This window comes from Cupressus sempervirens, chromosome 4 (assembly GCF_028749045.1).
Source record: "Cupressus sempervirens isolate cs-2001-9-10 chromosome 4, ASM2874904v1, whole genome shotgun sequence".
Lineage (NCBI taxonomy): Eukaryota > Viridiplantae > Streptophyta > Pinopsida > Cupressales > Cupressaceae > Cupressus > Cupressus sempervirens.
In genome coordinates, this window is record NC_143121.1 from 885,315,597 (window position 1) to 885,387,685 (window position 72,089).

Genomic DNA, 72,089 nt, shown 5'->3' on the forward strand with positions numbered 1-72,089 from the left:
AGAAACTAAAATCAGAGAATCATTCCACAAGGAGAGATTGATGTTAGAGGAATTTCACACTAATAGAGAGAGTTCTCATGGATGCGAATCAAAATCAAACTAAGGATATTATCCTTACTTTTATTTTTCTCTTAAGTTTCATTGTATTATGGCATGTTGTGCTACCATCAATGTCATCTCTTTACTGATCAGCGTTTATCGAGTTCACTCAGGAGATGAAGACAATTTCATGTGTTTGTTGAGCATTCCTAGGTTTACCAAGGTTAGAAGTCAATGTTTGTCAAGAATTCTAGAGTTTACTAAGTTTAGAAGACGGTGTCTATTGAATTCACTCGGGCACCAAAGAGAAGTTCGCAGAAGTTTAGTGTTAACCGAGCTCACTCGGTTAACAAAGAAAAATTGGCAGGAAAATAGTGTTAACCGAGGTCACTCAATTACCAAAAGAAGTTTATGAAGTTGCAATGTTAACCAAGATCACTTGGTTAACACAAGAAAATCATTTTAGAGTTAGTGTCTACCAAGCTAGGTTGGCTAACAAAAGATTTTCTTCTTTTCACATATTAAGTTTAATGAGTTTTTTTTGTTGGTTCTAGCCGAGTAAAAATATTATTTTAAGTTGTATTCAAGTTGACTTGATAATGTATAAGATATAAGTATGAGGTCAAGTTCAGGATTGAAGATGAGAGAACATGTGGAAGATAAAAGGATGCCCAAAGAAAGTAAACTAGAAGGATAAGCAGAATATCCTTGTTGAGCTGCAAAGATTAATCTGATCAAGAAGGATCGAGTATTCAATCTAGAATTGAGATTTGAATCAATAAAGACAATTGCATCAGCAATCAGGTCAAGTCAAGTGAATCAAATCTCTTAACAAAGTTAGCCTAATTTTTTTTTGTAAATCCTCGAACAAGGTGGCATTTCTAGATTGAAGTGTCTGAAGACCTCTAACAAGGCCACTGCTAACAGGGTGATTAAATCCTTTAATGGGGTCAGACCTAACAGTGTGTTTTCTCACCTTTAATAGGGTTGGTTCCTAACAAAACTCACTTTAGAAAAGTGAAAAATAGTAACTAGTTGCATTTGATGGTTTTCTCAAATTGGGTTTCCACTTCAAATCCTGATGTCTCTTGTGTTCATGTCATTTCTTTTTATGTGCTTGCAATTAAGTTAATTAAGGTTAATCACACTTAATATCTTAAGGTCTACATTTTCATTATTTACTAAGTAACAGTTGATTTTTGAATACTTGTCAAGTGACAGTAAGTTGTTAAAGTTAATCGAGTGCTTCTGTGTAATTGAGTAACATCAGTAATTCAGTTTCACCAGAGTTTTGGTTTTGATTCGTATTGGCATCTAAAGGGCTTGGGACATATTTTGTGGTAACTGATTCACCCCTCCCCTCTCAATTACTCCTCTCATATTCCAACATAAATGACTTCAATGTTCTTTCTATTGTGGATGCTCACTCAGTGAAATAATGTGATTTGTTGGTTATCAGAAAGGGACTCGTGCTATTCATTCAATGGATATCAACTCTTGCACTTCAAAAAATTTGGCTTAACAATGTGAGATGAAAATATAGTTCAACTTCCCAATTCTCCACTTCAACTCAAACTTCTAACCTCTATTTCTACTTCTACTTTTACTATGAATGCAAGTAATCGTAGATGAACTTTGATTCTACTAGATGTAATCTTGCCAGCGACTCCACCCATCTAGTACAAGCTTCTAAGGAATACACAAACAATTTTTACGTCACTATCATTTCTCCAATCTCATCATTTAGATGCAAACCAAAGATTGAACATCAATTGAAGTTAAATGTTTTCATCGGCTCACTACGCACGTAACCCTTACCATCAGCAAGAGGGTAGTGGCTCAAATATTTTGAGTCATTCAAGTGAACATCCACAATGACTTCCATCCAACTAATCTAGTTCTAACATGATGTAGGAGCTGTTGACATTAAGGTCAAAGTATTTATCAATTAGTGACTAAACACTTAGTTGTTTACATTGCTACCGAGCTCTGTATGCAGAAAGAAGAGTTTCTCGATATTTATAGTTTCTACCAAACATTTGAGATAGAATGTAGTGTAAGTCGTGCTTCACAGTTACTACCGAGCATCACAAGAAATGTACAGTGTGTAAATTGAGCTTAGCAAAGTCTGTCAAGCTTCATAGAGTCTACCGAGCTCATCAATGTAAGAAATGAAGATTTTAGTGTTAACTAAGCTCTATAATGTTAACCAAGCTTATTAGTGTCTACCGAGTTGGTAGTGTTAGCAAAGTTGAAAGAAGATAATGTTGACTGAGTTGTAGCGTCAACCAAGCTCTTCAGCGTCTACCAAGTTCTCTAATGTTCACCAAGTCACCAAGTGCTAACTGAGTTTGTAAGCTACTCCTGAGTGATCAATGTGGACCGAGCACTAATGCCAACCAAGTGCTAGAGCTTGCCAAGTTGACAGTGTCAAAATATCACCCGAGTGGTCTTCAGAGCCTGAGTTACAACAGCAGTCAACTTAGTGAAGATTGTTTGGATTTGGTGTTATAGCCAACTCCATAAGGTAATCGATTGGATTGGTATACATGTAATGCATTGTATCATATCAAAATATGTAAGTGAGTAACAAGGAATAAGCAAATGAGTGCAAATTAAGAAGTCAAGGCTACAAGTAGTATAAGGAAAAGGAGAGTCTTATCTATCACATCAAGGTGATTAGTTTACATCAAAGAAATATCATACAACAAACCAAGTTGCAGAGCAGAGATTAACTATTGATTTATCCTAAGAGGTGCATCAGTCAAATCCTTTAACAAGGTGGACTTAATAGTCTTTTATTGAATCTCTTAATAGAGTAGATACTTCATTGTATTGTACAAATCCTTTCATAAGGTGGACTCATAATAGTCTTTATTGCTCCTAACAGGACATATCACTAGAAGTGATAAATTGTAAGCCTTAACAGGCCAATTTTATACTGTAGTCATAAAGCTTGTAGGTTTCATCCCCACCCCATTTTACTTTCTATTTGGAAGGTTTCTAGGTCACCAAATATTCTATCAAGTGTTATGAACGTTTTACTACTTTCAATTTTTCATGCATGCAATTAGATCAGAATAATATATGAAGGATTAATTGGTGAATTAAGTTAGAAGTTTTATTGATGCTTGATTCACCCCTCCCATCTCAATGGCCTGGCCTACCTTATATTTCCAATAGGAGCATCTTGCATCATGAATAAAAAGGGGGTGTGATATTTTTTATTTACTTAAAAAAAAAATGGAGGAGAGAGAAAGTGATGAATATTAGAAAAAATAATAATAATTTATTTTTAAAAAGGGGGGAAAATAAGGTAAAAAGACTCTTTCATTTACCAAGGTGCATGGTTGGCATAAATAGAAAAATAGTTGTCATTCCATTTATCGAGGTGTGTAGGTGGAATTTTAGAAGTTTGTGGAAAGTTCCTTAAATCATGCATTTAATATTTGTTGGGCCTCATGGTAGTTCTTAGTTATTTTTGGGTGGGAATTAAATATTTGTTGTAAAGTAATTGTATTTACCTCTTTATCCCATATTGCTTGTGTTTGTAATATCTTGGATGGTAAGTTCCTATTTAAGCAAGGCATATGAGCATTCATAATCAAGCTCTCAAGGTGTAATCTCTTCTTGTATAGAAGCTTGGAGAGAAGTATGAAGTAGATGAGTGACATTGGAGAAGAGCTAGTAGTTGTAGTTTGGAAAATAAAGAGATTGCTTGGTGGCTTGCGAGCACAAGTTTAGATTTTTGTTGGAGGTTTCTACCCGAGTGTGGATCTGGACTAGCTAGGGTTTGGATTAGATCTTGAGGGATCTTACAGAAATATTACTTGCTTTGTATTTGACCATAACTGTGAAGGCCTTACAGCCTAACACATTGTATGTAATCAGTTATTTTATGAATAAAGAGTTGTGTTTGGTATCATATCTTATATCTTGTGTTGTATTTCCATTGTGTAGTCATTTATTGGAGGCTAGGACATCTCCTTTGGGAATTCTCCTACCGTGCACTGCATTGGATGGTATCAGAGAATAGTTGCTCCTGAGCATGTAGACAGATCACCGAAGTTGAGGTAGAGTGGTGGATTTTTCTTTCTAGAGTTCTAGATATCTTTGTTGTGAGGTGGCAGATCGTGGTTCTGACTTGCAATTACAAAGGACTTGTAGATGGATCGATGGATGCAAAGAGGAAAGGTTGATCTTGTTCAGGAAGATTTATCTATTGATGATTTATTGGAGAGGGTTTGCAAAGATCTTGGAAGATGGTTTTGAGAGGATTAGACCCTAAGGTGATTGTGAATCTTCATGATATAGTGGAGAAAAAGATTTGAGAAATGTCTGCTCAGTTTGAAACTGGATTATTCATAGAGATTTGTGGAGTTGGAGTCTATTTATCTAGAAGAGAATTGTCTAGTCAGTTAGAAGACTTGTTCAAGAGAGAAAAGGGCATGACAAGGTCGAGGTGGAGGTTGGCTTTGTTGATTAGTTTGTGGAGTGTAATGTAGAACCTATAGAACAACTTGAGGTTGTTGTTGAGGATATTTCTAAGCTTGTTGATGTTGGGATGGAGATTGGCTTTCATGATCAATTGGTTGGATCTGACATGGAAATTATACAGTGCTTGGTTATGGATAATCAAGTTGTTGGTATGAGTTGTCTATTGATCCGAAAGAGAGTTATCTAAGACTTGTTTAAGAGAGAAGAGGGCATGGCAAGGTCGAGGTTGAGTTTGGTTTTGTTAATTAGTTTGTAGAGTCTAATGTAGAACCTACATAACAACTTGAGGTTATTGCTGAGGATATTTCTAACCATATTGATGTTGGGATGGAGATTGGTTTTCATGATCAGTTGGTTGGATCTAACATGGAAATTATAGAGCACTTGGTCGTGGATAATCAAGTTGTTGTTGGTGATGAATTGTGTGTTGCAGAGCATTTTATTATGGATGAGGATGTGCATATGGTTGTTGACATGGATTTGCATTCATATGTTGTTGCTGAGATGATTGAGGATGTACCAATTATTGCTGATATGGTTGATATGGATGTTGCTATTGATGTGGAGTTGGATGTTGCTAGTGTCGATTCACTAGTTGTTGATATGGTTGAGGATCTACATGATATTGCAGATTTGTGTGCTCCTAATTTTCCAGAGTTACAGGGATAGTTGGTGAAACATTATGTTTAGTTTGTTCCTAGCAGTGAGCATGTTGATTTGGTTGCTGAGATTCATTCGATTCAAATGTTTGTATGGATGAAGTCGAGATGGATGGTGTACAGGTTTGTTCTTTTGTTTGGGATGGATTGGAAACCTCTGGTGAAGATAAAGTTGGTTGGAGAAATTTATTTTGGCACCAAAGTATGGGACATACTTTTCTATCTACTTGGGGAGTCTAATGTAGGAGCATCTTGCATCATGAATAAAAAGAGGGTGTGATTAAAAAAAAAAAAAACTGGAGGAGAGAAAGTGACAAAAATTAGAGGAAAAAAAAATTAGAAAGGGAAGAAGAGGGTAAAAAGGATTTTTCATTTACAAAGGTGCATGAGTGGCATAAATAGAAAAATAGTTGTCATTCCATTTATCGAGGTGTGTAGGTGGAATTTTAGAAGATTGTGGAAAGTTCCTTCAATCATGCATTTAGTATTTGTTGGGCCACATAGTGGTGCTTAATTGTATTTGGGTGGGAATTAAATATTTGTTGTAAGGTATTTGCATTTACCTTTTATCCCACATTGGTTGTGTTTATAAAATATTGGGCAATAAGTGCCTATTTAAGCAAGGCATATGAGCATTTGTAATTTCAAACTCTCAAGTTGTGATCTCTTCTTAGCAAAAGCATGGAGAAGATGGAGTAGTTGAGTGAGTGAAGTTTTCCTAAGTGTGTGGACAGAGCGTTAAATGTGAGAGAGTTTGCACTTGGATCTTGGGTAAAATTTGAGAAGGGCTAGTAGTTGAGGCTTGCGAAACAAGGAGATTGCTTGGTGGCTTGTGAGCACAAGTTTAGATTCTTCTTGGAGTTTCTACCAGTGTGTGGATCTGGATTAGCTAAGGTTTGGATTGGATATTGAGGGATCTTGTAGAACTATTACTTGCTTTGTATTTAGCCATAACTGGGAACGCCTTACAACCCGACACGTTGCATGTAATCAGTTATTTTATGAATAAAGAGTTGTGTTTGATATTAGATCTTATATCTTGTGTTGTGTTTTCATTGTGTGGTTATTTGTTGGGGGCTAGGACATCTCCTTTGGAGATTCTCCTGCCTTGCACTACATCATAGCATTATGAAACAAAATCCTAAACTAAGGAAATATGGATCACCATGCACTAATACCAATTTGAGCACAACAATTCACCATGCAAGGTACAATGATGAAAAGTAGAGAAAATTTGGTATTATATTAGCAACAACTCTCCAAAAAAATTCCCCTCTACAAAATGAGAAGAGTGGTCCTTATATAGGGTGCTCAAGTACAATGAACGATCGCGGTTGATTTGAAATCAAGGCCCAAGATTAATCTGCATAATCCCTAATTAAAGTTTCATAGCCACCTGCTACAAGCATTAAATGCTCACCCAATTAGAACTAAGCACCACCATGTGGGCTAATTAGAAAATTACATTGTCTTCTTGGACCAATAGGAAAATTCAAATCTACTACAACAGGATATGGATATATGACACTTGGACCAATCAGAAGAGAGCATATGTATGTATTTAGCCACCACCTCACAGACCAATAGGAAAATTCAAAGGAAACCATGGACCAATCAAAAAATTCTCATTTTGCCACCTCATCATCTTGACCTGTAAGGCAAACCACCGCTTGTAAATGATTATAAAATTTTGAATAATAATTGCCATAAAACTTAGAAAATCGTCACAAACTTGCCATTTTAATTTTCAATAAAAATATTTTAATGGGGTATGAAAATTGGATTGGAAAATACTTATTTTATCAACGTTTATAATTTATTTTCCATTATTTTAATTTCTCATTTGTTAAATTTGATGTCATTTGGATAATTTCAATGCAACAATGGATGAATTAATTAAAATCATTTTACAATCAATCCATTTTTGCAAACTCAAGGTAAATTTAATCTCCTCCCAATTTAAAACCCACCATTTGCAAAGTAGAGACAAATTTTAGTCTCGTCTCAATTTAGAATGATTTTATTTTTATTTTTAACTATTTTTCTTTTAATTTTTGTCACTTTGTCTCCCCTCAATTTTTTTAAATTTTTAATATAATTTTTGTTAATCATATCTTTGAAATTTGATCATGTTTCACATTCTTCTAATAAATTTAAAAAATCAATCAAAACATTTCATTAAACTCAAGGAGTAGTAGGGTGGTTCTGAAATTGAGATATCTTTTTAAACTTCGAGTAGAAACCACTACACACCTAGGCAAAACCATCAAACTAAAAGTGGAAACCACTAAAGACTTAGGCAAAACCATGGTGGAAATCAAGGGTCACTTAGGAAAGTGCACGTAATGTCCAATCACCATGTACTTTGGCAAACACATTTAAAATTTACACCACTATGTACTTGGCCAAGTACACGTATAGTGAAAATCACCATGTTCTTAGACAAGTACATGCATTTTGGCTCAATTCATAAATAAATAAATAAATAAAACTCAATATTTTCTTAAATCACAATTTTTAATAAAATGCTCAATTTTATTTTTAATTCATTTTTTTTTGCACTTTGCCAAATTTTACTTCTTCCCAATTTATTTATTTTTCAATACTTATAACCAAATTTTATCAAATTTTCCAAATGTTTTCATTTGACACTTTAAAAATTTTCAATTTTTCCCTTTTGAACTCGATTCAATGAAGGCTTGTAATTTCTTTTTGAATTGTTGCCGAAATTGCTCTACCCCTTGAACAAAAGAGGGAGTCCCCTTTTCCAATGGGACAACAGTGTGAAAACCACACAACACCTAACACCTACCCAATGAAATGTTCCAAAACATTCAAGGATAACATTTGTGTAGAACCAAGAACTTTCAATTAACTCCACTTTCACCTATCTAATAACTAGGAAATGCACTCAAATTGGAAGAAATCATGAAATTGGACCATGTGTAACATACGGTTTATCCTAACCAAGTTTTAATCTAACATCTTATTCTATTTCACAAGACTATGATTTCCATCAAAGGTATAACTGAATACAAATACTTTTCAATTTATAATATATATTCTGCTGAGAATACAAATGAGATATTAGCATTTAACTTTATAATTAGCTGAAAGTAAATAACAGAAGTTCTTGAAATGTAATTACAATTTGAGATATTACGTATTGTGATCATTTATCTATTTCTAATTATTCAACTGAAAAAAAGTAATAGATGTTCTTGAAAAGAAATTTCTATCAAATTACAAATTGAGATATTTGCAAACATTTAACTCCTTTATCTAATTAAAGTAATAACTATATGAAAAGTAAATAACTTTTATCTTAAAATGACTAATCATTTAGAGGTTTAAAGAACATACAGTGAAATTGTGAAACTTCTTTTACTAGTTGTCCAAGCCCTTGCATTGGTGAGAGGAGAAACATTGACATAGGCTTAACCTCCCAACTACGGACCATTACTTATCCCCACTTATTCTAATTTAATAGAACAACCCTCCCTACTCCGAGGTCGAGCTTGGGATGTTCATAAATCCAACCATCAAAGTATCCAAGTGGGTTGAAGTCCCAACAATTATTCAACAAAATAACTTAAGCATTGGGACAATCAACAAAGATCAATTGTTCGGCAAATCTGCCTAATTCCACCTTGGCCAAGGATTTCAAAATGTGGGTTGACAAACCCGATCTCCACCACTCGGCTTGACAACTTACTTCATGAGTAGAACATGCATGAGCTAATGCATTATTTATTATTTAATTCTGATGTCATTCTTGTTTTGCAAGTTTCTCTACACCTCCTCACCATTCTCAGGCCATCAAGCTGGTGATTCCTTGGTGCTTTCAAATTAAAAATCACAATGAAACTTAACACCTTCTTCACCACATACTAGCATCTTTGCCTGGTGAATTCCTTGGTGTTTTGATTTTAATATCTCACTTTCAATTAAATATATGTATATCAGGATGCAATTGACTTTAACTAGAATTATAACTTTCTTATCTTGAGCCATAAATGAATTTAGAGAAATTCCAATTTATCATCACATATAAAGAGAAACAACAGGCTTATATGCATAAATTAGTGTCAGATTATCACAAAGGAAATCAACAGACTATATTAAGTAGTGTCATATTATTTCAATAGGAAAACAACAGACTTTAAAAAAAAAAAACGACAAGGTTTATGCTTAAGTCAATGTCATAACATCATACGCTATTACTAAGGAAGTCGATGATCAAAAACATCAGCTTAAGGAATAAACTCTATGATCAAACTTAATAGGAAAAGATAGTGAAAAAGGGGTTCACAGGTTGTATCAAATGCCTTACTTGACTTTGCTCGAATATCTGTGAAGAGCCTTGTGTTTTAGGATGAATCCGCCAACCTATTCTAAGACCCGCGGTAAAATGAAATTCAGTTGAATAGCATATATGTTTTGGGTTGACTCTGCAAACAATCAGGATACCTAGAAGGGAGTTTGAATGCTCAAAAGAACATGAAAGCCGAAGGAGGAAAGAATGTCGATAATCGATTAAGGAATCCATAATATAGAATAACCCAGACTCTACGGCTTCCTTTAGTTACAAGATTATATTCGAAAGCCATTCAAATTGGCTTAAAAGAAAAAGAAAGGAGCGAAAAGAAAGAAAGAAGATGAAAGGTTTAAAAAAATATAATTATTTTATTTTTCGATTTATGCTTATGTGTACGTAATGATAGGGTGACATCATTGGATAATTATTATCAATGTAATGGTGTCATTTTATTATTATTTACATATGATCATATTTGAGAAAGTAAAAATAATAATTAAATAATAGTAATATTTGATAATTCTTTAAAGGTAAGAATTTATATTTAGTTTACATTACTTATTATAATGTTCCACTTATAGCTCATGTGGTTCCACCATGAAATATATTGCCCAGTCCTAGTAACCTTGCCAAGATAGTTTTAGGTCAAACATGTCGATTCTGATGACTGAACTATTCGACCATCCCATTCCAATGACCCCATTTCACAATGCTTCCCCTTTCTCTCCAATCTTCATCCTGCAATCATTCAAAACAACATTCTCACCAAGACATCAATTCAAGATTTATAAATTGCTAATTCAAAATCATCAAGTGGTCGTTAGGTATTTCATCAATATCAGAATAACTAACTTTACATGCTCATCATATATGTACAACAGTTACAATTAACTAACTCAAATTCACATGATTATGAATAGATTGATACAACAGTTATAATTAACTAACTCACTTTTATATGATAATTAAATCGATACAACAACTATAATCAACTAACTCACTTTCACATGATCATGAAAGAATAAACAACAGTTATAATTAACTAACTCATTTTCACATGTTATAACAACAGCTATATTTAACTAATTCAATTTCACATGATCATGAAAGAATAAACAACAGTTATAATTAACTAACTCAATTTCACACGATCATGATGAAATAATTTGATTCAATGGCTATAATCAATTTAATATTTTTAGGGCAAAATTTGGGATGTAACACCAAGCACCCTCATCCTTGTTTTTTAAATTTTTTTTACTTCTATTTCTAATTTTTATTTTCATAGCTCTTTAATTTTTAATTTGTGTAGTGTCAAGTGCTTCTACAATTTTCTCTTTTATGGTTTCATGTTTAATAATTTTTTGATAACTTGGCTCATTAGTTGCTTCTCTTTTGGTGTTGTTTTTATTTATTATCTTTTTCATGCATTTTTATCTTCTTGTTTAGTTTTTGGAGGTAGTTTTTATACTTTGACTTATGTTCCTAAACATTTCAAGTATAAGACAGAACCAAGAACTTTCAACTAACTCCACTTTCACCTATCCAATAGGTAGGAAATGCACTCATATTGGAAGAAACCATGAAATTGGACCAAGCACCCTCATCCTTGTTTTTTTAATTTATTTTAGTTTTAATTTAATTTTAATTTTCATAGCTCTTTAATTTTTAATTTGTTTAGTGTCAAGTGTCTCTACAATTTCCTCTTGTATGGTTTCATGTTTAATAATTTTTTGATAACTTGGCTCAATGGTTGTTTCTTTCTCTTTTGGTATTGTTTTTATTTATTATCTTTTTCATGCATTTTTACCTTCTTGTTTAGTTTTTGGAGGTAGTTTTTATGCTTTGACTTTCTTTTGTTAGTCTTGTCAACCTCGAGCAACATGTTACCTCCCTTCTCTCTCTTGCCCCCCTACCCTTCTTAATCCTTGCTACATCTACAATCTCCAATATTCTTCTTCCTTGTTACTCTCTTGCATCCTAATGATAGATCATGTGGTGTGATAGGAATCATTGATGTTTTGAAAATTCTGCACAATCAAATCCAAAAACTAAACAACAAAAGCTATGATGACTAGTAAACCCAATAAGGCTTTTTCTGTTATGTAACAAATCGCTCCGACTTGTTTTTCAAATCACACTCCCTCTGCACTGTTACTAATTCCATGTAAAGGCTGGCCTCTCATATTTACAAAGTATACACTACCATCCTCGTAGAGAAATTGGATGACCACACTATTTGCATCAGCCCTGCGAATTTGAACGGCCATTTAAAATCATGTGTACACTAAATAACTAATGTGTCACGGAGTCTCTAATACTTTTATTTTAAAAAACATGGAGACCCATGTTGATGTTGTTGAACTTTGTTATCTGGAACTTCTGAAATGGAATCTGTACCTACGAGCATATTGAACTTATTGCGCTCGTTGAACTTTTGAACTAGTTAAACTCCTTCAAATGCTGCCCCTTTATAAATGTCAATTTACAAAATGATGGAGCAAAACTAAAATTCCAAATTTGCCTTTGATCATCACAAGTGAGGCAGTGACCTACTATTAAAAATTTAAATTTAGGGATCCATAGGCGGGCCAACAACGTTGAGTGAAAAGATCGTTATCATATTTGCAATAAACACTTCTTTTATTAAACAGTGTAAGTTTATATACCAGAACCAGAGAAATGGTCTAACTCAGAAAAGCTATTCTCTATATTCTCCTCTGGTTTTTCTTTGCTCTTATATGGTCTAATCTAAAAGCGCTGTTGATTGATTAAACGGGCTGTGGAAATTTCACGAAATTGACTATAATTTCCGTCAATATCTTCCCTTTACTTTATGCTAAAACTCTTTTTATTATGGTGAATGTTGGGGGTGCGATGCCCAACAGACTGTTCAATTAGTGGAAATTCCCCCAGGTTCTTTCTGTGATTGGAGAATTATATATACACTACTATATTGTAACACGTCAAAACTTGTTAATAAAAGGAAATTCCCGTTTCAAGAGTAGACGAAGACATATTTATGCTGAACCACTGTAAACCACTGTAAATCTGCGTTTCCTGTTTTTCTGTGTTTGGCTAATCCATTGTATCTGCTGTTCCATTTTTCTTCACCTCTTTTCATTTAAGAGTGAAGACATAAACGAACAATGGGATTCAATCTGTCAACTCATTTTGTATACTTAATATTGAACTTATTTTCCCAGCTGTTTGCCTCAACCCATACTTATGTGTTCCATGACAGAAGATTCGTTCCAAAAGTAAATTCTCTGAAATCAAAATAATGAGAAAATGCGAATCAGTTCCCATAAAAGCCTAGATTATGTTACTATGTAGGTATGAATATTGACAGGGAGCATGCAAATGTTATATGGATTGAAACTTGCAGGGTATCGGAGTTGTTGGGAGTGAAACAATCATAGTTCAAGACCAGCCTAACTTCAATTTACAGATGTAATTTTTATCCTCCTCCAAGTTGCAGAGTCTATAACGCAACTGTAATCAGTGAATGAGCAGACCGTCCCATTCCACTTTTATACATGGGAGATCTTAAGAATACTTAGAGGTGAAAATTTAGTATCACTAGAGGCGAAACTTTAGTATCGAAAAATGGAGCCAAAGCCCTGTGCAACCTCTTACAGAGGACTTCATGGCACATACCCATGATGTGAATGCTATGGAATTGATGATTTGTCTAAGAATGGAGCTAGGGCTTTGTACAATTGTTCCTCCTCAAAGGGCTTGGACACGTATCCATCCATGCCACATCGCAGGCATTCCTCATGGGTTGCCTGGATAACATCTGCTGTCATTGCTAGGATCGGCACATGCCATCTTTTGCTGTTAATGACCTGCATTTCACCACAGCTGCTTTTGCACTCCATGTTGAAAAGTTCTGCTGCTCTAATCTGCCGGGTGGCCTCAAACCTGAAGACAGATGAAATATGGAAGGATGTGAGTAATTTGTCATAATAGGAAACTGAAATACTGAAAATGTCAAAACAACTGGTGAGCTTTTGAAGCAAGCTTATCTCTTTATCTATAAAATGCAGGAACATCAAATTGCTTTGGCTATGATGGGAAAAGGAAACGTGAGAAGATAGAATTTTGTTCATAAAGCATGCCAAATAAGTGCACGAGATTAAGAGAGATTGATTTTGCAATACCTTCTAAAAGTAGTGAGTATTTAACTTGAATAAAGATGCTTGTAAATTTTCAGGATTTGTTAATTAATTTTTATGTTGCCATTCTTTTAACTACGTTATGCTAAAATGGACTTTAAAAGGGCAAAAAGGCAAAGACATAATCCCTTCCAGAAGAAGGTTTGGTTGGCTTAAAGGTCGGGGAGTAAAGAATGTACCCGTCCATTTCTGGCATTTGAACATCCATGAAACATGCATCAAAATCGTGTGGTGGCTTAAGAAGAGAAATTGCAGATTTTCCACTGTCTGTACAAGTAACATTAGCACCGTACTTCTTCAGTGCACCAGCTGCCACTCGACGATTGACAATGTTGTCATCTACAACAAGCAAGTGTTTGCCAGACAAGATACTAGACAGTGGGACAGAGGGCTTTGGAGGCTCTATGAGATGCTCTCTCCTCTTAAAGCCAAGTGCTAGCTGTAAGCAAACTGCCAGCATGCTGGCGCGCAATGGCTTCATGATAACCGTTTCCGCAAACCCTGCAGCTTTTGCTTTTTGAGTTTCTTCAGGCGTCAAAGATGTTGCCAAAAGAATAATCTTAAGTAATCCTTTTGATTTTAGAAAGGGTCCTCTAGGAAAGAGACCAGCTCTTACTTGAGATGGGAATAATAGGCCTGTTCCAGGACCCCAAGCATCCTTCTCTATTAGGACCATATCAATCCCATCTCTGATGCTGTCTTCCCTAGCTCATTAGATGAAACAAATAATTAGTTACTATAGAAACAAACAAATGTTGTACAATGAATGGTAAAATATATGAAAAACACCAACTATTAACTTTATGCAATAAAGACAACAACAGAATTCAAGAAAGCATATACCTGCAACCCTCTGCTAGGAAACCATCCATTCCATTCAGTATCGACAATGCTAATTGAGAACTAGTGACAGTTTTGACCTCTATTCCGAACCTCTGCAAATGATACTCCGTTACCAGAGACCGCACTGGCTTCCCATCCAATACAAGAGCCTTCATTCCTCTAAATTGACCCATTAGATTTGCAGATCCCAGTAATATATCACCATTTTCTGTGTTCTCATGTCCCACTTTTAACAATGCAGTGAATGAAAATGTACTTCCAACACCTGGACGGCTTATGAATCTAATCTCGCCACCCATTAACTCAATCAAGCAGCGACAAATACTAAGCCCAATTCCTGTACCCCCATGCATCCGAGAAGTGGAGCTGTCTGCCTGCATAAAAGGCATGAATACTCGATGTTGTGCATGAATGGGAATCCCAATACCTGTATCTTCTACACTAATTGCAAGCTTTAAATCTTCTGTTGACTTTGGCAACTTTGCTTTTCCTTCAGACTCTAAAAAGATGGCTTCGCTGTTAATTAACAACTTAAACGATTCCCAGTTGTTTCTCTCATCTGCAGCCTCTAAACCGCTCAGGGTATCAGAATAATGCAATATAGGATCTTCAGGGTATTTTTTAGAGCTAGGAAGCCACTGTGTGAGCATGCTGACCTCCTCTGCACGGTGTACACATATAAAGATGTGGCCTCTCGTTGTAAACTGCCAACACAATAGTCAAAAACAATATTGAATGTTACTCAAATTCTTCATATCATTTATTTCAGAAGTGTTTAAACATTTGGGAAAAGAAAAAGTAAAGTTTAAATAAATTATTATTGAGATTAACAAAATCTTTAGTCTAGACAACCAATTTAACTGAAGTGTAGAAAATTTGATGGGTGCTTTGGTGCATTTATATCCACAATTTTTTACTACGTATTTTGGTGTGATAAACAAGTTCAAAAGTTCCTTCTGTGCTTTCCATTGAGCATTCACTGTCCAGTTACCCCTTGTAAAATTATAATCAAGGAAAACATCTTGCCATTTCTGGGAAGCTTTCTAAAGATGAACCACAAGATTATAATATTTTTTTATCAAATGTTTGTTGAATTGAAAATATAGCCTTGATGATTAAATGAATTGCAATTTGAGAGAGACTTATTTTGCAGCCCCCAACTGAAACAAGAGTAGAAAAATTGATGTGTGCGCTGGTGCGTTTATATTCACAAATTTTCACTACATCTCTTTGTGTGATAAACAAGTTCAAAAGATCCTTCTGTGCAGCTTTCAATTGAACAGACATAGTCTGGTTTCCTCTTGTAAACTTAGTATCAAGGAAAACATCTTGCCTTTTCTGGGAAGATTTGTAAAGATGAAACACAAGATTATAATAATCTTTTATCAAATATTTTTAGAACCGAAATATATAGCCTTGAAGATTAAATGAATTGCATTTTGACAGATACTTAATTTGCAGCCCCCGACTGAGAATCTACATTACGCATGTAACAAGCATTCTAACTGGTTGTAACACGGGAAACTTGTTATCAAAATTTCTTTCGACACATTTGCTCAACTGACTTCAATAATTGCCCTTATTTTGTAGCCCTCAACTGCAAGTCTACATTAAATAAGTGTAATGAGCATTTTAACTGAATGTGATATAGGAAACTAGAAACAAACTCCCCTAACACACCTGCTCAAATTTTATAAATTGCAAACATCCCTCATTCCATGTCCCCATCCTCCCCACTCATGTTACCTTGCTATTTTCCCAATCAGGTATCATTTTTAGAAATTTGGGGGTACTACTTTCTGGGCTTCACCCACTTTTGCCTTGCTACATTTCACTGTTCCCCCGAAATGGGGCTTGCTCTAGCTTCAAAGCTTTTCCATTTGACACACGATTTCCAATTTATCTTACAGGGTTGAGAGTACAAAATAGCCAAGAGGATTAATCCCAAAGTGACTCTCAGAATTTCCTAATACTCTCAACTGAACCAATCAACCTCCAGACTGAAACTTCCTAAAAATTGTAACTTTTGTAGAATTTAAAATTAGCAAGTACAAACAAATTGCTGAAAATTATTTCAGAAAGTGTCATTTGACTACAATAGTCCATCTGAACACAAGAGTGACATTGGAATATTCCTCTGATCATGCTGACAACCCCCCAAAAAGAGGGCATCAATTGCAGTACAAGGGAATATGACAATGGAGACATTGCATATCATCTTCAAAGTGACTATAACCTTTGCACGACCCAATAACTGTTCATTTGAGAGTACTCAACTCAGACAGATGATTCATTGGTGCAATGTTGTGGGACAGATTATGGAAACGGAGTTACACCACATAGATTGGGCAACCCTAGAAGCAGTCTACAAAGAGCAGTGTCTTCTGAGTGCCTTGTCTCATCATTTGCCTATAATATCCTTGGCTCAGAAATCGCTCAACTACTCCTGCATGCCTTTATCTGAGAAGACGCATAACAACTCCCCCCGCATGCAATGGCTAGAATAAGTAACTAATCAACAAAATTAACTTATTTGTAGGCTTGAAAACCCCAAAGAAGTCGTACATGTCAAGGTGACATGTCTAAAGGAATCAGCCAGCCTCTTTAGTCAGACCAGCAAAAGAAGGTTAAAAGTTGCCATCTGAATTCCTCATGACCTTGTCAATCTCAAGACATAGATCAAGCACTTAAACGTTTCCACTCCTTGTCATTAAGCTTTGATGTATAGAAGATTTATGTTACCATGAGGGGGTATAGCTGTCAATCAGCAAACTAAGCTAGTGGGAACCCTCAACTCACATGACCTGGGTTATCAATTCATTTAACTTTTGCCCGAAAGGTTGACCAGGTTCACGTTTAAATGCAACACCCAAAGCAAACTTCAGCCAAACCAAATATTTTCTTTGCCTTACAGACCTCTTAGTCAGACCAACCAAACGTTTTCTTTGCCTTACAGACCTCATAGTTTGACCCATGCCTCAAAAGAATAACTAAACCCTGAATTTTACCTCACAACAACAACAAGAATAAAACATTTACCACATTTTAAAAACAGTGCACACTTGATGAAGTGAAGATTGAATGCTGGATTTTTGAATGAGGTTAGGTATCAATTCCTAAGCCCCATTATGCCACTGAGATTGTGAGGAAAGATTCTTTGAATGGAGGTAAACTAATTTGGTTTCATTTTTCTTCTTGTTTTTGTACAAACTCTTATTTTCTTCTTTATTCTTCTATATCTAAAAAATAGATGGGGTATGATTTGTTTGTTTGTTTTTCATTTATTTGACACAAGTTGTTTTCCAAACTTGTTGCTGCATGAATTGAAATATCAACTACCACAGTTCAAAAAACGAAGTGCATTTGTGCTTCCATTCTTTCATATCATTGCATGTATAGTAGTGAAGATTGAACATTGAAGGTCTGAAAGAGGTTAGATATCTATTTCTATGGGCATGCAAGCCCTCTATACCAAGGATAATGAAGAAAGATTCTTTAATTGGAGATTTTTTTTTAATGGTTTTTTTTTTCTTGTTTTTGGGTGTGAACTCTCTTGTTTTGTTGTTCAGTCTTCTACATCTAAAAATAAATGGGCTGGGATTTAACTTTTATAATTTATTTGGAACAAGTTCTTCTTCAAACTTGTTTCCATAGGTATTACCTATCAACTAGTTTTAGCTTAATTGGGTCAGATCCACTTCAAAAAAACAAAGCCTAAATGCAACATTCTTGAAGTGTGTTGATATGATTGTAGACATATACAACGAGTTCAAATGGTTGGATATATGTTTTAATTTGTCATGGGTGTGGTGTCCAAAATAAAAGCTCATACACATGGGTTTGTATGGTATTCCTAGATGGGGGCATCAAGCTTCACTAGTGCTAACATCTAGTGTAGTAATATATTAGAGATGAGGGATAAGCTAAAAAGGAAATTGTCCAAGAAAGAAAAGATCTTAATCAACAAAAATGTCAGGAACTTACTGTGATTCCTATGGGAAATCTACTTTTAGATGGAAACCATTGGAACCACAATGTTCAAGTATACAATAGTAAGCTATGTAACAAAATAACCTGGATAAGAGAACAATATAATAGGAAATATGTTACAAATACTTGATAATAACAACTATTATAAGCCTCTTTTTTGGAGGCAGATCTCTGAATTTTTTCCAAGAAGAACATAATCTGCAGAATAATCATAACAAATGAGCCTTGCTTATATAGGTAAGATAATAGGGTAACTACAACTAACAATGCTACAAATATTAAAAACACAATGCAATCTAATAAATGCCTAAGGCAATTATTAATAATGAGTGGGAATCTATTTTCTAGAATGCCAACTAGGATAATTAATTTGAATCTATGAACAATATTATATGATAAGTTACAAAAGTAATTTATGACAACTTATACCAAGTTTGTTATTGATAAAACTATGAAGAATGAGTCCCATGTATAAATCAACTCCTATACTCACTACAAGAATCCTATTTAAAGCACTTGTCAGTTGTGTGTTGGATCAAAATTGTTGCTACCCAGCAACTATTTCCTAGCAATTACCCACAAGCCTACAAGCAACTAACACAATCACTTATGTGCATGGCAAAAAAGCATAACAATTTCCAATTTAGAGAACTACATGAAATTGGTATTGTACTCCAAGTGCATTTGCACATATGTCACTCCTTGTGGCCCTTCTAATTTACCCTACAACATCTAATGTTGATGATGATAGTGATGATGATGCTCTTGTGAAGAGCCATAGTACAAAAGTGTTGATTTATTTTGTTTTTTAACATTAAACAGTGAATTATCTATAATGGCATTTGAGTTTGACACTAAACATCTAAGAATGTTTTATTATCTGCATTTTATGTAGTATGCTTAAATTAGTTCCTGTTTATAGGCTAAGATATAATAAAATCATACATTTAATATATTGCAGGCATTAATATGACTAAACTGTTGTTCAGATAGAAAAAAGTAAATCACATTAAACTGGAAAAACAAAACAATGAATAAGTCTAACAAGAATGGCAAAATTATAATCCGAACTCCTTGGACTACTATATTAGGAAGAAAGTGAACTATGACAATGAAATTCTGTATATTTTGAGCAGATATCATTAATTGTATGGCATATAGCTGCAGTTAGAATGTTCAAAATTACTGAAAAAACACAGAACAAAAAATGAAATACCATGGTAGAAAACTAAAGAGAAATTAGCTGTGAAAGGAGTAAGGGAGTACTTTGACAGAATTGCAGACAAGGTTTGTGATAATCTGCTGAAATCTCCCAGGATCACCAATGACAACCTCAGGAACTCTTTCAGATACAAATACAGCTAGCTTCTCTTCACCAAGAGATCATCATATGAAACACAGATCAACAATCTAGTCAACTAATAATTACAACAAAACAACACCCTTTCCCCTGTTTATTTGTTTCTTATTAATATTACTTTTACAACAATGGTCCACTTTATACCTAAAAGCATTCAAATAATTCATGTGTATACTTCAGTACCTCAATGCCTTTTGCTTGAACTTTAGCAGAAAAGAGAGACAGAACACTGTCAAGGACTGAGCGTATATTGAAAGCCACTGTCTCAAGTTCAAGGCGTCCAGATTCAATCTTTGCCTGGTCCAAAACTTCATTTATTAATGTTATCAAAGCTTTTCCACTTGACTGTGCTGTTTGAGCATAGTCCTTCTGTGTAGCATCCAAGTTTGTATCCATGAGCATCTGAAGCATACCTAAAGTCCACAATTACACAAGTGTTTAAGGATACTTTAATTAAATGACTACAAGTCAAATCACTCAGAATTTAGAGTAGATGTCCAAACCTAGTCATAAGTTGTTCCAACAGATGATATAGTGATGATATTAAATGTTTTGAAATGAGCATTTTCTTGGAGAATTAAAAAAATTAATATTGCATGGAGCAAACACTGGAACTAACTTGAATCATAAAAACAAGAAACTTGATTGCTAGGGGCTTAAGATAATGAATTCAGATATTCATGGTCTATGCAATGGAACAATGTTTAATGATGGCCCTCGAATTTTGAAAGATTTTAAAGAGTCTGCTAGGCAAATGTCTCATGGATACACCCAAAAAAATGAAATAATGAAAGAATACCAGAATACATATAACAGATAATTCAATACAATCTTTTGACGATCTAATCATTAGCAACATTATTGGTACAAGGCGATTGCTTTCCAGTAAACAGATCCTTTGGCTAAAGTGAAGCTACAAATCAGCTGGTAGGGGAGAGATTGGGACCAAATTTTCGTGGTAAACTATGGATGTGAATGCTACACTAGATAACCTTCTTGAGGAATTATTATTGTAGTCTGCAGAAAAATATATTTCAAAAGACCACTTGTGATATTGATCTTACACATCAATCCAGGGATCAAGAAACTAGGTTGCATAAACATATAGAGTAATGAGCAAAAGCTAAGGAATGAAGTCTGAACACAAATAAACACCTTATACTGTTATATAAATGGAATATCTAATAAAAATGAAAATAATTCATGACAGTATGATAATCTCTAAGAAAAAATGTGAAACTAACATCACTTTGATTTTTACACTTTGGATGTAAATTCTATTACAGCTACTTCTAGGAGGGACAAACCTAAATATATAAAATGAAACAATTTGCCTGAAGCTGCTTTCATCTGACAAGAGAACGCCAAGAAGTGAAGAGATATAATGTTAAGTTGAACTCACTCAAAACACAATATTTTGGTGTAGCAAATGTTTTAAGACTTGAGATGCAATTTTGTATGTTTAATTTACAGTTCCTCTAGAGCATTTTTCAAGACATCTTATGTCCGCAAGTAGAGATGTATCCCCAAAGTAAAGAGGTATCTATCAAAAAATCCTAAGATTTCCATTAGCAGAAGCCTGACCATAGCCATTGTTACCAAAACCTTGACCAACGTATACTGTCTACTTTTACTTTAATTGTGTTTTTAAAGAACTCTCAGAGAATCTGATGCTAAAAAAAATTAGGTGCTTTACAATTTGCTAATCTTTGTGTGGCCAAAATTTGTTTAGTTCAATCCATCTACAACTCTTTTGCATCCTATCTACAGATCTACACATTTCTTCAAGATATTCCTTCATATCTTGGTTTTATCTTTCTTGGTTCAACACAATCCTCTGCAACACTATGGCTTAGGCAGACTGTTAAAGTACTTAGATATTTCCTAATTAACTCCAATCTACTTAAGCTAAATTTTAGGCATATAATAATTAATTATTTTATTAATTATAATGAGGCAACCTAGGTTATCTTTTTAGGGGTTTGATCTCCTTTATAAAAACGATCTCTCTTTGTAATTATTAACCGAGTAACTTTTGATAATAGCAATCTATCTTTTTGCTCATCAAGAATGTCTCATCTATGGATCCGGCAATTTCAGCCTCCATAGCTTTTTACTTCTCTCTTTTGTGACAGGTGTTTGCATGCAAGTGATTCTTGGGAGCTACGGGGTTGATCTTTCATCAACTTTAACATGGTATCAGGGCTTCAGATCTTTGTGCCCTTCTTCTATTTATGAGAGGTTTGGCTTGGCTTTCAGATCTATGTTTTTTCAGAGTCATTTTGTATTGAATATGGGGGGTCATTGATTTTCGGGACACTTTGAGCCTAAACGGCATCAACATTGAGCTCAAAGCACCCAAAAACCCTTATTTTCATATAAAATTTGTCCAATTCGGACACAGTTGGAATCTAAGACAAAATAATATTGCTTTTCATTGGGAACATTTCCCAAGGCAGCTATTTTCCAATTTTTTTGCACACAAACCATTTTTGGCACATTTCCCCAAGTGGTGATTTTCTGATTTTTTCACATAAATCAAATTTTCTAGGTACGCAACTTGAAATATTTTGGCAAAAACATTGAGATTTTGGCTTGCAAACGACATAGTTTTGGTATGAAATTGACACGCTTCTCGAGGTAATTTTTGGTACTGGTTGGCATCCTTTCTGAGGCATTTTGGTACAGATCTGGAGGTGGTTTTTTTTTACTTTTCCCCTTCCAACGCTTTTTTGACCTACATGTGGTTTTTTGGCCATAACTTGCTCATACGAACTCCATTTTTTGCAAATGAGATATTGCCAAAAAGCTTGTTCTGATCCCGTCGTAATGGTGTAGTTTATTTGAACTTTTGATGTTGTTTGGTTGCTGGTTTATGTAGTCAAAGTCAGAAGTTCTATTTTGTACTCCGGGAGACATATTTTGAGACATTCTATTTTCCCGATTCTGCTCCTCGCACATCCCATTTAGTTTTTAGTTTTTTTGCATTCTAGTGGATATCTTGGTTGTTTTAGATCCAAAGATCAATGTTGTTTCTTAAGATGATTTTTCATGGGTTGTATTATCTCTTGTATCAACCTTATGTCTCTTTTGATCTTTGTTGACATCCTTTTGTAGTATTTTTGCAAACACACCGAGATAAGTGCCACTCTAATGCATTTTGGGATCTTGCACATCTTTGTATTTTGTTGTACTCGCACTACATTATAAAGTGCCTTGGGGGTTTCATGTTGGCCATATTCGCCATCTTCCTTTATCAAGTGAGTGTTCCTTCTACGAAATTAGCCTCATGATGTGTCGATGACACACATCATTATATGTGTTTGTACTTCTTTTGCACTCTCGATGTTCTTGGTTCTTTTTTCTACAGGAGTTATTGCATTCAATTTCAGTGTTCATGTCTTACCTCTCAACATTATAGAGGGGTTATGCTTGTTCTATTGCTTTGTTGGTTTGATGGAGTGAGCTATGTATTCAGTATTTGATCCTATGTACTAGGCGATAGCAATGGTTGGATACCTATGCATTTCGGTGAGATGGATCATTTACCATATAGACATTCTTTCATTCCTATTTTTAAAGGTCATGGAGATACCTTCCATCTTCGATTGATCAACGCTTTAGACTTAGTCTTCTCTACCTGGTCATGTTCTATACAATGTAGGTTCTTCAAATCAGCAGTTTGGCAGTGTTTGCAACTTCATGCTTCAGTGGTGTTCTTCATGATCATCTTTTGTTCCTATCTTCTAGAACATTCCCTAGTTTGGAGGCTTCTTTAGTCCTTCACTAGTTTCTTTTAGCATGTTTTCCATCTTTTTTTGGAGTAGGGTTTTTCCCATGTGGTTTTCTCTATTTCTCCTCTTTTTAGACATTTGGTTGTGCTCAAGTACCTCATCAGGCCTTGTTTGTCGAGACCCAAATCTACTTTTTGTAGTAGTTTCTAGGGTTTTAACTACTCCCTAAGTTTATCTTAAGGGGGGGTTTAAGAGTAATTAGATATTTCCTAATTAACTCTAGTCTTACTTAAGCTAAACTTTAGGCATATAATAATTAATTCTTTTATTAATTATTATGATGCAACCTAGGTTAGACCTTTTTAGGGTTTCAATCTCTTTTATAAGCACGATCTCTCTTTGTAATTATTAACCGACTCACTTTTGATAATAGCAATCTATATTTTTGCTCATCAAGAATGTGTCATCTATGGCTTTGGTAATCTCAAACTCCATAGCTTTTTGCTCCTGTCTTCTGTGGCAAGTGTTTACATGTAGGTGATTCTTGGGTGCTGTGAGGTTGATCTTTCCTCAACTTCAACACAGAACACCACAAACATCTAATGGCATCACATCTAATTGATCATAGGAGATGACACTACTTGAGAGCATATGTATTCTTACCCTAAATCACCCAACTAACCATACACATTCTTTTGCTGATTCACCCAGCTAACTATGCATGTTTAAGGATGAGCTATTCAAGCAAATTCAGTCGACCACATTCTTCTGCTTAGTACTTTCCACAATGCAATGCAGATTTGTTACTCTCACTCACATTCTATGAGTGGCAATGGTGCTCCCAATCCTTTAGCTTTGATAATACAGTAGGGATCACCCACGATGATTTCTTCCAATCATTTATCATTCAAATGTCACTTTCTCTTATGAATTTTGCATCATCTGCAATTATCTTTTATGAACTTGTTAAAGGAAACCATCTCCAAATTTGGCTTTCACAAGAAGCCCTTGTTACCATCAAGAATCCTTTTCTTCCATTTATGATTAAAACTCTTTATCTTGACCATACACCAATGGCATTCTCACACTTTCCAAAAAATTGAGAATTACATTGGAGAACTGTAGCCCAATTTACCTGTCTCATATACAAATGTTTTGCCACCAAGCTATTGAATGTACAAGTATAATTTTTTGTTGTTCGTTCTCTTTCCAAGCAAGATTGTTACAACTTGTGTATCAATGCTTATATTTCTTACATGATTGTCCACATCTCAAATAGACATACTTGCCTTCAAGTAATATGATTTCCAACATTTTGACACGGGAAGGCAACTTTTAAGTGCAAATACTACATTTAACTACCAGATAGTAGTTGCTATAAAGAAATATGATTCTAAATATACAAGTCATCTTATCTATATAATTTATGAATAAAAATAAACGCATAACAAAATTGCTTATACCTTAAATGGTTTTATTATCTCACTTAAAATTGTCCAATATGTCGTCAAGCAACATCTCAAAAGGACCTATGTTTTGACATCATTGAACCAATGAGGTCAAGAATGTAAGGGTTGTCCCTCAAGACGATGATTCATATAATCTAACTGCATTCAAAAGCGCAAGTAAACAAAACAACTGCTAATGATACTACTGATTCAAATTGAATTGACATTTTTGGTTGAAAACTACCGCAAGGATAAAAATTTAGATATATCATAAAACAGCAATAACAATGATTAGCCAACTACAAAAGATATGAATTGTTGCAAATCGTATTCCTTACTCTAATTAGAGATATATAAATGAGTGCAAATGCAATAATGATAATATCAATTCAAAACCCAGTGTAAACATTCAAATTAAAATGCTCTCCCTCACCCTTCTCCTTTTCATGCAGTATGGGCTCTTAGCTTTTTGCTTCTATTTGACAAGATGAAAATTCAAAGATTTTGGTTGTTAAATTATGAGGATTTAGTCTCATTATATAGAATCAAAATTTTGAATTTCAACAAGGGCTGAGTTGATTGGACAAGTAATTGATATTGATTGGATACATGATTGGGTTTGATCAAATAGATGAATGAGACTAATTGATAGTTAAGTGGTTGTATGATAGAAAATGATTGAATAGTCAACTTCAAAGTTGCATGGGAACGAGGGTACTTGGGTTACTGGTACATGTACAGCTATTTTTCAAAATAGGTGACTTGGGCACTTAGGGTACTAGTACGGGTAAATGATTGAATAGTTAATTTCAAGGTTGCATGGGGACAGAAGTACTTGGGTACTTAGATTATTGGTATGGGTACAACCATTTTTCAAAATAGGTGACTTGGGTACCTAGGGCACTGATAATAGTACAAGTATGAGTATAATTGTTTTTGTTAACCATTGTCATGACTCATAATTTCGGGTTAGAGACTAAGTTGTGCTTAGATAAAGCTCTTGGCTTCCTTCGTTCGTGTAGCATATATGAAGGTTTCTTTCAAGAAGCCAAAGGTTATTATACGGTAGGGTGCTCAACATCAAACACAATTTTACATTTCATCTAATCAATGTTTATGGACTGAATAAAACTGAGGCAAAATCTCAATTACGGGCAGCTATATCCTCTAAAATTGATGCACTCAACAATGATAAGATTATTGCTGCAGGAGATTTCAATGCTTTATTGGAATTGATTGAGAAATCGAGAAGCTTGAGAATGTTGAATCAAGTCATGAAAGATTTTAGGGATTTTGTGTCTCACAATCACTTGTTTGATGTGATTCCCATGAATGGGCCATTCACATGGACTAATAGAAGGGCCAATTTTGCAAGGATTTCTAAAAGATTGGCTCAACTCTTCCTTCAACCTAGACTCTAGTATTCTCCCTATATCCCTGTCAGATCATTTCCTTGTTCAATTGAGTTTCCAGGTTGACAATCAGTGTTATAAAGGTAGCAAGGATTTCCTTCCTAAGGTGGAAGGTTAGTGAAGAGAGTAATATTCTGAAGGGTACTCCTTTAAGTTTCAAGTTTGTAAAAAGACTCAAATTGGTCAAAGGAAAAAAATTCTTGAAATCAGAGCTATTTTAAAAACATATTTCAAGAAAAGCTTAGGGTGGAAGTTGAATTGGAGGATCTAAGTAAGATTGGCATAAATGCAGGCATGTCTAACGCAGTCTTTGAAAAAGAGAAATCACTTAAAAGCAAATTGGTGGAGCTTTTGCTCAGAGAGGAAATTTATAGGAGAGATAAGTCTAGAGAACCTTGTATTCAGGATAGGGACATGAATACAAAAAAATTTCATGCCTCGGTTCTATCCATAAGAGTTAACATCAAAATCAATCATATACAAGACAATCAAGGTAGGTGGTTTGATAATTCTACAAAAGTAGAGAATATTGTGATAAATCATTTTCAAGCTCTTTTAGGAGCCTCTTCCGATTTAGTGTCTCGGTCATCTTCGGCTCTATTGGATGCAATTAAATGCGCAATATCGGATGTGGATAATACCATGCTCATGCACCTATTCACACTTCAGGGGGTCAAAAAAGCTACATTTGACAATCCCCCCTACAAAGCAGCATGGCCAAATGGTTTTCCCTTGAAATTTTTTCAAAAATGTTGGCATTTTATGGGCTCTGACATACACAATGTGGTTGAAGCTTTCAGGAGGAAGCGGTAGTTTGTCAAGGAACTGAATAACATTGTCATTGCTTTGATTCCCAAGAAACAAGATTGTTCGTCTATGGATGATTTTCGACTGATCTCACTATGCAATGCTTTATACAAAATCTTGTCTAAAGCTAACATATTGAAACCGCTTCTTAACAGGATTGTCTCAGTAGAATAACATGGCTTCGTTCCGAGTCATGAAATTGTGGATAGCATTCTCCTAGCAGGTGAGTTAATTCACAGCTTACATACTACAAAAAAACAAGGTATGATAGTTAAGCTTGACATCAACAAAGCATATGATAGAGTCCACCAACCTTTTCTCGGGCAAATACTTTCTAGATTTGGCTTTGATCGACATTGGATTAAATGTACTTCATTTTGTATGTCTTCTATTCATTTCTCCATATTTGTGAATGGGGCAGTCTGTGGTTTTTTCCAAGCTACTAATGGGTTAAGACAAGGTGATCCCCTATCTCCCTTTTTATTTGTATTGATGGCAAAAGTTCTGGGAAGATTTATCAGATAACAAACTACCCTTGGTAGATGGCGAGCAATTTCTATACACAACTTGGAGCCTTTTTCTCATTCCCAATTCGCTGATAATGCAATTCTATTTAGGGAGGCCACCATTAAAGAGGCCAAGATTATCAAGGAGGTGTTAAACATATATGAAAGGCATTCAGGCCGAAGTATGAACAAACATAAATCAAGGGTGTTCTTTCTCAACACCAATCGTAGAAGATGGTCAATTATCTCTGCCACCCTAGGATTCGAACAAGGTACATTCCCGATTGTCTATTTAGGGGTACCTTTATATGCGAGATAGGTGGACAACAACTTTTGGGAGATAATAATAAACAAATGTTAGGTGAAAGCCTCAACATGGAAGAATATATGGCTCTCCCAGGCAGGGCGGATTCTCATGGTTAAATCTGTGTTATCGGCCATACCAATTTATTATTTGTCAATCCACAAACTTCCTAATAGAGCTTCTAGCGGCCTAGAAGGTATATTTAAAAAGTTATTGTTGATGTGAGTTTTGAACCACTACATAACATATTAGTAATTGAATACTTGATATAGAGTATGAAACACACAATTCCTCTCTTGTAATACCCTTACTATCTTCATAGCAAAGGCGTCACAGAACATCTTGTAATCTTTGTTGTTGTGCAAATGAAGCTGTGGATAGCATTCATGCACCAAATATTGCCCCAGCTCATTGCCAACTTCTTCTAAGGCCTTAAATCCTGGATTCTTATACAATCTAACAATTAGGTAAAACAGATAGGATCCCATGTAGAATTGCTTTTGATTTTGTACACTTCTAAGTTGCAACTCTAGGTTCTCGCTTTAATCTTCTTTTTCCCTTTTCAATTTCATCAATGAAGAAGTACATCCAAATTTCAAATTGCATACCTTGAGCTAGGCCCATGATTCAGCTGAGAAGCACAATGAGATCTACGTATTCTAATTTGAAGTCCACCACTGTAAGCTTTGATGACTTAGTTACACCTTTCTTTCCCTTGTGAAGCCAATCCTGCTTTAGATGTGTGACATAGGCCTCCTAGTTATCCTGAAATGACTTAGCTGCTTGATCCATCATCACTACTGTCATGTTCTTGTACTATCACTTGTCCGCCAATAGTGGCCAACACTCTCTTCCCTTCATCAAAAATGATGGATTTACTGATCAGATCAAGCCTAGATGCGCACTCCATAACCAATTCCAGACAGGGCAATGTAGGAGGGAAAGTTGCATGGAAGTTGTACAAGTCACCGAAAAAACCATGGTGTCGGATCATGGTGGCAAAGTACCTAGACTCGTGGGACCCAGGCAAAATCTTGATGATGGCCAACACCTCTATTGGCCCACATTTTTGGAGATACATATGGGAAAGCTGTAAGATTCTCAAAGAGCACCTCACATGGAGGATTGGAAATGGGCAAAGGGCGAGATTTTGGAGGGACTCCTGGAACAGGGACTTGCCTATTGACTCCTTCTCAAACAAAGATTGGGTTGATCAAATGGAAGCCATGGAGGGTCAGTATGTCGCGGACTACATGTTTGAATCCCCGTCATCTTCTAGGGCCAGTTGGAGGATCATAGGAGCAACCTCTTATGCTAAAAGTATTACATTGCAAACTCTGCTATCATGCAAAATAGTGCTTTGTTCATCATCCGAAGATTATTTAATCAGGTCTGCTTCCAAAATCATGCGAATACAAGGTCAATCTTGGTTATGAACTACTAAGGCAAAGGCAAATCAACACATATTGGCCATCAAAGCTTTGTTGGGGCAAAGGGTCATTACCAAAGGCAGGGGCTTTTCTTTGGGTTGCTTTGCACAATAGGATCCTAACTGGTAGCAGATTGAAATTGATTGGTATTGCAGGTCCCAACTAGTATCTTTGTAAGCAAGCACAGGAGACGATAGATCATTTTCTTTTTTGGTGCCCCTACACGTGTGAATGCTAAGATGGGTTGTTAGATAGGCTGCAATGGTTTTTGGTTAAAAAATCTCACTTTATTAGCATTCCTCTCCTCATGGCCCACAGATAGAGTGAAATCTAAATGGGGAATTCTTTGGATAGTATGCCCATCAATGTTGGTTTGGCATATATAGGAGTGGAATTGGAGGATCTTTAAGGAGGAAAGTTTGGCAGTAAACGAGTTGAAGCTTATGATTAAAGCAATCATTGAGGAAGTAGTCAATTCAAGAATTCTTGGCCTGCATTATCACTTCTAGTCAAGATGGGATCTTGACATGGAAAAAATGTGGCAGTTTAAATAGCGCGGGGATCACATGCTCAAGAAAAAGCAAGGTCAAAGGATCAATACGATTCGGCAAGCTTTGCCGATTTGATGGAAGAAGTTGAACTTCGATGGTGTCAACAGAGGGAATTCGAGAAGAAGTGGTTTAGGAGCTATTATTTGAGATGAGCAAGGTATAATGCTACAGGGAATTGCTAGGAATGTGGGCACCACTACAAACAATGTGGTTGAGATAATTGCTCTAGAGGCAAGACTAAGATGGTGTTCTAATAATGGCATAGATAAATTAATCATAGAGGGGAATTCACAAATCATACTCGATGGAATTGCTAAAGCTAAGTTGAATAATTGGAGATTGGCCAACTGGCTGCCGCGAATTGAAGAGGCATTGCAAACTCTGTCTAAGTTCCGCATTGAGCATGTTTTCCAAGAAGGGAATATATCAGCAAACCACTTGGCTAACCTGAGGATTGACTCTGAATCTAAGTTGTTCGGACAAGTCGATCAAATCCCAATGGGGTTGTAGAAAATCATTTTCGCTGACATAGCCTCACTCCCGAGAACAGGGATCGATAGCAGAGGCAAGTTTTGACAGCTTTGCAAGAGGGAGGTGGCTATTGGGCATAGGGAACACTGCCTTAGTACTAGTCGCAAGGCCCTCAACCTTTCATTTTTAGTTCTTAATATCCGCTTTATAGATTGTGCATAAGGAATAAATAGGAATAAATAATCTAGTTATTTTCACAAGATTTAGTTTGCATTGTGAAGTAGATAATTAAATAAATTTATTTAATTTTAGATGACACAATTTAATTAAAATTCTCACTCAATTATGGTGATCATAACAACAATGAAGAATATTTTTAATCAAATAATAGAATCATTTAATTAAATTTAGAGAAAATTCATTAATTAAATTATAAAAACTATTTAATTAATTTATAGTAAAACAATTAGAGATTCTTAAAGAATATTTAAATAGATATTAGATACTTAAAATTGAAGGCAAATGACAATCTGAAATTTGAAGTAAGAAAAATGACACAATATGAATTTAATCAAATAATAAGATTGCTTAATTAATGACAATGATCATTAGTAAAATTGAACAAGATTGAACAATTCTTAGTGCTACAATACATTAATTGTAGAAGATTAATGTATTTTCGTTTTGAAAGCAATAGAAATTACCACAATCAATTAATACAGTACTACAGTTTAAGTGTACACTTCATTGAAAATGAAAGTAATTTTGTGTGTGTGTGTGTGAGAGAGAGAGAGAGAGAGAGATGGCAATTTGTAGTTAAATTTAGAAGGAAATGAAAAGATGAAGAATAAAACATAATTGCCATATAACAAGGGTCCCCCCAAAAAGTGAAGAGGTTTTGTAATGTCCTCTCTTTCCCAAATTTTGACCATTTTAATATTTTATTTTCTCAAGTCACTCCAAACACTTTTCTGGAAAATGTCACACCTAGAGCTAGAAGAAATGACTCGAGAAAACTGTAGGCTTTCTAATGCATCTTAAGATTTCAGAGCCCTAATGTTGGTAAATAGTATTAGGGAGGAATCTCCTAAGCTTCCACTGGAATCATTCTTATCATTCTTATTAAGTTGGCCAGCTTAAAAGAGGGTTTAATATTATATTTTCTCAAGTCACTCCAAACTGTTTTCTAGAAAATGTCACATCCTAGAGCAAGAAGAAACGACTTCAGAAAATATTAGGCTTTCTAATGCAACTTAAGATTTCAAATCCCAAACGTTGGTGAAGAGTATTAGGGAGGGATCTCCTACACTGCCACTTGAATCATTCTTAACATATGATAAGAACTTTTGATAAGAATTTAACAATTTTAAGTTGGCCAGCTTAAAAGAGGTTAAGCTTTGGGTTCATCTCAATAGAGAACGATGTACCTTGAGTAAGCATATGCTCAAGCTGATATTATATGAAATAAAGAAACAAAAACAGAGAGTAAAATACAGAAGAGCAAGAAATAGAGTAATATCCATATACCAAATAAGGCCTAAAAACTTATTGTTACTAAAAGCTTTTATAAAGTCTAGAGAGTTTAAAATTGAAAAATCGTCATTATCAAGTTCCCACAGCAGGTTACGGGACTAGAGTGGTAAATATGTGATGAGAACAGAGGCCATATAGAGCAACCACCAACCACCAAAGATGATCATTTCCATTAAATAAATGCTAAGCAAGGAATGATTTCCTTGATGCTAAACACTAGGCTCCATGTTGAAGATCAGCATTCAAGATTCCTTAGGAGGGCAACCTCCAGAACAACCTTGGTTCTCAATGGGTAAAGATTCAGTTCTCATTGGCAGAGATTCAGTTCTCATGGCACAATGAAGTGTAAGTTTCAACTTTACTGGATACATTAGCAACATGTAAAAATGCATTACTTTTATAAGTAATAATTCCCTTTATTCACGTTCCAACAAAACCATTATTTTAAACCTGCCAATAAATTAAGTCTGACAAATGGTATGGCCAGCACCTCAAACTAATTAAACCCTGATTTAATTTGCAGTAACCGCTAAAATGAAAACTAATACCAACAAAATTTAAAAAAACATATTGAAATCATAGTATAATACTTGACTTACCAAGAACACCATTCATTGGTGTACGAATCTCATGGGAAACTGTAGCAAGGAACTGCATTGACAACAATGCAAAGTAAGTTTCCATAGTTGATATTAATAGCTCAGATAAGTGTTAATGAAAGGATATATAGCTACAAAAAATTCCTTAAAAATCATGATACAGGATCTTCATTGAATAAAAGTCATGATACAGCTTTCCCAGCAAAATTCAAAGTATTAGGACAAAGGAACTGCATTAACAATCATGATATCTTAGTTTCCATGGTTGATTTTAATAAGTCGGAAAATGTGGATGAAAGATACATAGATGCATCAAGTTTTTTATTTAAAAATCATTACTTCATTTTTACTGCAAAATTCAACATATCATCCTTCAGATCCACAAGGTTCAGTGAACAAATTTGTTGGTGTGAATCGTGTCACCAAATATAAAGTAAATTTTAATATCAAATTGTGACAGGATAAATGCTCTTGAAGCAAAAACTAATACCACAAATATTTTAAGCTTTAACAGAACTCCAACAAGCTGTACATTACCTTCAAGTTGGGTTTAAAAAATCTTAGCATCTTGTGACAGGGCACATAAAAGAAACAACAATTCCAATGTTAATCTACCTGAGTAAGACCAACAGTACTTGCAAAATTTATTCATGTTATTATTTAGACGCGATTTATGATAGAATCTTGAACAGCAACTGGCATTGTAGCCATATCATAGATTAGAGTTTTAGTTTTCCAGGCAGTAACAATTCATTCCAGTGAATAAATGAAAGACTTCAGTATTTTGCGGAATTAGAAAGCTTAGTTTCCTTGCAAGTACTCTTTCTTGAAAATTATGTCAGGTTGAAAGAGAGCTGCTTATTTTGCAGTAATAATGCAGAAATATTGAATAATAAAGGATAATTATGCAGCCATGCAAAGTTGAATCAGCACAGTGTTCTGATCCATTTAAGCCACCTAAAGAATAATCTAGCTATCCTATTATGTATATAACCATAAGCCGTTGAAAAGTTAAAGCTCAGCCTGTACACTCATGTTCTCTGTTTTTGTTCAAATAGCATAGTGCAAAAATTTCAAAATATCCCTAATTTTTCTATCCGCTTAGAACATAACAAACTGCTCTGATTGCACCACTTGTTGATCTAGCCCAAACCTGTAGAAGTTAGACACATTTTTCTATATATTATAGCCACTCCTCATCCCTTCAAACTTAAGATCCTTCTCAACAATAGAAAAGGCTGAGAACACAAGAATCACTACATGCATAACCTTTACAAACTGAAATGTAAATTGGCATACCTGAGACTTTGCCACATCAGCTGCTTCAGCGCGGGCTTTAAGTTCTTGCATTTTCCTAAAATCCTCTTCAACCTTTTTGATACGCTTTATGGCTGCAGACAAAATATGTCCAACTAGCAGTACAATAACAACAATGCCAGAAGATGTTCTGATGGCTGGCCATGCAATTCCTGGTGCATCAGAAAAGCTGCAAAAGAAACACATAACAAGACACTTAAGCAACCTTAATAGTGATTTAGCAAGTATGTCTCACAGCAGTAAGCAGTAAGTGCATAAATAATGTGCTAAAACTCAACTGGATCCATATCCTCTGGACCAATTAAATATTTATCAAATTAAAGATTTCTGAGATAAGAATGTCAGAAAACAAAATCATAATTCACTAATCAGTTGAGCATTATCTGATAAAACTTATAACCAATACCTGCAGCGCATTTCATGTTTCCTATCAGGGTCTGCAAAGTCCATATTAGAAATATGTTGACCATTTGAGATAGTATTATGAATATTTTCTGAGCCATACATCAGTACAGGATTGGATTTATTTGTTGTATCATACACATTAACTATGATGCCCGAATTTCCAGCAAGCTGATGAAGCAAATTTTCTACCAGCGACTCTACATCAAATGCTCCACCTAAATACCTGCCAATATCATAAGAAATCCTTAGACACGCAAATAGACACATCAAATGCATGAAGGTTCTCATATGAGTCATCATAGTTTTTTTTTTTTTTTCTCGCAGACACTTCCATCAGTTGTATGTTAATCATAGAAAATTAAAAGTGCATACTACGAGGTTTTCAATAAAAATCAGCCTGTTAACCTGCACAAATCATTGAAACACAAACTAAAAGCATCATAAACAAAGGAATGCGTCAATCTACTAGGCAAACATAACTGCACCACAGGGAGTAATGTATCCTCCAAGCAAGGGACAACAAAGAACCTTGATCATCCCATCAAGTAAGAACAGGGGGGTTTCTCTAGAAGAAAGATGAGGTGTTCCCTAAGGAATAAGGATCATCAACAGAAAGCAAGATCAGCAAAATCCAGCTAAGAGTAAAAGACAAAGTGGTTGCAATCTTTATGGCACCCTACACAAAGGAACACCACCAAACTGGTCCAGAAGATTTTTCACATAGAAGAGTCCAAAACCTCCACAAAGAGAGGTGGGAGAAAACTGCTCAAGCTGTGTAATCTCCTTCACTACCTTCTAGCAGGTGGTGATGTTCCTAGGGAGTGATATCTAGCAGATTTCTGTTTGGTAATAGAGTCCTCCCCTAGTGGTTGAAGTCATCTCAGAGAACTGAAACGTATACATCTTAATAAGTTGTGTATATCTTAAAATGCAATACAATTAAATAAACAAACTTATAATATTTATTATCATCTATACACAATGTACAACACACATTTCCCAACAACCACCATTTGAAAGAGGTTAAGTTCTTTAGTAACAAGTATTTCCACCAAAGGCAAACTAGAACTTGTAATAATAGTAGAATACCAACCGTTTTGGTCAATTAAGAGAGACCATTGAAAATGTCTCTTAACTATTTGAAGAAGGGCTTAACCACCTCAAATGCTTTCTAGATGCTCTAAATCACGTGGGTGTGCCATTTTAAAAAGTGTGCACTTTCTTTGTAAGACCTTTTAGCCCTCCAATTTGGCAATCTCCTAGAACATGGATGCATTTAAGCTCGATCTACTGCCTTTTCTCGAGTTTCTGCCTGTTTTTACCATTTTTGCCCATCCCCATGATCTTGGAGTGTATATCAATGCAAGAAATCTCTGAGGTTGAGATTGAGATTGAATTTGACCTCAACCCAAGGCATTTTGCCTTAGGATCCTCAGATCATTTCAAGGTTTTTAGTTTGTATCCCATCCAGTTCAGTTCACCCTTTCAATTTTGATCCTGAAATCGCTATACAAGGAGGCTTAATCATCCATTATTCATATGCCCGAAGTCTACTCATGCCATCAACTTGAGAACAAGACTCATACTTTCATTGAAGCCACTATTTGCAAGCAAGAAAATTTCCAAGGTGCATTCAAGGAGTTCAAGCCAAACAAGCAAGGATTCATTGAAAGTCCTTGTTTCATGTCATCACTCATGCACTTCCTTCTCAAGATATAGCTTCTTTCTTCATTGGAGATAGTGAGTTGGCCATCAAAAAGAGGAGATCTTCATTCATCAACTTTTCACAAGCAATCAAGTATTCAATTTTTCAAGCGTTCAATAGGATATTTACATCCATGGGTCTATGATTTGGCACTTGTATATCTATTACATTTGTGGAGACATCTTACATTATCATTCTATATGTTACATACATCTATATACAACATTTGTACATCTTTATGCATAGCATATCCAAATCCATCCATAGAGATTTGGCAAGAAAGGTGAATATTTACATTTGTCTTGCTTGGCCAAGGCAAGATCCTCCCCCAACAAAAGTCCATTTTTCATGCGTAGAAGCAAATGTATAGGTTTTTGAAGCAGCAACTTCAATTTTTGGAATCAAGGTTTTAGGTTTCTATCAAACTTTTCAGACCTCAAATTTATGTGCAGAGTAGGTTGAGGTCAACCTCAATCTCAACCCAGGTTGTCCTTGACCCCAAGTCGACCTTGACTCTCCAAGTTATCCTTTAACTAAGGCGTCTAGATTCTTGAGATCAGAGGATCTCAATTTCAAGGTTGCGGATCCAGCTCTGATCCAATTTTTGACACAATTTGATAGCCATTTTCAGATTTGAATTAGCTCCTCTTATGGGCCTCTAGGTAAGTTTGATTCTTCATTTGTCATTTCATAGTACTTACTTCAATGTATCAGATTTGATCCTTTCATGTGCTTTAGGTATCATATGTGCTTTTACAATACTTGCATTTCAATTACTGAATCTACTTTCATTACATTGTGATTCCTTCTCTTAGGGAAAGGAAGCACAAAACCCAAGAGACTTCCACCTTGAGAAGATTATGCATTGGTGCTTTCCTTTGAACTAATCTGATCTCCCCTGTAGAAGAATATTGGTATTCCTCCTATACTTGTGTGTAGGTGGGCTGCATTCCATTACATTGTGGTGTACCCCACTCTACATATTATGATAGGATTCTTTACTTTCGATTAAAGTACACTAGCAACATAAATAGGCAATAAACAAATATTAGTAACTTAAATCTCTCCTGCAGTAATGTCTTCAAGAAGAGCACTAATCCTTGGCCAATACAATTCGACTGTCAAAATCAATTACACAATCCAAGGCATTAATTACATGTGCTTTACATAAATCAATTTGTTTGTGTTAGCTTATTGCAATCCAGATATGGTTTTACCTATCTCTCAACAATTCCATTGTTGTTTCCTTACAAATGGACACTCTAATCACCTTTCATGAGAAGACATAGCCTTCGAAGTTAGTACCCTCAACCATCTAATCATTACAATATGTGGCATGGTTTTATCAATCTCTTAACAATGATATTGTTGTTGCCTTGAATATTTACACTCCAATCACATTTCATGAGAAGACAACCTTGTACATTAGCAATCAGACACTCAATCTGCAATCTTTTGTTATGTTTACTTATAAGACTTCCTTGTTATCTTTGATCTAAATCTTAGTCTACCAATTGATAAAAGATACACATTATAAATAGCAATCTACTTCCCACATTTTATATGGGAGAGAGATATTGAGAAAAGCATTACATGCTTGATTATGAGAACTTCAAGTCTTGTTTTATCAAATTGGAGAGATCAATCAGTAATAAATTAAACATAAAGAGTGCATGGTATGAGAAAAGGCACAATGTTAAACATTTTATAGTGTTTGGTCATTTAACATATGTTCATTTACCTTATATGAACAAACAAAAGTTAGATGAAAAAAGCAAGTCATGCATCTTTGTTGGTTATAGTGAGGAGAGTAAAGCATATGGATAGTATAATCCCTAATTGTGTCAACAAGAGATGTGACTTTTTATGGACTGTATGGTCATCAAAAATGACATATTGAAAAGAACAAATAAATCCATGATGATATAATTAATGTTATTGATCATGAGCAATTCACTAATGTTTTTGTTTCAAGTGATTCAAATACACCAAGAAGCCCTTCATCTACTTCTTCAAATCCAAGTATAAGTCCAAATTCAACACCAAGACCTCCAAGGAATATACGAAGGATGAATGATATTTATCAAAGGTGTACAAAATCAAACACATGAAGACAACATAAGAGGTGAGACAATTAATTTTCCTTTATTCGCCAAGGCTGACTTTGAACCATCATGTTTTGAAGAGGCATGCACTAATGAGGTTTGGATACAAGCTATGCAAAAGTTGGATTCCATTCATAGGAATGATACTTTGGATCTTATAGAACTTCCACATGATAAGAAGAAGATTGGCACCAAATGGATACATAAGATAAAGTATTGTTTTGAAGAGGCATGCACTAATGAGGTTTGGATACAAGCTATGCAAAAGTTGAATTCCATTCATAGGAATGATACTTCGGATCTTATAGAACTTCCACATGATAAGAAGAAGATTGGCACCAAATGGATACATAAGATAAAGTATAACAATGACAGGAGTGTTGAAAGACATAAAGCAAGACTAGTTCCTTGAATAGAAGTATGGCATTGATCATGAAGAGACATTTGCACTAGTAGCTAGACAAATAGAACATTAGAATGCTAATTTCAATAGACGCTCAAAAGAATTATAGCATACATCATATGGATGTATAAAGTGCATTTTTGAAAGGATATTTAACGTAAGTATATATGTGGGGCAGCCACAAGGTTTTTAAGTGGAAGGAAAAGAAGATCATGATAATAGGTTGAAGAAGGCTTTGTATGTTGTCAAGCAAGCACCAACAGCATGGTATGCAAGAATTGATGGCTACTTTCAAGAGAAGTAAGAGTGGGCCTACCCTTTACTACAAGCAAGAAGTTGATGATATTCTCATCATGAGTTTGTATGGTGATGATCTATTATATATTAGTCGTAGCTCTAAAATGAAAGATGAATTCAAAGTTCTTATGATGAATGGTCCCTATGGAATTATGTTATGTAGAGATGATGGTGCTAAAATTATTGATGAAACAACTTGTAGAAGTATAGTTGAGAGTTTGATGTTTCTAACCCACACAAGGCTTGATATTGCATATTCACATTCAATGGTTTCAAGGTATATGACAAATCTATTATAAATACACATGGAGACAGCCAAGAGAATATTGAGATATGTGAAAGGAACTCTAAATTATGGTATTCACTAGTACTATTCTTACATTTTCAATCTTGTTGGCTTTAGTGATTCAAATTGGGGAGGTAGTTCAGATCATAGTTCAAAATCCCGCTCTCTACCACTTATCAGTGAGGCAAACATAAAGTTTTCTCAGCAAATATCAGAGATAAATCAGTAACTTCATGGGAAAATATCGAGAATTTTTAAAATGACTTAAATTTAATAAATAATGCAATTATTTTGTAAAATTCAATAAGTAGATGCATCTAATGAGTTAGTAAATGAGTAAACAAACCAAACATGCTGATCTAGATATATATAAATGCAATAAGTGACAAAATCACATCCTCATGTGGAATGTCAACGTAGTCAAAGACTCTGAACTCTAAAGCAAACTACAAATAGCAAACCATCTATGTAAAGCCAACTTTCCATTTTTGCAAGTCCAAGGCTAACTTTGATCCCTATCACCAAATTGGTGTAGTAAATGGAAAGAATACAAGTACAAAGTAGTATCTGAAGACTTCCAGGGCAATTCAGCTGAGATGAATATGAGATGAGGAGAATGCAGTAAAGAATATTTGTAAACTTAATCAAGACATTTTAGCTTTTTCCTACATGTGACCAACTATAAGATGATGGATATTGTACCCATCCATAATATGAAGAAGAGAAATATAAAGATCTTCCTCCAATAAAATTGGTCTAGTTCTGAAACTTACAGATTTGACAAGATTAATGAAGCTCATTAACATGAATACGATCAGAAAATTCACAAATTGGTGGAAAAGAATATTGCCTTATTATTTGATGGGTAACATGGAAGCATGTTCTTCCAATGATGATGAAGCAACCGGCAGGTTGAGAGACCTGAAGGCTTAAAGTATAAAAGAAAAAATTACAGAAAACCTCAAGCAAGGTCAAGAAGAAAGAAGGTTGCAAATGAGAAAAAGAAATCAGATTAAGATCATTCTTCATCTTCCATAAAAGAGATCATTTTCATGAATCAAAACAAAATATCAATCGCTGAAAACGAACCACAAGTGGAGATCGAAATTCCTCCTCCAATTCATGAACAAAATGTAGAACATATTGAATAAAAAAACCAGGAAGAAAAATCAGTAAGATCATGGGAGAAGTTTACAACCAAATTCTTGGCAAGAAGTTTCAAACTTCTTGCCCGAGATTTTGGCATGAAAAACATGTAATTTCTCGCCTGGTGAAACTTCTCGCAAGAAGCCGGTATATCGCCGACTTCTGTGCGCTATTTTGATCTATGGTTTGGATGACTGTAAATCTACATCTGAATTGTTTTTCTTTTGGTTCTAAATTGATAACACGGAGATCAAAAAAAACAAAGTATTGCTGCTCTCCCATCCATAGAAGCAGAATATGTAGCAATCACTTCAGCAGGTACACAAGCTCTTTGGCTTCGAAAGGTTCTTAAAACAATTGGGGAAAAACAAATTCAACCCAATGCAAATTTCTATGACAAATTAAGTGCCATTACATTAGTGAAGAATCCGGCTCATCATAATAGGTCTGAAATACCATTTCATCCATGACTTAATGCAAAAGGAGGTTGAATTGAAACACACCACTACTCAAGATCGACTAGATGATATCTTTCATCCATGACTTAATGCAAAAGGAGGTTGAATTGAAACACACCACTACTCAAGATCAACTAGATGATATCTTAACCAAGACAATAGCAAAAAAACAGTTTCAGGTACTTTGGGATATCATGAGTCCTTCCCGCATCAATGGGGAATATGTAAACAGTTGATGCTTTCAAGAAGTTGAAGTTATTTAGTTTTTAATTCAGCTTTGGTTATTTTAGTTTTATTTAGAAAAATATCTTTTATTGAAAAACTAAAGCATGTCTATCATGCAAAATTGGAGGTTCCAGATAAATCTGCTTTATTCAATAAAGCTTTGTTTTTATCTATTTTTTGAGTTTTTAGTAGCTTTTTGAGAGATGTAATTTCAAAAAATATGCAGCCTCTTTTTTTTTTTCAAGCTGCCATGTATTTCATTACGAGATGAAAATAAAATTCTGGAGTTTTCCTCTCTAAAACAGATTTGATGTATTTATAATTCTTGTATATATTTTGTCATTATTTTTGGAATACTACTAGAGATTTACATTCCTGAGAGCATTCCTAAATTAATAAAATCCGTATACTTTTTATTTTCACTCATTAGAGAAAAATGATTTGTCTGTTAGCTCAATGTATATTGAAGATTGTTCCCATTACAAGAAATGGCCATCTAAACATTACTTACTTATTTCACTATCATTATTCTACCTTCAAACATTTGACAATTGAACTTTTTAGATGTTGCAGTTGACTTTTGGATCTCGACGTAGAAGTTCTTTGCAAGTGCTCACGTTTTATCTACCAGATTTCATTTTGTCCAACCCTAAAAAAGAATCTAACGCACTCAAGAGCACTTTCCTTTTATCTTTTTGTAATATAGGAAAAAATTTACACGCAATAATATAGTTAAATCAAGTGTAGAGTCTTCAATGGCTAAAATAAAAAGCTCATGTCCATACAAAGATTGAAAGTGATAAGCCCAAAGAACAGAATATTTATTTTTAGAGACCAAAACAATGGGTCAAAATTGAAAGATGCGAGAAAAAGGCAACCTTGACCAAAACTATAACATTTAAAATTGAAGGCACCAAAAGTTAGAAAATTTTGCCATCTGGTTAGACTGAAACTTTTGATGCATCACTAGCGATGTGCAACAAATTAAATGATGTGTACACAAAAAGAATGGGCCTGCTCCCTACGGGAAATTCTTACTGAAAATTCTATCAGCAATCCACTGGTTTTAACTTTTGGCATATTAGCTGGCTGCATCATCAGTTTTAAATATTAATGTAATATTTAAATGATAATTAATATTATTAAATTGTTACAAGGTGTAAAGAATTATTAGATGGCATAATTAAAACAGTAAATTGGTAGATTAAAATTTGTGAATTTGTGTTCTAACTATTCTCTCAAGAACAAACGAATCATTACATTTATTTATTTTAAGTTATTAGTACTTGCTTAGGCAATCATTTTCTTCTAATTAGTGATTAAACTTTCTAATATCTACCAATCAAAATTAAATATTTCTAAATAATATAATATAATTAATATTTTATATAGTAAGATGCATGTTTCTTACATTTATTAATCAAACAAATTAATCAAGAACTATCTTATTGGCTAAATACTTGGGTAGATTATACATGATTTTCCGGAGCCTTGGGATTTAACTTTTAAGAATATCCTTCCCTAAATGAATTATTTACACCTTATACTTGTTTCAAAGTAATCATCATCAGTAATATACTCATTGTGCAAACTGAAAGACAATATAATTTTGACTATAGTGCATCATCCTCATCATTAAACACCATTAATTGTCATATATTACATGACTTGTGGCCACATCCCTCCATGCATCATATGGATCTATGGTAAACGCACACAAGAATAATTTCATATTCAAAAGTGTAATATATTCAGAGTTAAAATTAAGTGAAATGAATCCATCTATACATTACCATGTTTTAGATTTTCTCTTTATAGTAAACTAATGATGCTTTGGCACTTCAATAAAAAGAAGAATTAAATTAGAAAATTAAATTTATTTGAAATAAAATATTTAAAATAAAACTAAACTATATTAAAAATCTCATTGTTAAATTTTAAGTTTTATGCTGCTATAATTCTAATTATAAGATGAGTCATTTCAAAACCTCTCCTTGCCATAAATTATATTAGAATAAAAGTTCAAGGGAATTTAACTCTTAGAAACAAAATATAGAAGGTTAGAATTGATGAAGATGATATATAAAAATTCTTAGTTTTATAATTAATCGATGAAGTAGAATTTAACTTTTTGTTAAAAGTCATAAATTATAAGCAAAAAAAATATTAAGTACAAAACAAAAAAACTATAAATAAAAGAATAAAAGTTAATATAGTTTTTAGCACTTGCATTTTTTTTACAAAATATTTCAGCAAAATTAATCAAATAATTTTTTAATATTATAAAACTTATTATTTTTTTAAAAGAGGGGCAAAAATTTATTAAGAAAAAAAGAGAAACAAAAAGGAGAGCTCTATCCTGAGCAACAATGACATCTAACTCAAGAGACAAATCCAAGGGTAGTTGCCCCCTATCTACAACATTCCAATCCTGAACATGATCAAAAGCCCATTTGGCCAAACAATCAGCAACTTTGTTCCATTCTCGAGGAATGTAATTAAAACTAACAAGCTTTAAAGAAGTACAAAAGAGAAGAGTTTGATTAGCAACTGAAGCCAATTGCCAACTAACATCCTCTAGCAACTATGAAGTAAGCAGAATTCACCACCGCTTGAGATTCAAATTCACAGATAAGCTTGCACCATCCCCTCAAACAACATTGCTCCACAACATATAAAATGGACAGGGCCTCCATGAGATTGTTAGTATGCCAACCCTTGTGCGTTGAGAAAAGAAATTGAACTTCTCTAGAGTTGCATCGAGCCACACCCCCAATGCTAGCAGGACCTGGATTTCCTCAAAAAGAACCATTAGCGTTGGCTTTAAGAACTCTAGTTGGAGGAGGCAACCAATGTCCCACATAGTTCACCCACCGCTTCCCCTAACGTCTAGGATGGTTTGGAACACTATGATACCATTGACCTGTAGCCCCTAAGAACTCGTCCTAAAAATGAAAGTTAAGGCGATTGCAAATAGCAAGATCACCAAGATCCATACCTCCATCTAACTTACACTTAGCCTGATCAGTTTCCTGAAGAGAGTGGGAAATCTTCCACCAAAGATGCAAGACTCCAATCTGACCAAACCTGAAAGATTCATCAATTTCTACTCCAACCAGATATGCCAAAGAATAAAAGAGGGGTCAGCAATCCATGCAACCTAAAGAGGTGAAGCCTTCGAGGGGGCACTCCCCAAGTGATCCCAAAACTCAGGCAAGGAGGAAGCATGCTAACAAGAGAAACCCCAAGCACTCCACTAGAGATGTCATAAGTCGGTAGAAAAAGAACAATGAAGAAGAGATGAGAGATAGACTCCTCTCCATTACCACATACCACACAAAAGTATGGGCCCTAAAATTCACATTTACAAAGATTATCTCTCGTAAGACACCTGTTGTGAGCCACCAACCACATGAAGAAATTACATTTGGACCAAGAAAACTTATTCCAAATTTGTTTCCAACAATGGACCTTAGCATCCCCTAACAATTGTCTAGTAATCTCTTGGTACCCACCAGAAACAAAATATTTACCAAATAGGGTACCACCCCAAGCCAAAACATCTAGCCCCAATAAAGAGCAACACTTCCTAGAAGCCAAAATCCACAAAAGCTCTTGGTGGTCCGCCTCTAAGCCCCCAAGAGACCAATCTGAAGAGTGTTTCCATCTATATCAGGTAGCAAGACCTAGTTGATAAGGAGTCTTATAATGAGCCACTTTATCTCATCCAGCAACAAGAAATGAATCACACAGAGTTTGAATATGAGGATAAATGGATAAGATGGGAGGGTTGCCATCCCAAGCATTAGACCAAAACAAAGCCTCAGAGCCTCCCTTACATATCCAGAAAAGGCCCCTCTTAACCATTGAGCTCCAATCTTGAGAGTATTCCACACCATAGAACTACGACTTTTAAAAGGAAGCATGGAAATTGACCAAGGATCAACACCTCCAAAATACTTGAGTAATTAGATGAGCCCTGAGTTGATTTTGTCCAAAGCACTATCACCAGTAAAGCTTACCACCCAAAGCTTGGCTACTCAAGAGAGCAAATCGAAGGCCAAGACCGCCATTCTTCTTAGGCTTGCAAACAATCTCCCAACTTGTTCAAAGTTCATTTAGAGTTACGCAAATTACCACACCAAAGGAATTGCCAAGAAAGAGCATCAAATTCCTTGAGAAAGTAAAGAGGAGCAGCTTGAACCATGCTTCTATAAATAGAGAGTGCCTGAATAACAAATTGAAGAAGAGTAACACAAGAAATAGTAGAGAGTCATCTATAGATCCAGTTATTTACCCTCTCTGGAAGCTTGTTAATCGAATTCTGCTAGAAGAGTCGTGGCTGCCTAGAAACAACAATAGGAATGCCAAGATATGTCAAAGGGAGCAAACCAATCTGAAACCTAAGGATACTAGCAATCCTTCGTTGAATAGGTTTAGGAGTGTTAAAGAAATATATAGAAGATTTGAGTTCATTAACTGATGCAGAAGCATCCTGGGTTGCACTACTATCCTGCATGTTTTCAATTTTTATCTTGTTGCTGAAACAATGTTCTATTGAAACTGTGTTTTCTGGTTTCTAGGTACCTGTTGCAAACCATCTAACTAATTTTCCATAATGAATGAAAGGTTACACACTTCAAGGATTGAAGAGGGCCTAGAGTACTATCTATGATCCAAGGCGCATGTTCTAACTCCTTATGAGTTGGGAGATATGGCAATTCTCCTAGAGTATCGATTTCTAGCAATTTTGCATGACAATTTTCTGTGCTTGACTTTCAAGTTGGATGTGCACTTTTCCTCCATGAATCAAACTTTGCGCACTTATGGGGTTGTAGAGAACCTAAATATCTACCCATAGTTCAAAGCGCGAGTTCTAGCTCAATCGGAGCTAGGAGATATCACGATTTTGCTCGAACATCGATTTCTAGACAGTTAATTTTTGATGCAAGCCGACTTTTGTATTTAATGTTAGGCTTATTTTCATTTAATATTTGCTGAGAGCTGACTTGTGGCTTCTTCATGTTGTAGAATGATCTGTAAGCCATTTTGGCTAGTATAAATAGAGTGTTTAGGCTAAGAGCTAGGGCAATTAAGAGTTTTAGGAGATGATTTGAGAGCAAAACTGGGAAGTGCGAATTTGCTGTTGGATCTTGGATTTGAATGTATTTGTATTTGGCTGTAACCCAGAAGACCTTACAACGAGGCATGTATGTTGTATACTTGAAGAATCAATAAAACTATATTACTCTTCTTCCTCCTTTGGTCGTTGTTCTTTGTGTTTGCTTCCATTGTGTTAACTCTTGCAAGGTGGCTCAAAGCTGCAGTCAAGATTTCCTTGACCTAGATGATGGTTATGACTTTTGGATTGTTATCTGTATGGGACTTGAGATTATCTCTTCAGCACAGTGGGAGTGGGCCATTCAAATTCCACAAGGTCGCCCATGGTACTAATTCTTATACCATTGAGATCCGACAATTGGATGTCGTTGCTAGATGTACTTGTGCAGTTGTTTTATTCTTCTAATCTTGTGATTATGTTCTTTGGTCATACTCTGATGTAGTGTACTTGATTACTAGAGATCTTATGAGATGTTGTATTTATTTAGGATGTATATTCTTTTAGTTTTTTATACCTGACTTGTATAGAGGATGATTATGCATTTGGGTTATGCCATGTGGCATCTTATGTAGTTGTATATTATTTCATTTGATTCGTACTTATGGTTATTCTATGATGTGGATTTTGTTATGTATCAAATTTAATCTTAATAACTATGTGATTCAACATCATGTAACCCTTAAGAGATGTAATCTGTTGATGGAATGTTTGTATGTATGTGAGTTATTGCTTCCGCTATGTTATCTCTTGTTGTTCTAATCTTTCAAAAAAAAATGTTTGGCAAACTTAGTGACACATTAGGTTAAATTCTTTTGAGTTCCCTAGCAGGGTGATACAAGATGAACGAGAAGACACTCGACCAAGGGGAGAAATTTTTTAAGGGTTCCAAAAGATAGCCAAACCACCAGCAATTCCCATAGCCCCAACACACTGGCATTGCCTGCGAGGCCAAACACTAGAGGCAAATTGAACTATTGACTCCACTAAAAGCTTACTCTCCTAGACACAAAATATATATGGAGAATGATCAATCACCAAATCGTGAATAGCCTTTTGTCTAAGGATGTTATTCAACCCCCTAACATTTTATGAGAGGATGATCATCACTAAGTAGAATGGGGGAAATGAGCATCCAAAGGTTTCACAACCCCAAACTCTATCAACATATCTCCTGCAAATCTGAGCTTCTCTTGGTCTTTTTTACACTCACTCTTTCTAGAGGAGTAAATGAAGCCCTCTTAAAAGATCTTTACAGCAAACCCAAAGGGAGGGTAGACCCCTCTTACCCTCATCGAATGCAAGCACATCCTTAACTAAGTCTGCCAAATTACCATCATTATCTCGAGGTACCACAGGAATCACCAAAGCTCCAGACCCAAGAGTAATAGGGAGCTCATTTGTCAATCAATCTACAACTTGAGGTGCTACATAGGAATCATGAGGTGGAGCTTCCCAATTGCAAACTGGACAAGCTGAGAAACTAGGAGGAATACCCTCCTCTAAAACCATACTTTCCAACACCTCAAATCAATTAAAACTAGAATCTGACTATTGATCTTTGAGTGGCCTTTTGTGACCACACCCCTTAGCTTGTGGGCAAGCAAGAATAAAGCCATCCTTATCCCGGACAATATCATTCAATTGAGTGTTCCCTTTTCTTGCATTATCTGCTTGTGTATGTCCCTTAGCTATGTTATCCATCTAAGCTTTACCTTTTCCTACAATGCTCATCTGACCACCACCATTAGCAATAGTAGAGCCATCTGTCCCTTGACAAGTTGAGACCCGCGGGCATTGATGCTACAAATGACCATACTCATGACATGTGACATAGGAAAAGAAGGGATTCATAATCCAATTGTTGCACCCAAGAAGAAGACCCAAGTCAAATTTCCATCGAATTTGGTAATGGGTTATTCAAATCAATTTCAACACAGATTCTAGCATAAGAGAGAGCCTTTTTATCAAGGGATCGATGCGCAATCGCAATCAGCTTTCCAAGAAAAGCAATAATTTGACGAAGAATGTCTTCTCATCGTAATTCAAGAGGAAGGTGTGGCATGCAAACCCACACTAATGCATTTGAAGGAGATCTTCACCAGAACTAAATTTTGAATGCCAAGGTTTAACAAATAACCCAAGTGGTTGAAAAAATAAGGGCCCCCTTCAAAAACATGGTCCTAATTAGACATACAAAGAGATAACTATTCCAAGCCAACATGATCTTCATATCTCCTTCCACCTACCATGAATGACAAATCCATGCCTCAAGACTCGATAAGGATATCCTAATACCAAGAAATTTGCATATCAAAGCATGCTTAGACCAATATTCAATGTCCTCCATCACTGCTTCCAAAGGAATAACCAAAACAGGGCAATCTTGGTTTTGTGGAAGACAACCATTAACTTTTTTAATCCTGGAGCTCTCCCCCACATAAAATGAATCAGTTCCCATTGCATGCATGTTCGAAAAAGAACCATTTGTTACCACCAGTAGAAAAGAAATTCCAAACTCATGATTCCAACTAGATTGCTAAACATTGTTGATTGGCAAAGTCACAACTAGCGCCATCAAATTCCATAGATTTCCCCAACACCTGTGGTTGATTCGTAACACTCCCTGCCTAGTTTAATCTGGCTCAAAACTACCTTAATCTCTAACTTGTTTCTTCAAGTTATTTGAACCAATAACCATATTTTCATTCTTAGTTCTCATTCAACTCTTATCAATCGTGCATGCAACAAAAATAATCAATTATTATGCTGCAAAAATAAATTATTACTTTATTTATGACAAGGCAAGTACTAGCCACTACGTGGCACTTGTTTCTATTTAAAATGTTGTGTACAACAAATACACTGTTTTTAGTATCAAATCATTGATATCAAACTTTAAATAGTAAAAATATTCGATGAAATTTTGAAATATAAAATATTGCTCAATTCTATTAAGTTTAAATATCAAATAAACTTCAATAAATATAACAATAATTTAGTTATTACAAGTACTAAAAATTAAGGCCCATCAATGGGCTTGGTAGGGCTAATCCTAATCTAAAAAGGGATAAGGTATGTTGGATAGCACCAGAGGAAGGATGGGTTAAAATAAACTTTGACGAGGCTGCCAAGGGGAATTCGAGGGTCTCGAGGCGTGGTTGTGTAGCGAGAGATCATAAGGGCAACACTCTTGCCTTCATGGCCAAATGACTAAGCGATGGCACAAATAATGTGGCAGAATGTTGCGTGGCAAAAGAGGCTCTTGTATTAGGGGCTAAATTGGGTATTTGAAGAGTCCATCTTGAAGGGGACTCGGAGATAATCATTAATGGAATAAAGAAGGAGAAACTAGAAGAGTGGCAACTCGACAAATACATTCAGTAAATTAGAGGATTGTTAATGGAATTTGAAGATTTCAAGGTTTCCCATATTTACCAAGAAGAAAATAGGGTGGCGGATAAGTTGGCCAATATGGGCATGAATGCAACTTTGAGGATTCAAAATGAAACATATGAAGACCTTAGACTTCTCATTTTAGATTAAAGAGAGGAAATTATTATGAAGAGGCCAAAATTAAAAAAGTGTTCTTGCTAATCACTTTTAGCATGATTCCATCCCCTAATGGCATTCATGAAATTATGCTCTTCAGAGATCACAATCTCCAGCGCATGTCAAACATTGATATAATATTTTGACACCCTGGCATATGCTTGCTTCCAAAGTGTTCGAAGAAAGTGAATATAAGGAGGAAAGACAAGGCAATACACAAAGTTTTAAACAAGGGAGACGAAAATGGAGGCAAATTTTGGGTTGGAATCAAAGAACCAAATGCAAACTTACAAAGGAAACATCACAGTCTGGCACTTGAAGAACATCTTCATGTTTGATGATCCGAAATTTTTGGAGGGCACACAACATATCTATGGTGTGGAGTACCTAGATGCTTATTGGAAACAACGCTCAAATCTAGACGTGGCTTCACTAATGGTGGGTGAATCAAAGGAGTATGCTGGGTCATTGCAGATTGTGTCGACCCACAAGGGCTACTGGGGTTGGAAGAGATTGTGGAATGCGCTATGTAGGTGTGGGCATACAGATGGGACAAGAGCCATGGAGATTGATTGGAGGTGGGGAGTCTTTAGTACAACCCCTAGTTGTCTGGTCTATGACAAGCACAAAAGGAGTGCACATCCCCAAGGCAGAGCAAGGATGGAGGAAGATAGTGGACTTCCTGCAAGGGAGGATTTGGGTGTCGGCTGAGGGTAAGCGTGCATTCAATAAGGCAACACTGCAAAAGAGTGTATTAGCTCTAGGACAGCCCCTACGACATTAGCTTGTGAGAAAGAATCAGAAGGAAGGGGGTGAATCCACGATAAAAGACATGTGGGTGGATGTTTCATTGACAGAGGAGGCGAGAGCAAGCAGCACAAGCGTCACCATGATGCCACTCCACAAGGGATGCCAAGGCCGAGGTCTGTGCCAGATGACCAATCCACTACAACCTTCACGCGAGAGGAGGCGGCTCATTGGTTCAAGAACTAGCCACAAGAAGCAGAGGGAGGTAGAAGGTATCAGCTCTTTGGGCACCTGAATGTTTTCTTTGTGGTGGTTAAGTGGGTTTAGGCGGCTAGTGTTAGCGGCACGGTGTTAATGCCCAATTTTTTGTACAAACAAAAACGTATGGTTTTGAGGGTGGGTAGATAAAAATATATAAGGACTATGGCCAAACTTTACATATGGTAGTATTTGTAATTCCTCTTTTTAATATTAATACAAAATCACAATGTTACCTATCAAAAATAGAGTACTAAAAATCAAATATATTTTAAATTCCACCTACCCAATGTCAACTTTGTTTTAGAAGTTTCACATCTTAAAAACTTCCTAAATTAAAATTGAGTCGAATTAAAATTATTAAACTTCTCTATAGAAACTTTTTCTTTCAATTTATTAGTTATATTTTTGTTTTTGTTTTTTGATAAAATTATAGTTAAGGAATCTAGAAGCACAAATTGATTGTATTACATTTTACATTTAACTTAAAACTATATGGAAAATCTTTATTATTGGGAGGCTACCCACTATCAATTTCTATTTGTATATTCCCTCAACATATATTTCGTCAATAATAGGAAAAGAACAACTCTATTACGAATGGAATTCCATTGACGACATCGTTTACTCGACACCCTTCATATCCTAATCCACAACACCGAGCATGTGAAAACTTGGTAATAGAGACGAAACAATTTTTATCCATCACCCGAATGACGCTTGCAATATTTACACGTAACAAAAACCTGAATAGCTTATTACACTGGAGAAAAAAAAACTTATAATTCACAGATGGAAATATCAAATAAACATAGATAAGGGAAATCTATATTCAAAGATTGTTTGGAAGAATCAATTCGAAAAACTGTTTAAATTTACAAGTCGCTACTATTAAAATATAGAAGATTCCAAACAGCCAAATAAAAAAAAACTTAAAAACCTGAGTATTAATTCATCTCTTTCTAACAGTCGCCCTAAAAAGCACGTATCTTCCACGTGTAGTTTTTCACAGTTTGTTTTTCTCAATATTATTAGATCAGTCAACCTGTTGAAACAGCTAATTTCATTTGGTAGATGATAGGACAGCGAGGAGTCTATAAACTAGAGGATTTAAAATTTGAGCGGTTGCATCGAGAACGGGAAACGATCAGTCCTAGCGAGCCTAAATTTGACGATCTGTCCGTGAAGCTATTATTTTTCAAAATTCTTGATTCAGAATTTTCCTCCAGATGTTAAAAAAATAGTTTACTTTTCAAAGAATAGGTAATATAACGTACTGAGCTTAATAAGTTCTCCCGTTTGCGATTCGATATTTTATCTAATACAGCCATCAAATTTTTATTTTCGAATACGAAAAGGAAGAGTTGTGAAACCAAACAGAAGATGTAATGATCATGATCACCTACCCCACGGTAGCTTCCTTTCGCTGTTGGGGTGTGGCGTGTGCAGGAAGTTCTTGACTATAAACGGCGAAAGTAAAAACAACCCCCAAATGACTGGAATCGAGAAGCCTGAACGGCGTTGTCAATGCTCCCTTGCCAGACTCACGCGCTCTCAAAATATTCTCACGATCGTGCTGTTCAAAACAAATAAAACAAAACAAAATGATTTGTGGGGACACCAAAAGATCTGCAGAATATTTTTGATGGATTAAAGAAAAGAAACGCCACCTGGCCAGACATCATGTCCAGCGATATGAGATAAGACACCGTCTCCTGAGAAAATACTGCGGGAGCGTACTCCTCCTGCGTAGACTGCACCTCCTTCGTATGCATATGCCGTATTTTCCATCCCTGCAATCTCTCAAATTCTTCCCGTTCCGACTGCAAAACACGCTGCGCATAAGCCACCCCGCTCATCAGCGGCCTCTCGAACGCCGTTCGAGCTGTATACGAGGCGAATATTTCCTGCACGAACAATAATACGTATTACTGAGTATACGAATACGTATAAACGTTTGTATCTAAAAATACAGGTATTCTCTCGTTAGGTGGGGGAAAAATAATAAAGAAAACTACAGCAGAAATAATGGTGTACTAGAGTTTGTAAATCTTTGGCATTGAGAACGGAGCACGGGCGCCTTCACAAATGCTATTGCGTGAATAAATTCGTCAAATCTACCACAGAACGCACTCCGTTATAAACGTAGAATCATCGACAATTGCAGCTGGGCGTGTGTGAATAGGCAGCATTATGAAATTTGTGTAATTCAATGGATCTGACGATATTGACTCGGCAGAAAATATGAAGAATCTTGTTGAAAATGTGGGCTAAACTTCCAGATTTCTATTAAGGATAGAAAGAGAAACGGTATAGTAAAACATGAAAACGATCATCAATGAGAAATCGATAGACAATATTTACTACGTTAGAAAACTGGTAGCTATGGAAATATAGCGGAAGGCAAAAAAAGGAAAACAAACATGCTACGTTAGAAAACTGGTAGCTATGGAAATATAGCGGAAGGCGAAAAAAGGAAAACAAACATCTGCGAAGGTTTCCGTTCGTCTGGAATGATTAATTTTCAGTAAGATTATTGGAGTGACGAAGGCGAACTTCTCCATTACACAGGCCTTCACCTGTATAACTTAGGAAGAAGGAAACTTTAATGTCAAAATTTATAAGCGTTTTGCAAGAAACGAAATAGCCTACGTCTACTCTTTTGAAATTATAGAACTTAAAAATCGCCACGCGGACATATGCAAAGAACGGTATAGAAGCTTGCAGAGGTTGTACTAAACAAGCAGAGTACCTCGTGTTAAGGCAATTACATTGATTGAAACAGCAAATGAGCACTTGAAAAGAAGTAGCTATATAGCGGTATTTTAAGGCAACGTTTCGCTTAGGGCAGTGGAATTTGCAGAAAAATTAAAGCAAGTGCTCGAAGATAGAAAAATAGAGAAATTCCCTAAACCCACAAAATATCAGGTATGGCGGGTAAATGTACTGCAAATACAAATATGTCTGAAAATGCTGTGATATATCCACAAAATATAGACGTTCTAATTAGAAATAAGTTCGAAATTAACACTTTCTCAAAAGGAAAATGCGAAATATACAACCCAGTCCAAATTTGCAAAGTTCTTCCTCTGCCCCTCTTAATACAGTGCATTGCTTCTTAAGATTTGAAGGAGAATAAAAAATAGTTAGGAGAAAAGATTTAACGAAGTTTATGAACGTAAACACCGAAAGTGTGAAAACATTTGTAAATGTTGAGCTTGTATCACAGCACAATGAGCACATCAAATTTGTTGCAGAAATCGGAGGAATATTGAAAACTTAACCCTGGAAACGACGGATGGATGATCATGAAATTTGCACATAAATTCTCAAAGTACGCTATTAAATTCATAGCCATCAAACTTCCAGCAAACTGAACAAAAAACCTTGAATTCTGAAACCACAAACCTGATATAGAACTGAAGGAGTCATCTCCAAATGGAAGGTAGAAACGAGTACGGTCAAAGCCCGGACATGATGCATGCTAGCGACAAACTGGTCTTGCAGCATTTTGGCTCTCTCCTCGCACATACTAACCAGGTTCTCATGGCGTCGGCGTGATATTTCCCTCGACATGGAAATGAATGTCCAGACGGCCACAGCAATCCCCACCAAGAACCACAACATCACCATCCTCCTGTACCATTTCCCACCTATTCGACCGCTCAGAAACCCGTCGACTGCCTGCTTCCACGTCGCCAACTCCGCAATAATTTTGTTTCTACGGTTTCTGCTAATTGCGTAAGGCCACCCGCTTCCGTTTCCCTTGTACAAATTCTTACTGTCATCGCGTCCGTCCAGTCTGCTCGCCATGCCGCCCTTGTTCTCCTCCATCTTCATCCACCTGGATTGACACATCCCATTACCTTCACAAACGCAAACGGCTGGACTGGTGCCCCAACCACAAATCTAGGGCCAAATAATCATTTCAACGGTAGTTTGAGCAGCTGTGATGCTACAAATGCCGAACGACTGCGATCACAGCCCGCTCAACTCAAGCTTCGCAAATAGCGAATCTTGAACTCGGGACCTTTCAAAATCATACAACGGAACGGAAACCAAGCGGCATGGATCGCATCAAAAGAATTTCAACAGATGCATAATTCAGTGCTTCTACAGTCAAAACCTCGACAGCAAACAACGGCATCTCATTGAGTTCGTTGGAAAAATAAAGCAGTAAGCACAATTAATCCCACCCTGCAACTCGAACTCCCAACCTCCAGCTGGATTCAGTCTAAGAAATTCACAAAACAAGCTGAGGCGAAAAAAATAAAGCCAAAGAACATGAGCTTGGCGTGTTAAAACGCTACACACAAGCAGGCGCCTGCGACTAAAAGGCTTAAGGCTTTCTTCCCGTTTCCAGAGATTCGAACTGCCAACCTCCTCAAAATCCCCTTACCTCTACCACAAACTAAAAAGTTCACAGATGACTTTGGCTCTTCTCCTCGTACAGCTGAAAAACGTTACACCTCACAGATTACACACGCCCCTTTTAACTTACCCCTAGACTTTTTGCCCAATCGAAAGGTGGTGAATATTCTCCGCGAATTAAGCAGCTACCGTAGCCGTCGGATGTACACCCTCGGACAGTAACTGCAAATGCAGCACCGTTTGTATTAGACAACAAGACGTAGAGATGAAAATGAATCACCAAAAAAAGTAGTGAATAAAAAAGATCGCTCAAATCTTTAACAGCAGCAACGCAGGACGAGGTAGGAGGACGATAAAGATAAGGCTAAAGCCTAAAAATGGCTCAAATACTGTAGGCCCCCAGTGGCATTTGTGGGGCTCGAACCTTGAACCAATTGAAAGCCTATCGCCCTTGAGGAAGCTCAATAAAAAAAGCTTTTTGTAAGCACGAGACATTTTAGACTTCTGCCCTATTTCTGCGGCCTCCCAAACGACTGACATCTCCTTTTTCTTATTCCGGGGAGCTTTTAATTACTCCCATCACTTCCTTTCCTCGGTTTTCCCCACACACTCCACCGCTGGAGAAAATGGAATTATATTTGGAAGTAAAAATATGATGATGGGAGACAACGACGCGATGGATGTTCGTACCTCTGTCTGCAAGTTGCACTCTTACCGTCGCTTTCACCCCGATCCGCCTGGGGATCCCGACAGCGACCTCTCCTTCCCTAAATCGGAGTCAAAGCCTCTACAGTAAGCGGAACTGCTCATTTCTACAGCAATTACTAACCCTAAAATGTCATTTCTACAGCTGTTCTTAACCCTACCTATAATTTATTGTTTCGACAGCAATTCTTAACCCTACATTTTCGTTTCCAGTGCAATTCTTAACCCTACAATTTCGTTTCTACAGCAAAATTTTAACCCCGAATTTCGTTTCTTGTTTTCTTTTCTCCGGCATTAAAGTACCTAATGATGCAGCACAGCGATGTTAACTGTGGAAGCCTTGACTCCGCCATGCGACCTAATTATGCAGTTTTCGGTACCTGTTCTCTCACATGGTCCCGGGTTCGAATCCCGCCGGCGCAGCCTCATTAAAGTCTATTTCTTTCCCGGAATGCGAGTAAATGCGTGCCGCTTTTGGCAATAACGACATCGTACAGGTACTCGAACCCTATTTCTCGAGCTGTTCTCTTATCAACTGCTCAGTCTATTCATTCTCACTGTTCGAAGCACATAGCGTATATTATAAGAATTGCCTAAAATGGCGTAAATGTTGTACGGGAGGCTCCGGATTCACTCCAAGCTCCATGGAACACAGTCCAAAGTCTCTGGGATAAATCAAGTTCTTACGCGTTTGGACTGTAATAAACGCCTTATTAATGTGCTGTAAATTTGGGGAATATCAACATGCCCTGCCATTTCTGACGAGCTAAGGTATTTTTCTAATCAGTCTACTGTTGAAATTTTGACCCGTGAATTCTCAAAATCTGATCGTACCTCCACTCCTCCACCCAATATATTTTGGATGAATCATAATCTCCTGGGGAAAATTTTATTCGCCTTTATCGTGCTCTCAACTGTTTCTATAGTAAGTGTGATTATTGCTCTCCTGATTTGTCACTGTTTGGAATTGATTTGCTATTATGTGAGGACGGACGCTACCTATGTTAGTACTAGAGAAGCCTATTTAGGTAGTGCAGGTAGTAAAGGGGTTGGTGAGTAGCCTCATGACAAAGTTACCTAAGTTCTAACTAGGTGATAAACATGGTATACTAGCACTTGGTTGGTGCAAGGGTATGGTGAGATTTTTTTTCTAAAGTCAAAATAAAAGAGATGTAAAATTTAATAAAGAATTTAAAATTGATAGTTTTTGTTTTTTTTTAATTCAAAATAAAAGAGAACTAAAATTAAAGAAAGAATTTAAAATTGATAACATACATTTTAGATGTTATATAGAATTGAGTAAAAAATTTACAATTTTAATATTTTATTAATGTACAAGAAGAAAAAATCTACAAGTAAGAAGAAAATGATATTGCAAACATGTTTCTTCTTTCTTTCTAATAATATTGTATGGGTTTTTTTGCATCGTAAAAGAGTGTCCAAAAGAGAAGGAAGACTTTATATGAAGCACTTGGATGAATTTGATTCTAGCCGTGGTGAGGGGTTGTTTTGTACCACTGCCTCTAGAAATGGGTTGGATTAGAGAGGTTTTGGGGTTTCTATGATCCCAAGGTGGACCAATGTAGCTATTGAACTATAGTGTAACATATGAATATCGTTTACGTCCCCAAGAGATCCACTAACAAGACTAGTTGTGATCTAGAGAACCTCTCTGATAGTTGGAAGCAAGAGGAAAAATGTGTAAATGTTGGAAATATGTGTAAGACACAATTGTATTCAAAATAGAACAGGATTTATATAAATTAAACATTTGTAAGGAACATATGTATTCAAAATAGAACTGGAATTATACAAATTAAACATATGTAAGGCACATTTGTATTAAAAATAGAACTAAATTGGTACTATAAGCTATGTTTGAAAGATAGAAGAGGAACATAACGCTGATTCTCTCATTATAAGAGTAGGAAAAGTTTCAAAAAGCTATATTTTTTCAAGAGTTATGAAAGAGGGTAGACTGATAAACAACATTGGAGTTTCACACAAGTGAAGCATGTTCTATGGATTAAGATACATAATTTATAAAGAGCTCAAGTTTTTTTCACCATATTACGAAAATAGAGGAAAATTAATATTCTTTAGAACAAAATTAAATTGATTAATTTAAATTTTATAAACCAATTATATAGATACATTAGTATTCATACAAAATAAATAAAGACGGCTTGAATTATAAAGTTGGATATACCATAATCTCGAAGCAAACCAAGGTATGCTATATTTTACTTTCAATCAAAACCTTATTAGATATGATCATATGCCTTATTTATAATGACTACGATAATATTCTATGTCATTCGAGCAATAACAAATCATTAATAGAGTTGAAATTTACAACTAAAATTGTTGATATCTAGTTCAAAGTTTATAAAAAGGAGAAGCATGTGAGTTATAATATTTTTATTTATGCTCTTTTAACATGAACTGATAGGAAAATAGATAAATAGCATCTTAAATAAGAAATTAATTACAAATTAGAAAGTGACACTCATTTTCTTAGATTTTGCAAATGATTGACTAAATACATAAAAGAAATCGTACTTAGTTAAGGTTTATTTTTGAATCTCCACAAACCTTTTGAATTGTAATTCAACCTATGCAATGTTTGCATTTCATCAAATCTTGATCCCTGCTATGTTTTTTTCTAATAAATAAATATTAGTATTTGATGTAAATAAACGTTATTTTTTATTTCAATTTATGATGAGTTTCTATTTTTTAATGAAATTTTTAAATATTTTACAAAATTTGTATTATTCTTTCTATGCTTTTTTATTTATAAAAATATTGTTGTCATAATTTATAAATCATGATGCTATAAATGGGACAAATTGATGGCTAGCTACAAGGAGGTGCACGATGAGCTCTGTCAAAGAGATGATAATCCATTTTTTGATGAATTAGATCCACTACTTTCTGTAAACTCTGTGACAGCAAAACAAGAAGACAAAGAAGCACCTACCCCTATTTATATCTAAGGCATATACCCCTATTTCTGTTGAGGTTGTAAGTTCTTCAAGAGAAGTGACTAAGAAAGCACACAAATTATGCTTAAGCAATGTTGTATTTGATGAATTTGGGCTGATATATTGAATCAAGTGACAGTTTGTGTATTTTAAGGTCTAATGTAGTAACCACTACCTTAAAGAATTGCATCCTTCCTAGTTGGAGTATATGGTACTTTAATGCAAATCATGGTAGCTATTGTTGGATCATTCTGTAAAATATACCAAAATAGGGGGATAACCTACGTGTTAACCCCACAAAACTCGGCAGATGAAAGACCAAATCATCGGTCAACAAAGGAGTTACTCGACAAAAGCACAAAACCAAGAGTATGTCGAGTAATGTCAACACTTGTCGAAATAGCGTGTTAACCCACGCAAAAATCATAAACTGCTTTCCAGAACAAATGCAAACAGTAAGAACAGAGTGATGCTCTGTTTGCCTACGACCAAGCACACAACAAAATAAACAAGGAAGGAGACAACACAAGTGCAATAGGCAAGAAGTATGTAGTGGGTAAAAGTACAAAGTTGTGTCACCTTTCAGGATGACTTTTCAGAACGATTGAATTTGAGTATTTCTAACTAAAAATCAATTTTGTTCAAATATATGATCTAAGATAAATTCATTTTAGCTAAGTTATATATAGTATCACACTTCCAATTGGAAATGTCTATTAAATGCATATTTTATACTAGTTTGTATCCAATTACTATAGAAATATAATTATTTCTGAAAACTGACATTTCAATAACTCTTACTATTTGTTATGATATATTTTTAATAACTTATAAACACCATTTTAAAGAGCTCAAAGTCAAGAATATTCTCATATAGAGTTTATAGTGTTTTAATTAGATACATTATAACATATTTTAACACTCGAAAAAGATGTCAATTTTGAGAAAGAAAAAAAATTAAGTCATATCAATAAAATTTAAAACTTATATGGCATTCTAGAGGAGAGAGTCCTCTTCTAGAATGTATAACTTTTATTCTAGTTAAAATAAATTTCTTTTGAAAAATGTGGTGGGAGATGAAAACTATCGATTTGAGGTGAGTTGAATTTTGATTGATTATAAAAGTGAAAATATAAGTCTAAAGCCAATTTTTATATTTGAATGCTCTAGATATATATGTTATCTATAACATAGTCTGAGATCAAAGGGAAATAAGTTTATTTTCATATAGTTTTTTGGTGGGAACTAGACCCCTAATTTTCAGTATTTTTTAGCAATTAAAAAATTATCTTTAAAAATTATGAAAATATATCAATTCTTATTCCAAATAATTGTTAAAAATTATAATCCCAAACTTGATCAATTTCTACACAGTTCATTAGTTTACCTCATTTTCAAATTCTAAATAATAATACCAGTTTTATATCATTGAAGTTGAATAGTTATACTTTTGTTAGCCTTTTCCTTTACAAAAGGGTGACATATGTTTGTGCTTTGACCCATGCAAGATTGATTGCTTGCTTTCTATTAATCGAAAATGAACTATTACAAATCTGGAATGTAAAAACTACAACTATTGTACATAAAATAAACTTATAGCAAGTATAGCGGCATACAAATAAGTTTGGAGCTACTCAGAGCTCTCATAAAACAGACCTAGAACAATCATTGCTCAACAGATTGAACAACTAATGATGTTGCTGCACAAAATACTCAAAAACATTCTCTGTTGTTACTGCTACAAAAACTGACTCTATATGAGAATGAATAATAGAATGAATAACATTCCCTCTCTTTTGTCTTTCTGCTATCCACAAAAATTTCCCCCTCATTTTCCAAATTTGAACTCACCTTCCCATAATAAATGCATTTGACTATTGGAGCTGGAAACAAGGGATGCCAGGTTGGTAGGTGGGCGTGGGACAACTAAAAGTTATTCAATATTCCAACACTCCCCCTTTGTCCCAAGCCAAAAAAATAAGGATCAATGTTGATCCAAACCAATTACGCGAAGACTCTTTCTTAGGTGCACAAAAGTTCCAATGCCCAAAGGCTTAGTGAATATGTCTGCTAGCTATTGCTCAGACTTACAAAATTTCATCTTGATATCTCCATTCTCCACCAACTCTCTGATGAACTGATATCTTATCTCTAAGTGCTTGCTTCTCCCATGGAAGACTGGATTCTTAGACAATGCAATTAAAGAGATGTCACAAAAGATGGTGGTTCTATCTTCTTGCCTTTCATTCAAATTCCTTAACCAAATAGCTTGACATGTTGTTGCATTCGCTACTATGTATTTAGCCTCTGCTGTAGATTAAGCAACAATAGGTTGCTTCTTGGATGCCCATAAAATTGCACCCGATCCCATATGGAACATGTATCTAGAAATGCTCTTCCTATCATCTAAACTTTCATCCCAATCACTATCCATATGACCAACTTAAAATCATTATCTGCAGTATATAAGATCCCAAATCCCTAGGTACCATTCACATACCTTAGGATCCTCTTTCTGACTTATCGATGGGAATCCTTTGGTGTTTCCATAAATTTGGAAATCAAACTTACTACGTGCATCATGTCAGGCCAAGTTGCTATCAAATACATCAAGCTTCCAAACATACTCTTATATAGTGTTGGATTCACACTTTTGTTGCAATCTTCCTTGCTCAACTTTAGACCTACTGTTGTTGATGCTAGGGCTGCCTTACTATTCTGCATTTTGAATCTCTCCAAGATATACCTTGTATACTTTTCTTGAGAGATGAAGATGCTATCATGCATTTGTTTTACTTCTATGCCTAGAAAGTACTTCAAGAGACCTAGATTTTTCATCTCAAATTCATTCTTCATGGACTCTTTGAACTCACCAATTAGGAAATTATCATTTCTAGTGAAGATTAAATCATCTACATACAAGACAACAATCAACACTTTACCATTTGTTACCTTGATATAAAGAGTGGGCTCACTTATAAAGAGTGGGCTCACCATTGCTTTTGCTAAAGCCATTGCTCATCAAATATGATTTAATCCTACTATGCCATGCCCATGCAGCTTGCTTGAGCCCATAAATAGCTCTCTTCAATCCATACATCTTGTGTTCTTCACCTAGGACTTCATAACCAGGTGGTTGCTCCACATAAACCTCTTTTTTCAATACACCATTCAAGAAGGCGGACTTCACATCCATTTGATATACCTTCCATTTGTGTTGGGTTGTAATTGTAATGACAACACACATGGTTTCCATTCTTGCAACCGAGACATATGTCTCATCATGATCTCTGCCATGCTGCTGCTTATACCCCTTGACCACTAAACGTGCCTTATGCCTATCTATTTTTCCTTTAGCATTGCACTTGGTCTTGCAAACCCATTTTACTCTAATTACTTGCTTCTTGGGAGGCAAAATAGTTAACTCCCATGTCTCATTTCTCTCAATAGCATTTATTTCCTTATCTATGGCATTACACCATTTTTCTTCCTTCATAGCTTCTTCAAAATAAATTGGATCACTATGAGAAAATAATGTAACACTCTCATCATAATCTTCTTCATACCTTTCATCTTGGTATATCTCACTTAGACTCTTAGTCTTTCTTGGCAATAGGGAGACGAGAGTGGGATTTGAATTTTTAATATTGTTGCTACTACTATTTTGCATACTAGCTCAGGGTTGTCTTGAAGTGCTTGGAGTTGTCACTCGACATGTAAGGGGTTGCTTGCCATTTTGCCTTTGCCTGCAATCATCAATGTTTGTTGCTCCATCATCCTGCTCATCACCAATGTCTTCCTCTTCCTCATCAATACTCGACACTTTGCTTGAGTGCTTGAAGATACATCAACCGAGCCATGCCATGACTAATTTTCAAGAAACTCCACATCTCTTGAAATGATGATCTTCTTGGTGATTGGATCATATAACCTATAAGCCTTTGATTCTAAGCTATAACCTGTGAAGATACACTTCACACCTTTGTCATCTAGCTTTTGCCTTTGTTCCTTAGGCATATGTGTGTATGCTACACATCCGAACACTCTCAAGTGTTTAATAGTACAGTTGTTCTTTGACCAAGCCTCAAGAGGAATCTTGTCAAGAACTGACTTTGAGGGACACCTATTGATCAAATATACTGTTGTTGCTACAGTTTCTCCCCAATATTCAGTTGGGAGCCCTTTTTCTTTCATCACGCTTCTAGCCATTTCAACAATAGTCCTATTTTTCCTCTCAACTACTCCATTTTGCTACAGAGTATAATTGGTTGTAAGCTCTTTCTTTATGTCATTCTGCTTGCAAAAATTTACAAACAAATTGGAGGTATACTCCCCTCTTCTATCCGATCTAAGGACCTTAACATAGTGTCCACATTCTTTTTCAGCCAGGGCTTTAAATTCAACAATTCTATCAAATGCTTTAGATTTTCTCTTCAAAAAATACACCCATGTCCTACGACTGAAATCATCTATGAATGTCATAAAATAAGTACTCCCCCCAATAGAAGTAGTTTGCATAGAGCCTACTAAATCAGAATGTACCAACTCTAATAGTGCTCTAGCCCTTCTAGAATTTCCAGAATTAAAGGGAAGCCTATGTTGCTTACCCAAAATGCAAGCCTCACACTTGTCATATGAATCTACTATGCTTGACAAACCATCTACCATTCTTTTCTTGGACAACAGATTTAAACTAGCAAATCCAAGATGTCCATACCTTAGATGCCAAAGCTTGGAGGGGTCTTCATTTATGCTCCTAAGAGCTTATTTTTTATTATTGGTGTACATGCATGCTTAGGAGGTGCAAAACTAACTTGAGAAGAGAAGCATGTCTCTATCCTCAAAGGGAACATTCGGTTCTTTGTCATTTGGACTGCTACAAGTAATCTATTACTCCCATCCTTGTCATGAATGACACACTTGTCATTTTCCATCAACACCTTGTGTCCATTTTGAATGAGTTGTCCAACACTCATCAAGTTGTGCTTCATACCGGGGGCAAAATACACATTTTGTATCTCCTTCTTCTCACTTTGCTTGGTGCGGACCATGATAGATCCTTTGCCCACTATAGGAATGGTTTCATTATTTCCCATCTTAATTTTAGACTTGAAAGTCTTATCAATGAAAGAAAATAAACTTTCATTACCACTCATGTGGTTGCTACAACCACTATCCAAGTACCATATCTCAGGGTTGCCTTCTTCACCAATGTTACACATGATGAAGGTTGTGAGATTGTTTGCATTTCCCATGTTTACATCAGCCATATTTTCATTTTGCTTTGACTGATCACCCTACTTTTTACAGCATTCACTAACATAATGCCCATACTCATGTCAATAGTAGCATTTAACATTGCTCCTATTAGAGTTGTGATTCTTCTTACCTCCTCTAGAACTGTTTCGAGAGGTGCTTGCTCCCTCTTGGTTGCTTGCTCATCCTGAGCTTTTTGCACCAACATTCCTTTGACCATTCCTTCCAAGACCTCTACTTCTCAAGCCTCTACCGAAGCCATTTCTTCCTCTCTCCCTACCTCTTGAATTCTCTTGAGCCCTGAAAGATTGCTCTTGGGAAGTTGTTGCTTATTTGTTTATCTAGTGCTCAATTTGGAGAATACCCATCAACTCATTCATTCTCAAAGTGGTGAGGTCCTTTGCCTCTTCAATGGTCATCACAAGATTGTCATATTTCAAAGGTAAACTCATCAATATCTTTTCCATAACTCTGTGCTCTTCATAATCTTCTCTATTTGATTTAAACTGGTTTATCAAAGTAGAGATTTGTGAGTTGAACTCTGCAATAGGTTCATTATCCTTCATCTGAAGGTTCTCAAATTCCCTTCTAATCAACTATAGTTTCACTACTCTGACCTTATCCGTCCCCTTGAAGTTGGTCTCAAGGATATCCCATGCTTCCTATGCATAATTTGTTGTTGCAACCTTGGGGAAGATTGTCTCTGCCATTATTGCCTCAATTAGACTTAATGCCTTAGCATCCTTTCTCCTTGACTCTTTGAACTGAGCCTTTTGATTGTTGGTGAGGGCAACATACTAAGTTGGGTCTATCACATCATTGAATCCATTGATCACAAACTCCCACAAATCATTAGCTACCATTATGGTTTTCATCTTCTTTGCCCAAATGTCATAATTTTGTCCATTAAAGGATGGTGGCTACTACCGTATCTTTCCTGCATCTCCAACCATGTCTCCAACATAAAAAACTTAAATACCCAGAAAAAATAAATGCCCAAACTCACAAGGATTTAGGAACAATTAGCTCTGATACCATGTAAAATATACCAAAACTTTCTACAAAATCTGACCCAGAAAAATAGCTACATAATTCATAGATTGTGGAAATCTCCTAACTACAAGATAACCTGTGTGTTAACCCTACACAACTCAGCAGATGAAAGACTAAATTACTTAGTCAACAAAGGAGTTACTCAGCAAAAGCACAAAAGCAAGAGTATGCCAAGTAATGTTAACACATGTTGAAATAACATGTTAACACACATGAAAATCATGAACTGCTTTCTAGAACAAACACAAATAGTAAGAACAGAGTGCTACTTTGTTTTGCCTGCGACTGAGCACACAGTGGAATAATCAAGGAAGGAGACAACACAAGTGCAATAGGCAGGAAGTATGCAAGATTGATTGCTTTCTTTCTATTAATCAGAAATAAACTATTACAAATCTAGAATGTAAAAACTACAACTAACTACAACTGTTGTACATAAAATAAACTTGCAGCAAGTATAACTGCATACAAATAAGTTTGGAGCTACTCAGAGCTCTCATAAAATAGATCTGGAGTAATCACTACTCAACAAATTAAACAACTGATGATGATGCTGCACAAAATAGTCAAAAACATTCTCTGTTGTTGTTGTTGCTGCAAACACTGACTCTATATGAGAATGAATAATAGAATGAATGACATTCCCTCTCTTTTGTCTTTTTGTTGTCCACAAAAATTTCCCCCTCATTTTCCAAATTTCAACTCACCCACCCATAATAAATGCATTTGACTGTTGGAGCTAGAAATAGGGGATGTCAGGTTGGTAGGTGGGCATGGGACAACCAAAAATCATTAAATATTCCAACACATTCACAATGAACAAGGATATAAAGTAAAATTCAATCTTATGTTTTCCCATATTTCATTTGGTGTCTAAGAAGTGTTTTTAGTAATTGTATATGAATTTATCGTTTGTGGGTTATTCTCTGGTGGATATATACTAAGAGTATTGTTTGGATTGTTCTCCAGTTCACTATGACTGATCAAAGTACTAGTAGACTATCATTCTCTTCAACACTTCTCTATCTGACTATTATTGTTAATGTGAAATAAACTCATAATACCCAAACACTTTTTTCTACAAGAAACTCATCTCATCTGGCCACAATAATTTTCTATTAGGCATGGAAGAGATGACAGAGGAGGGGTCACCATCCACACCAAAGGGGATGATGAAGTTGTTCCGAAAAACTATCTGATTTAATAAAAGTAAAAAAAATTCAAATTTTTCTAGAAAGAAATAAAACACCTAAATCCATTCTTTTTAACAAAGTTAAATTAGTTTAAAATAGCGCAACTAAATTTATTAGTTGTTTGTTTGAACCATTATTTTACAAAATAAAGTCTTGTTGTTTATCTAGAGTACAAGGCATTTTTCTCCTGAAATTCTTATACATCCTTACTATATTTCAAGTTCAAATGACCTAAAATAAAATAAAATATCACATAAATGTCATATACATAACCTAATGTTCCAAAAGATATTTTCTAATGCATAATTGAATATGGTTAATTTTAGCAAGAATCATGAATCAAATCATAATTACCAAATTTACCATAAAGTTTTACCTATGATAGTTTCTAACATGCTCAACAAAAACACTATAAATTTATCAATTGATTTATCTATTTGTATAGATAAACAATAAACCTTGAGATTTACAATCAAGAATCTATTTAGCCAAGTATCCAATCAATCTAAAATCATATTTACACTATTTAAAAAAAAAAAAATCTTATTGGAACTATTGTTTTAAAATAAAAAATCATTTTTATTTGAAATATTGTTTAGTTGCATTGGAAAATTAATTCAAGTTTTGTATTAGTGTTTCATTATGTTCATTTAGGTAAATACTGCACATACCGATAATTAATTAAAACTATAGAAATCTAATGTAGCATTTTGAAACTTAAGGTATCCAAAGTTAGCCACAATAGTTATTGATGCTTTTTCTTTATATCAAATCACACATTACAATTATTGGGACATTTGTACAAAAGTACATTATCAATTGTGATAAACTAATTTGTTGTTAAAACAAAGTGGAAATGGGGCAATAGGAACTATTTTTGCTAGGTCACTTTGAAATAACCACTTGTTAACTCTTGCATACATAATAGATCTTATTATATTGCCCTAAATAACATTAGCAAACATCTATTTTTTAATCAAAATCTACTGTACCCTTTAAAATCCCCACTACATTAAAGTTCACTATAATAACTATTGATACACTTATCCTAATTAATATTTGTGATAAATATCTTCTGGATCTTCTATTTCATCTAATGATGGTTGGATGAAAGTTACTATAGATGAAAGTTATTGTGGTTGATAGGGAAGAGCGTCATGGTGTTTGATGATGAAAGCATACACCATATGAATGAATAGATAGATGGGGATATCTATAATTATCAACTTCATTGTCTTGCTAAATTAGAATACTCCATGAACAAAAGCATTTAAAGGTTGATGCATAATTTCAATTAGATAGCTACATGTCATTATTTGTATTTAATTCAGTCTTCTCTTTGAAATTTGAGGGATGGATGTAACCATTGCAATGTACCAAGAAATAATTGGAAAATGTAATGGCTTGGGCAGTTGTATTCAATGTTAAAAGACTACCAATTAAAATTAAGGTTTCATTAGTGTGTATGAAAGGGAAAAAAGTCTTGTTTCAGTAGATATTTCTTGAATGTCCAAACAAAAATGGATAATAGAAATAATTTGACTACCTTTATGAGCACTTTTATATTTTTTCCTATTATATAAAGCAACTAAATTCATCAAGACACAAGAATTATGAACTAAGGTCAGTTGACAAATGCGTAAACAAATTCACCAAGAAAAGGAGGAGATCGTTGTCTTTATATCAAACATTAGGTGAAATTCCTTAAGATTTTTGAATATCATATATATTATTATAAAAGAAAAAGAAAAGAGAGGTGGGAAAGATTATATTTAATTGAAAGATCACCGGACTATCAAATTATGACTGTTACATTTCCAACTACACATGCAAAAGGCCACTTGGCAAAGCATACACAGGCCCACAAAACAGCTACGAAACGCTTGGCTTAACACTTACTTCAAATTTGTTACATCTATTATGGTGTTACTTTTAGGAAACCTCTTAATAAATTCATTTAAAACTCAAAAATGAGAAATAGCTCTTTATGGTTTCCTCTTTTCACATGAGAAGTGAAGCTATCAAGCCTCAAGATAGTGAAGTCTACGAAATTTTCTGAATATGAGATTTGTTTTGATTATTGTTTTGGTCATAGGGATCTTTCTAATGACCTTTCACTCCATCAACACAACAATAATAGGTGATAGAAAACTTAGTAGTTTGAATAAGAACATCATCGTATTGTCTAAAAATGATTCAGTGATAGTTTCTTCCGAGTATAAAGGGGTAATGGTGAAACTACCTTCAGTAATGAAAAAGAGGAAGAAGAAAAGGAAAGACATCACAACAATGGATGATCTCAAAAAGCTTGTGCAAATCATTTAATTACGTACATAGTTTTATTATTTTTGTCATTTCATTTGAGTTGTCTTAATGGGGGCATTTATTTTTGAGTGTTTGATTTTCTTTGGGAGATTTTTAAAGAAAGAAAAAATTCAATCGTATTCATAGTTCAAGGAGAATAATTTCTCACTTTTAATGGGTATATTATAATTTTAAGGAAGCTTGTCAAATGTAATGTTGGATATGGTCTATGATGAAGATTATAAATGTTTGATGTCTTAATTTTGGCGAAGAATACACTATATTTCCTTTAGGTTGTTGATTGTGAAGAAAATAGTTTTGTATAAGGAAATTGTTAATGCATATTTTATATTATATTTAATGTTCAATACAAATTATTTCGTAGTCAATAACATCTTTTAAACTTTTTGAAAAAGTTGCATGAGAAATTCAGAGAATCTACATAGTTTTACTATTGAATGTATATGATACAAGATGATAAAAAAATATTTCAACAATATTAACTAATATCATTTTGTGTGTGCAGTTGATCATTCTGTGCGTAAGCATGAATCATTTTTGAGTAAATGGTTTTCACTTTTATTTTGCAGCAATCAATTAAAGGAAAGCAATGGACATAAAAAGAAATCACAAAGTAGAGAAAGAGGTGAGAAACAAGTGATGTAATTGATGGGTGAAATAGTTGGTCATAGTTTTGAGCTTGATCAAAGTGAATGTTCTCAACAATATTGTTATGTCACAGTCCTCCACTTTCTCAATCACTTTTCCTGGCCTGCACTAAAGAAACCATGCAAATAGAGTAACCAAAATAGCAACAAACAAAGCAATTGATACGAAGAGCCCAAATGTTTCGCTGCTCATTCCTATTGTAGGTGACGACTGGGACACATCGGAAGAAACCAATAGAATGAACAAGGACTAGCTGGTAGAAGTAGTAGCCTTTGAGCTCAACAGATCTCCAAACTATAATTTATAAATAGTAGGAACAAAATTAGTGAAAAGAAAGGCCATGTAAGAGCAAGTGCGGAGACAGGTAGTTTTCAGTGCACTCCAATTCATGAATAGAGAGAGGAATTATCTTAATTGGTGTGTCAGGGAAATCAAGGGAAGGAAATATATTTTAATTTAATAAAGCGAGTCAGGTTCAGTTTAAGACATTCATCTGTAAGCTTAAGCAGTTTATTGAATTAAATACATCCTTGACTCATTATGAGGGCCAAAGTAGTCACACCTAATTTAATGGAAATCTAGAATACCATTTTATAGAGATTTGATGTGCAATTTTAAGATTTGTTAAAGATTACATAACAAAATGGAAATCTTGAAGATCATTTTATAGAGATTTGATGTGCACTTTTAAGATTTATTACATGATAATGAAGAAGATTGCATACCAGATTGTCCATGACACAGAAACCTATTTTCCAAACCAAACCATTTATCAGCAATCTAAAACCATTTGCCAACAATAGTTTTATGGCATGAGTCAAATTCTGGTTGCTTGCAACCTCGTAGGGAAATCCTATCGGCTAACAAGTGATGAATATCTCTAGGAAAGGCTATAGGATGAGGTTTTCTCATTCATAGGAGTTATTATTGTTATATGTTCAGTGTCTGGTTAGTTTGTTGGATGTAATTTGGTTATGGTATGGCTAGTTATGTTTGCAGCCTTAGCTACTCTATCACCATTTTTTCCTTATATATTATTTGCATTTTTAATATAAAAAAAAGTGATGAATATAAGCGTGCCAAAATCAGTGAACACATTTTAGATGATGGAAGAGATTGGAAATGAAAATTGAAATGAAAATTATTTTTTAAAAGTGTTCATAAAATAATTGTATTTTTTGTAGATGTAGTTCTACAATGAGAGCTCTATTGGATTTTAATAACATCCATGAGGTCGAAGTAGTCTACGAGAACTCCTAACTAGCACACACCCCAAGACTAGGATGCTAAGAACCTTAATCAAATTGTAATGTCTTCTTTAAATATGCTCTTCGAGAGTGCATTTTTATCACTAGGCTTGTTGATATTTGTCTTAACTTGTTTTCTTCGAATAAAGAACTTAAGTTGTTTGCCTCTAAAATATCAAACATATATCATCATGTGTCAGACATTTCATGATAAAATGATACTCTTTCTCTACCACATCTAGGATGTAGAATAAGCATGTCCTCTTTTTGTTTTCCTAATCTTGCTTTAAGTATTAGCTTCACACCTCAAATAGTGAGATGTAGTTTAAAGTTGAGCTAAGTATTTTTGTTCACCATTTAATATTTGCTCCTATATGTTTTTCTCTCGTGATCTCCCATGGGGCTGAATTTTTCGACATAGCATATTCGTTCTCGTCCATTTTGCTTTGACCATTTGATCTTTCTTATCCAAACTTTTTTATTTCATCAGTGTTGTCTCGACACTCTTTTGATTTATTTCTCCATTATCATCTTGACACTCTTAACTGTTAACATCTCATTTTTTCATCCATTTGTCATTTTGCTTCTTCCACTTGTTCTTCTCCTATCTAGTCTTTCCTTCATAATAAACTTAGGCCAATGTTATTTTTCCATATTTGATGTTTTCTTTAGATAATTCAACAACCAAATCATTGTTGAAGCCTCTAAGGAAAAGATATAATTTGTTTATGCCTAGAAGATATCTTAAGATACCATTGTTTTAATTTTGGAGTTGTTAACAATACTTGATGTTTCTGAATTCTTTCCACTTGCCTCCATTTTTTACCTAACATTTTGTTGACCCCAAATTTTACACCATAAAGGATCACTGGGGTAACTAATGGATCAAACAACATTTTAGTGATCTTCCAATAAAAAATTGCAGCATTCCTACACCTACTTTATGAGTACAATGCTTTCCAACCCCCTTGAGTTATTTTTTCTCTACATGTTTCCTAGTTGAGTTTTTTCTTAAAATTGGTCCCTAGAGTTTTGTACTCATTCATTATCTCTAAAAGATTTCATTAAAAAATGAACCTATTTAGAGTATCCTTATTTCTTTTATGTCACATCATGTGAAAATATTTAGTTGCATAGCCATTACCACCGATGATGCCCTTGTTGTTGAAGACGATCAAAGGCAGACATAATGTCCAAGGTACTACCTTGCATATTTCTATCGAGCCTTCATTGTACGTTGTCAATTGTAACCATTGCATTCATTGTACATTATTGACTATTTCTAAAAGCCCACTATGATTGTTGCCAACCCTCAAGTTGCAAACCCACATATGTGAGCTCAGATATGTTGTTCATAGACCATTCAAATAGCTAATTAGAGACAAAAATATATATGGGAGATATAAGGAGTTAGAGGGATAAAGATTAGAGAGTTATAAGGAGTGTGTAATTGATTCTATTTGAGGGATAAGGAGTTGCATTGGAGAGATAAGATGAGTTAAAAATGACAAGGTGGTGGTTGATCATTCAAGAACATGTCATTAGATGGCATAATTTTGAAGTGATTTATAGAAACTAATAGATATCTACAAGAGTCAA

At 35.0% G+C, this 72,089-nt stretch overlaps 1 protein-coding gene across 2 annotated transcripts; it reads right to left on the reverse strand.

Moving 5' to 3' along the window:
- Positions 1–12,815: 12,815 nt before the first annotated feature.
- Positions 12,816–56,519, reverse strand: LOC149564227 (histidine kinase CRE1-like). Of its 2 annotated transcripts, none has more exons than XR_016364174.1 (11): positions 54,114–55,170; positions 52,376–52,612; positions 52,112–52,281; positions 34,406–34,627; positions 33,982–34,168; positions 32,683–32,734; positions 20,071–20,300; positions 19,794–19,892; positions 14,538–15,241; positions 13,874–14,393; positions 12,816–13,440 (listed from the first exon to the last, which is right to left on the reverse strand). XR_016364174.1 is itself a non-coding variant. In XM_089827298.1 (11 exons), exons 1-11 carry the CDS (start codon positions 54,561–54,563, stop codon positions 13,188–13,190), a joined length of 3,129 nt encoding a protein of 1,042 aa, XP_089683424.1. In that variant the 5' UTR covers positions 54,564–56,519; the 3' UTR covers positions 12,816–13,187. The 2 variants fall into 2 exon arrangements, 1 of the variants encoding a protein (XP_089683424.1); XM_089827298.1 differs by having other exon boundaries at positions 13,874–14,398; positions 54,114–56,519.
- Between the last annotated feature and the right edge of the window lie 15,570 nt (positions 56,520–72,089).

Bases quoted from the DNA above. Each gene is read 5' to 3' on its own strand.
- LOC149564227 (XM_089827298.1), bottom strand. From the start codon at position 54,563: ATGTGTCAATCCAGGTGGATGAAGATGGAGGAGAACAAGGGCGGCATG. The intron at 34,628-52,111 runs GTAGGTGATCAT...TGATATTGGCAG, and splicing joins CGAAAGGAAGCTACCGTGGG to GTATTTAGGTGGAGCATTTG. The intron at 20,301-32,682 runs GTAAGTCAAGTA...TGTGGACTTTAG, and splicing joins ACCAATGAATGGTGTTCTTG to GTATGCTTCAGATGCTCATG.